Raw genomic sequence first — 65,950 nt, 5'->3', positions numbered from 1 at the left:
TTAAATAAACAACCACATTATAGAAAGAGGAAAACATAGGTGTTCCTGGTGTTCTGATAGAATTTAAATTGAGTTAAGAGTCCAAGAAATAATCAGTTTCCAACAAAAACCTATAATGACATAAATTTTGGATCTTGAATCAAGATGACCGTCAAAGTTCATGCTAATATCTCTGCCTCTCCCACCAAAATGTCAACAATTGATGGATATTTAATTTTTAAATCCATAGCAGTACTAGAAATGCAAATGGAAACACTGGTTGGGACAGAAATTTTACAAGGAATCCCTAAAATATGTGAGGCAGATGAAATAATATCAACAGATATTAATATATAAAAATAATATGTAATAATATATAAAAATAATAGATATAAATTAATATATTTTAGGTGGATAATAATACCCACCTAAAAGTGGTGGTGCTGACTCAGAGTACAGACAGAAAACAGCAAGAGCCCTGGGCTGCCAGAAAGTGGTCTCTAGACATTGAAGCAAAAATGCTCCGTCCATCAGATTGAGGAATGTGTTATAGAATTCAAAACCAAGAAGGATATAAACCAGGTGAAATTACCACTGGAAAAATTATCAATATAACACATTCTGTTTTTAGAATAAAAATGGAAACCATACAATCATGTAAATAGATGTTCCAAAAAGACATTTGATAAAATTCAGTATAATAAAAGTTTCGTTCACATACTAGGCTTACAAAGAAACTTCCTAGCCCCAAAAATTAAATGAATATATATTTAAATATATAATTTTTAAAAAATGGTATATAATTTTACCCTATGTTCAGCAAAGAACAGTTTCCATTAAAGTCAGAAATAAAACAAAAATGGCTACTATGGCTTCTGCTATCCAACATTATATCAGAAGTTCTAGCAAGTAAAATATGGCAAAACATGTCTTCAAATATTGGCAAAGAGGAGGAAAAAATGGTCTATATGTAAATTCAGATTATATAATTGTCTTTTTTTAAGAATTTCCAGCAGAATCAACTAAAAACCACTAGAAATAGTAAGATTCCAACAAGAGGACCACAAACCAGATCAGCAGACAAAATCCAGAGCTTTTCTAACCACTAGCACTTTCCAAAAAGCTACATACTCAAAAAAATATCCTAGTAAGTTATAAATACTAATACTTAAGACCTTCCCTAAGGGTTATTATTATAACAGATGACCTGAATAAAAAGACATACAATGCTATATTATTGGATAACAAGACACCACAGAGCAAACATCTATCTTCTTTTGTTTAAATCTATAAGTCTAAGATATTTAATTAATATCTCCCTTTCAGAAAAAAGTTTGCTGATTCCCACACTATACCATAAAAAGTCTCAATGTTTTAAAAAATATTGAAAAATCATCCAAAAGATGGTCTTTGTTTAAATGACTGGATTAAAAATCAACACAAAATATATAAGAAATCTAAAGAATTTGGAAAAATTTGGAAATTAAACAATGCACTTGTAAATAATCCATGTGTCAAAGGAAAGATCACAAAGAAAAACTAGAAAATATTTCTAACTGAATAAAAACAAAAGCAAAACCTATAAAAGTTTATGGAATATAGCCTAGCTACATTCATATTACAATATGTAATAATAGAGAATGAATGCTTTTACCCCAAGTTTTGGAATAAGGCAAGGATCTTGCCACATTCACTCAATATTGTACTAGATGTTCTAACCAGAGCAATAAGGCAAGGAAAATAAATTAAAAGCACCCAGATTAGCAAGGAAAAAACTTAATTTTTCTTTAATCACAGATGATATAATAATCTACATATTATTTACTCCCAATAATATTTAAAAGAATAAAATAACTAGCGATACATAAATAAAAGAAGTGTAATATCTGAACACTAAAAGCTATAGGTCATTGCTGAAAGACAGTAAATAAAATCTCAATAAATGGAAATATTCCAATATTTAAAATCAAATTATGAGATTGCATAACTCCACAATTTAATTATAAACACAAAACTATACACTTTCAACTGATTAACTTTATGATAGTAAATTATATACCTCAGTGAAACTGTTAAAGAACAGAGAAATATCTTTTAGCTTTTAAAATATTTTTATTAGTGCATTGTAGTTATACATTATAGTAGAGTTCATTTTGGCATAATCATACATGAATGGAATATAGTTTGCTCCATTTCGGTCTCTTGTACTTCCTTGTTCTCTCCTATACTTCCTCCTCCTATTTCCCTTCCTCTACTGGTCTTCTTTCTAGTTATTTATTGTTTTTTTCAATTGGTGCTTTACAGATATAAATGTGGAATTCATTATAATATATTAATATATGTACACAGCATAATTTGGTTGATTTCATTCTGAAGCTCCTCCATTTTCTTGTCCCTCCTCCCTTTTCCTCAAGCCCCTTCCTCTACTCCACAGGTTTTCCCTCTATTTTTGTGGCATCTACCTCCCTCTTTTTCCCTCTTTCTCTATCTTCTGCATTTGAGAGAGAACATTTGACCCTGAACTTTCTGAGTCTGGCTTATTTTACTCAACACGGTAGTTCCACTCATTTACCAGGAAATGCCATTATTTCATTCTTCTTTAAGGCTATATTTACTACATTTTCTTTATATATTCATCTGTTTATGGGCATCTTGGCTAGCTTCATAACTTGGCTATTGTGAATTATGCAGTTATAAACATTAATGTTATTGTATAACTACAGTATGCTGATTTTAGCTCTTTTGAATAGATATCAAGGAATGGGATAGCTGGGTCATATGGTAATTCCATTCCTAGTCTCTTGAGGAGTCTCCTTATTGCTTTCCAAAATGGTTGTACTAATGTTCCTTTCCACCAACAATACATGACTGTATTTTCCCCCCACATCTTCGTCAGCATTTATTATTATTTGTTTTCTTGGTGATTGCCATTGTATCTACAGTGAGATAAAATCTTGATGTAGTTTCAACTTGCATTTCTATGATTGACAGGGATATTGAACATTTTTCATATGTATTTTGGCCATTAAATAATTTTTATAGGTACTAGAATGTATTTATATTTTGAAATAAAAACTGCAATAAGTGTGAGGGTTTATGAAAACTAAAATGTTTTAAGATTTCTTGTTTTAATCTCTTTAAAAAGCTAAACATTGATCAACATAGATTTTAACTTTAAAATCTTCACAATACAATTTCTTCATTTGATGAAATTTTCTTCATTTGATGGAAATTGTCAAGTAGCAGATTTTCCACATCAAGGAACCCTTTAATATTTTGGTCTGCTCAGTGTGAAAAATTCACACATCACATAATCCCTCTATTAACTATCTTCCTCTTAAGTGGGAAGTTCCCTATGAAGCAGCATCTGTCATGTTAATTTCATTGTTTTTTGAGGAATATGAATTAACTTTGGGTGAAGTAAAATAATCTATATGATATTAATTTTTGTTCTTAGAAGAAAGTGAAATTAAAAAGCAACTTTTATTGAATAGCTATTGATTGACCCTATGTCTTTGAAATCCATGCAAAGAATTTCAGGATGGATTTCAATGTGGTCTTCATTTTGTATGCCCGTCTTTATTTATTTTTTGGTACCAGGGATTGAACCCAGGGGGGATTAACCACTGAGTCACATCCCCAGACCTTTTTATATTTTATGTAGAAACAGTGTCTCACTAAATTTCTTAGTGCCTCGCTAAGTTGCTTAGGCTAGCTTTGAACTTGTGATCCTCCTTTCTTAGCCTCCTGATTTTTGCTGGGATTACAGGTATGAGCCACTATGCCCAGCTACCTATCATCTTTGAAAAGTCTCTAATGCTGTATGGTGTTCTTCATACACTGATGACAAGATACCACTTGGTATCTGAGTAAATGCTCAGGACCAAACCTGTATTGTAACTTCTGGACACTGGCATGGACAATTTTATTGGCAATTTTCTAACATTGCAGCAGTTGATTCTAAAACTTTCTTGGCCTGGTGGAAGAATTTAGGCAACTGAAAAGAATACTTTGCTGGAGTATTTCCTAGAAGCAAGTGATTAGGTAGACAGCCCTTTTGTAATAGCATCTTCTTCAGAGAGGAGAGTGGCAGCTAGTGCTGCCAGGTGGCAAAGGGAACTTCAAATCAGATATCTTAGCATTAAGAGCAGGAAGTGGTTAGGACTAGTCAAAACCAGTCATTTTATAGAAGAGAACACTGAAACTCACAAAATTGAATGGACTTCACCCAAGGTGCAGCAGGAACTAAGTTTCCTATCCAATGTCTGACTCCCCTTCTTCCTCACTAACTAACTGTTGATGTTGTTTCAGAGTGACAATATTCCCAGAGTACAATAATTACCCTCCCAGCCTTCCTTACAGCCAGGGGTAGACATATGACCCAGTTCTATTGAGGAGATGTAAGATAAGGTTGGATGTGGTTTGGGGGAAGTTTTTTAAGGGGAAACACTTGTTCTGTGTGACCTTGTCTCTCTCCCTTCCTCCTGCACATAATATAAACATAAGAATAGCTGCTCAGATCTAACACAGTGTCTTTAATGATTCATTCTGGGTGTGAAAAACCTTTACTTTTCAGCAATACCTCTTTCTGATAACCCATCAAGTATTGCTAATATTGGAAAGAAATCCATTTCATGGATGCTACAGATTGTTTATGAATTCTGCTGTTTTCCTTATGGAAGCAAGAGCACAAAAATTGAGAAGGACAAGAAAGATCTAAGCTCTAGTCCAAGAAACACTGCAATTGTGTCTTACCTTCCACAGGGCCCTAACTGAACATCCAGCACACTAACTGTTGTTGCTTGCTCTAAGAGGCTGTCAGCTCACAGAAGGGAGTAGCACTCTGAAGAAGCAAAGTTCTGGTAGAGCATTTGAGCAACATTACTGGAGCATTAAGGAGAAGGGTACTAAAGGGGTGAGGGGGTAGGAGGGGAGGAGAGGAAAGAGTATCTGGGCCAGAGAGGGGAAATTTTAAAAATTACCAAAAGAAGAAGCAAAACAAACAAACAAAACCTATGATTTATTGAGCCTAGGAAACTCACAGGTGCCTGTAAAATAGGTCGTTTCCACACACTACCTTGCTTTCTGATGCCCAGCCCAGGGCAAACTCTGCCAACCTGCTTAAGAAAAGTGGTTTCACTCTTGTAGTAAATCTTGCTCTTGTCTAATCTAATTATCGCTGGCAGTTTTTTCCTTTTAATTAAAACTCAAGCCCTTATCCTTTTCTCCTTTTCAAGAAAGATAAGAGACTGCCCAGAGTAATAGACTAGGGTTACTGTGTTTAGCCTTTTCTTTTCAGGAGAGGCAAAGATTGGCAGGTATGGTCTAAGAGGACATTTCAGCTGTAGTCATCTAGGTAGCTGCTATTATAAACAGAAGTATAAAATATAAGAAACTGCTTTTTAACTTAATCAACAAAATGATTAGAAAAGTGAGTGGACAGTAACTGAAGGTCAGCGTCTAGGAGCTTTGCTGTCATGGTTTTTGTGTGTGTGTGTGTGAGTGTGTGTGTGTGTGGCTGTTGTCAAGAGAAAGTCGAGTATCAAGAGGATATGGAGATACTATCGACCTTACACACGAGTGTTTAAAAATACAATCCTTGTATTTGTTCTCATCTCAGAAGCCCTGGGCTTGGTCTTTGTTACCTATTGGATTTCAGGAAGGTTGACTTGAGATGCGGTGTTGCCATTTCCTGAGCTTTTTTTTTTTTTTTTTCCGGAGCCAGCAGCCAGTTCCTTTGTTGTGTCTCCTCTGCCATTCATTTTTCTCTGCCCTCGCACCTCCAGGCAGTGTGATGGAGATGTTTCCTGATCTTTTCGCTGGGAGCCCAGGACCATCAGCTTCTCTGGCATTCGATAAAGGACCGCTTTTAAAAGCCAGTGAATGTCGGGGGCTGGGTGCGCGCCACGCCGGGAGCCGACCCGCTTTGTGAGCGCGTTTGTTTGTCTCCACCGTGGTAGGACCGCTGGCGCTAGGCGCCGGCCGCGACCCCCAGGAGGCGGGGCCTCTGCGCGTCCGGCTCCGCCTGGAGAGGGTTTCATAGTCGTCGCCGCCCTCATTTGTTCGGTTAGATCGCGCTGCCCCGACGCTTCACCTACAGCCTAGTACACCGAACAAGGCAGCCCTGGAGTCCGCTATAGCCTACATCCCACCCGACCCCTCTTCGGACTCTCGTCCTCCGCTTCTTCACTTTTCCTCATTAAAAACATACTGGAGGAGCGCTTGGCAAAATTCAAAGTAAAAACTGAGAAAGGAGAGGGAAGAGAAAAAATTCGATGAACCCGTTTTGGTTCTCCAGAGTTTGTGAAGGGTCGTAATCATGTCGGAGTCGGGGGAGATAAATGAATTTGGCTACATCATGGAATTGCTAGCCAAAGGCAAGGTGAGTGCTCGGGGGGCGCGCGGTGTCATGCCACGGGTCCTTACTCTGGGTACTACCCGGCCTGGAGCCTGATCCGTTTCAGCGTCTGGGGAGGACGGGGGCGACATCCCATGGTTCGCGCCCGCCGCCCGGGCGTCCCAGCTGCTGCAGAATGCAAAGTAGCAGCCTTTTCTTTATCGAGACACGTCTCTGAAATGAGCTGTGGGATACTTTAGAGCGCGTTAGGAGCCAGCTGGGCGACAGCCCACTGTGCGAAGATATGGGGACGATGACCACACGTTGGTCAAGGGAACTCTCCCTTATGCACCCAGGGCTGCCCTAGCGTGAGGAGTCCGAGTGGGTGACCTAGCCTGTCCAGGCGCCGAGGCGGAGGGAGGGTCCGAATAGGCCGGGAAGGCGGGGTCGGGCTCAGCTCTTCGACTGTTGTTGTGGAGGATAAATAGCGGCCAGCAACACAGTTTTCCCTTCCATTGAGTTTTCGGCGCTTTTTCCAGGTCTTTAGGCACTGCCCCAGGCAGGGAACATTTCAAACCGCCTTCTTTAGTGGGGAGTAGGGATGCTGGAGGAACCAGATGTCAGCCCCACACCTGTCCTGAAGCCTTTTGGGGCCCTGGCTGGCGCGGTGGGTGGCGCTCCACGACCACGCCCTCACCTCCGCCGGGAGCAGCCTGCCGTGGGTAGAGAACCTTGCGAGAAACCGGGCTCCGGGCAGTACGCGAAAAACTGCCCAGAGAGGCTTCTAAGTCGTTTGCAAACTGTACGCGTCGGGAAATACCGAGGCAGCACCGCTCACTACTCACCAGACTCCGGTGACCAGAAGGCGGTAAATGGCGTTTGCTTTTGCCTTTTATGCCTGGAGCAGAACCCAACTCCTTGCGCGTAGTCATCAGAAACGAGAGAGATGATTCTGTAGCCCTGTTCTGAGCCCTTGAAACTTTGAGTTCCACACCCTATCAACTCCAACAGACATTATAGAGCAGGGAGTAGTTTTAGTTTCAGACCAGATAGTCCTGTGGGCTCTTAGCCTAAAGAGTCCCAGGTGAACCAACTCCTCCCTGACTTCTATTCTTCAACAACTGAATACAATCATCTGAAAGGTATGGGGGGAGTGCTTCAGGGCGCCGCTTCAATTTATAGACCGGGCAGAGTACAAATGGAGGATCCTTGTTCTACTTCTTTTCCATCCTGAACCTCAATCTGCGTGTGCATGGGAACACCCTGGCCCGTCACAAATAACCTTTTGACCATCTCCAGACCTAGAATGTACGGCAGCCCCCTCCTCCCTCTAGGGAATGAACCCTGGGGAAAGAAGTACAGAAGAAAGGGTGGGCTCCCAGCGAAGAGGAGCACAGCCAGAGGAAGGCCAGAACGTGACTCTCTGGAGAGCAGGACGCACAGACGAACCCTGGCTGCCCAGTTCTAAGTGCTGATGCCTGACAGGAACATCTGCTTGGGAGTCGCGGGTTGGAGGATGCCTTTTTTTTTTTTTTTTTTTAATCTCAAAACAAACCACTCTTGATGAGATGGGGAATAGGATGATAAATTGGTGAATTTAGGCTTGTGTTCAGGCAGTCTTCAAAAGAAGCCAGAATTGTAGTAGTTGGTTAACTCCATACAGTTGCATCCGACTAATCAATTGCATCCAAACCCAGAAATTCTGAGAAAATATTTCTGGGGTGGGCCTAGGGATGGGCATGTTGACAACACCCTGGGTGACTATGAAGCCGCTGGGCTTACCATAAACATTAAATGGAGAGGTAGGGTGAACCATTTATGAATCTTGAAACTTTAGAATAAATTGAGGCACACAAAAACAGAAACAGACCCCTCAGAATAGCAATGTGTTCATCACAATATGCTCTTTGTAATGAAAACACAAAATAATTTTCTAGTTTCCTGCACTGGATTCCTCTGCCTCTCACTCTTGACTAATTAGAGCTTCTCCAGGCGTTAGCAGTGAGCCTGTATGAACATTCTCGCCTAATTTCCATAGGTGGAGAGGCCAGGTGTCCCTTGGACATCTTACAGGTTTCCCCAGTAAGAGCACTGGAGGGATCAAGAATTGACTCCTAACCATCTCCATTTAAAACCCCCTATTTTGTGTATGATTATATAGACTTTGGACACCTAATATTAGCCATGAAATAACAAACCTTTGAGACTCACTTGCTTTATTTTCCTCTGGGGAGTTAGATTTCACTTTGTAGTTCAGGTTTCTAATGTAATGAATAATGTGAAGCTGGTCTAATTATGAAAGTAAGATCAGAGGCCTGTAGTCTGCCAATGTTCTCCTGAGTCTCTCAAAGTTGAGACCAGTGCCTGACATCAGCATAATTTCCTTTACTTTCCCTCCAGATGTTGTTTAATCCTCTTAGGACTTCTCAAACTGTACACAAGTTAATTTAAAATACATGGCTTTAAAATCTTACAAAATTAATACATGCTTCTAGGAAAGTATCCTAACTTTTCAGAGGCTTTACAAAAGGAAACACTGGAGGTTCATTCCCACTTCCAATCCCCTGCCCAGTGGCAGATATTTATGTGACTATTTCAAATAAATTAGTTTATTATGAATTTACTGATATGGGAGGTGAGCCTTTCCTCTTTGGGTAACCTAAAACCCACACACTAAACTTGATCAGCTGATTTTACTCTTATTGTGATATGCTTACTTTAATATTTAAAGTACACAGTAATCTCTATCATTGCAATCTTTCAGCTCATCAAACAATACTCTATAGGCACACAGTAGCAAATACTTATTTTTCAAGAGTTTTAAAAATCAGCATAAATGCATTTCCTTGTATTTCACTATCAGTGAAACTTTTACCATTTCTGAAATCTGTTTCTTTTGCAACTCATCTCTTTGGACTAAAGAAGAGCTTTTCAAATCTGTGGTCAATATCCAAGATTACTCAGGCAGTATTTTCAAACTGCTTTGATCTCTTCAAAGATTTGCCTCATTAATTTTTTATCATCTTCATATACCTCTTCTCTTAGACTATCATGCATTATTTCAGATTCCAATAATGAAAATTTGATGATGAAGAATAAAGCAATTTAATTTTAATATACCTCTTTATATTTCCAGTATTTATCATATTTATCTTTACATATAAATGTCCAAAAGTACTTCTTGTCTCCTATAGTTTAATCGTTACTGTTTGGACACATTCAAAGAGTAGAATAGTGTGAACAAAATTAAGGGGTTTTGGAAAGCTCACATTTAATTTTGTTAGAGAAATACATGGTGAATTATTAACTTTGAACATCTTTGAGGCACATAAAATTTAATAATTTTTATAAACACAATATTGACTCTAGAACAAGAAGACACTTATACTCTGAAAGAATTAGGTTTAGAATATTCGTAAATCCAGAATAATGTAAAGTCTTAAACATCTCCTGGGACCAAAACAAAAATACCACCAAATGAGCTGTGTCAGAAGGCTGAGTAGATAGGTGCTCACACAACTGAAATTTAAACTGGGGTGATAATGGTAAGATTGTCTCCACTGTAAAGTATTCTCCAAAATATTTTTTTTAATACATTGGGATTGAGTGAAATGTGGAGGGTAGGGAAGAAGATTTAGAGTTTTGCAATTTAATTTGAAAATAGCTAATTTCATGACTATCATAATTTTTCTCTTTTTAAACTATATTGTTCTAAAAAGTTTTGAGGAAAAAGGGATCTCCTAAACTACACTGTAAAAGAGTGAGCCAGATATTTTGTGAAATTATAAATTACATCTTTTATACATACCTATGGGCAATGCAATAAGGATGCTAGAGTAACATCCAGTTTTCATCCTGGGTGTTTGATATCTAGCCTTGCAATTGTGAGCATATTACTTAATCTCTGGATAGAGGTGGGGAGGATTGGTGGTTGTTACCTGTACTCTCTGAAGAAAATTATACCTGTTTCCACAGGATTATTACAAGGATTAATGAATATGTTATATGACCTTCCTATTATTGTTATTGACACATAATAGGCCCTTAGTAAATAAAGGTTGTTACCATTAGCTATTATGATAACAGGGTTATATCTTGAGATAACTTATATCCAAATTGCATGATCATTATTAGCAAGTGGAGGTAGAATTTCCAGATAAAATACAGAATATAAAGTAAAATTTGTATTTAATATCAACAACAAATAATTTTTCTACTACAGATATGTTTCATGCAATTTCTGGGATATACTAAAAATTTTTATAACATCTGAAATTCTAGTTATACCATGTGCTTTGTTTTTATTTGCTGACTCTACAACTCTGAGGAGGGATGATAAGATTTGGCGAAAGGGGACCTTCCAGACAACCTTAAAATATTACCAATGTTGTTCACCTCAAGTTCATCAAGAGACCCCTTTGCCTACCAGTTATGCAGCAAGTACATTCACTCTCGCGATTATCAGAAAAAAGTCTGCAAGAGCAGCATTGTTTCTCCCATTTTCCCAATTTCAAATCGGTGATCTGGTGCTACTGCTTAGTAGCTAAATGCCTACTGGATTTTGTCTTAAATAAAAGCTTAAATGGTTAGAGAGATGACTTACAAAATATCAGACATCAGTGATATGAAATAAAGAGTATGTAATTGTGTTAGCAGGAAGACCCTTAAGTGCTAAAGGGGTTACATTAAGAGACAATCAATGTAAACCAGATTAATGAAGGAGACTCTAGAATCGTAGCTTGAAAGATGAGTGGAATTTGGTCAGGCAGTGGAAATCTGAACTTCCTGGCTCTCTGGACTCCTCTCCCCTGATTTTGTTCCCATAGAAACACTTTATGACTGGTTAGTCAACAATTGATAGACAGTGCCATTCATTGTGCCTTCACCTCTAACTTCCTAATTCCCAGCAGTATGAACAGTCTGTGTGCCAACCTACTACAACCCTGTGATTTACTTAATTTCTATTTTCCTTATTTCCCTTAAGAATCACAAGGACAGCATTGCCCATATAGGAAGTCATCTGTAAATATCTAAGAGTCTATTGCCCTGTAGGCATGCAGAGAGGAGGCTCAGGCTGGGCAGGAGAAGCTGTCTTGATTTTATACCAGTGTTGCGGAATGACTAGGGATTCCTAACAGAGGCAAGGTGTAGGGGTATGTAGTCTTCTTCCTTTGCTTCTCTTTCTTGCAGGTTATATTAACAGAACGGTACCTTGATTGTCTGATCTCAGACCAAACAGTTAATATGGGAAGAGACTAGGTCAGTTTAGTGAGTAGTATATAGCCTACAAGGTAACAAGTATGTATTTTAAATAACTGAGCCTCTGTTTTACCAAAAACTAAGTGGTGTGTTTATGTTCTAGGCCTAGAGGCCTAGAGGGGCTTGTTGACTTTTTGGACTTCATGAAGAAGGTAGATGTGAGACAGCTCACACCCCTGTGATGGAAGAGTGAATAAGTAACACCAACAAGTAAAAGACATCACAGTAAATTCAAAAATTGAAAGTCTGTGGACTTGGTGAGTGATAGGAATGGGTTAGGCTACCTTCTCATGAATTTTGATCCAGATTTAAATTATAATCTATTGGGGTAAAAGGTGCTAGAATACTCCTAACTGGGAAGGGGTAGTTGCCAGGGGATAGCCATTTCTCTGTAAAAGCCTTTAAAATCTTCAACATCTACAGAAATCATGGTATTCCCAGCCATCTATCCTTTATCAGACTTATGTTATTGCAAGTTTACCGTCCCTCCTAAAAATTCTGCCACCAACATACACCTGTACACATTCATATATATCCCTCTCCTCCTCACATTCTGAAACCAAGCTGCTTGTGGTCCAGCACTATAGCTAATTCTGCCTCTGTCTGATTGGAATCACAAGGACAGCATTGCCCATATAGGAAATCATCTGTAAATATCTAAGAGTCTGTGGCCCTCTAGGCATGCAGAGAGGAGGCTCAGGTTGGGCAGGGGAATTAGACAGGAGGATGAGAAAGAACAGAATGTGAGAAGAAACAGTAATGATTTGAAGCCTGACTAGAGGTAAAAAGGAAAAAAGAAAGGATGTTCACACATGCACACAGGATTTTAACTGAGGAACCGAGAAAGGTCTTGGTGCCTGTATGTGGGAAGCTAGATTGTATGGCAGTAGAGAGAAGTTGATGAAAGCATGGTAGACTGTCAAGCAGGATAGAAAACCTGAGGGAACTGGGAAGTGGAGGTTTTAAATGGTTGTTTTCATATTTGCTGTCATCTTACCAATATATTCCTTCACTTTTTTTTGGCTTTAAAAAGTATATAGATTAGCTGGGCTGGGTTGCTCAGTGGTAGAGCGCTTACCTAGCATGTGTGAGGCACTGGGTTCAATCCTCGGCACTACATATAAATAAAATTTAAAAATTCATCAACAAATAATAAAAATATTTAAAAAACCTTTTAAAAAAGTATACAGATTAGGGACTGGGGCTGTAGCTCAATGGTAGAGCACTTTCCTTGCATATGTGAGGTACTGGGTTTGATCCTTAACACTACATAAAAAAAAAAAAATACAACTAAAAAAATTTTTTAAAAAGTATATAAATACAAAGGATTTTAATATAAAATGTTTTAGAAGCTAGCCATGCACATATTAATGCAAATACAAAAGTAAGCCCCCTACTTCTGACTCCATTCCCTTACTTCTCTGCAATAATATATTTCTTGTGCTTTAGAGACACTTTTATTTTTATTTAGCTGCCTGTACAAACATATATACCTGCTTGAATGTTTTTGTCAAGAGCAGCAGCATACAGAATTCATATGACTTCACATTTTTAAAACACTGTATTTTAGGCATTCTTTATCATTGGTACATTCATTTTAACTCCTGTATAGTATTTCATGGTGTGGATGCTGATTACTATAATTCCACAAATAAGATCTTTGTATGCATATTTATGTGTACACATGCAAGTATTACAATAGGAACATTCTTAGATAAAAATAACTTTTGTCAAAAAGAGTTAAATATTAAATTTTTTTTGCAAAATTTCCCTTCAAATAAGCTGTACCATCTACACTATCACAAAAAGTTTGAAAGTGCCTAGTTCCCCACATTGTGGCAAGTTTTTTTTTTTCTTTAAAGTTGTTCATGGACCTTTATTTATACATGATGCTGAGAATTGAACCCAGTGTCTCACGCATGCTAGGCAAGTGCTCTTCCACTGAGCTACAACACCAGCCCTTGGCAAGTGTTTTAACGTAATTTTTGGAACTTGTAAATTAGGTGAAAATGGTTCAGTGAAGTTTGATTTGCATAATGGAAGGCCTTTATTTATTTTCACCAAGTATTGTCTATACATAAGTGTATCTTTAGTTCATCACATGAAATCGTCTAATCTCTTTTACCTTTAAAATTAAATTAAAATTAAAATTACCTTTTAATTATTTGGACCCACAACACTATTCAGGTGTTCTAATGTGAAACTACAGCTGATGGGAATTTATTTAACCCAAGAGTCAGTATTAGAAAGTCTTATTATTTAACTGGTTGAGCCTTAAAAAAAAAAAAATCTATGTAGGTACGTGGCGTGGGGAATGATTTAGGTACCCAAATGACATAGGCATTTGCTGTTTTCCTCATTTCCTTGTTGAATAGGACTCCTGAGAACCCGAGAGAAGGAAGAAGCCCTCTGGGGTCTAACACCTTCCGATATGTATCTGAATCAGAATAACCCAGTCATTAAGTGGTCAGGCGCTTATCCTCTCTACCCGTGACCTGTAAACTGGGGATGTTCCATTAAAGATAATTGCAATAGCTCCTTGCTGTTCTCAGTTCTACACTTACTGCCGTCATTTAGCTGCAGGGTTGGAGAAGAGGCTACCACTGCTGACTGGGCTGTGGGAAGACGGTAGAACTTGCGACAGCAGAGACGCTCCCAAAGAGGAAATGAAAGTGGGAAGGCATTTCAAAACCTAAATATGCGTCTCTATAGATCTGTGGTCCCTTCACTCAGTTTAGGACACTATGTGATACTGAAAGAGATAAGGGAAGCTGGAAAAGCAATGGTGTGATCTAGTAATACACTTTGCAAATAACCTAGGTTAACTGATTCTCCGTGCGAGCTGGAGAAACACGACAGAGGAAACGTGCCTGAATCTTGGCAGGTGAAATTAACTCCGTTAAGTCTCTCCGTGCGTGTGCAGCTCAGGACCCTCTGCCCTCGGTTCTCAGGGGAGAAAAACAAGGGGTGCTGCGGGGTTGTGGGCACTCCCTTGTCCCTACCTCTTCAACTCAATTCTTGGCCAGCACCCTGGAACGCAACTGCTACCCTGAGGGCTGGACCCTTGCCACTGGGCAGGAACGTGTGGTGCGTGACGAGACCACGCCCAGGTGAGAAGCGGCAGGAAGCCGAAAGCAGTGTTCATTGATCACTAGGGGAACTTGAAGTTCCACCCAAAACCAATCAAGTCGCGAAAAGAGGGTTCGTAGACCTGCGGTGGGTGGGGGTTGCGGAATACTCAAGACGGGCCTTGCAGGTGGTGGTAGGAGTGGGAGGTCAATCGCTCTGGTCCCCTCCGGAGCGCGGCTCCGCGGTGCCCTCGCCCCCTCCTCAGAGCTCAGAGCCAGGAGATGTTGCTCTTTCGTGGTGTCTCCAACCGCGCTTTGGGAAAGCCAGCGGGGAAAGCAAAATGAAGCGCAGAGGGGCCGCGCCAGGCGGGTGGCGAGGGATGCAGCCGGTTGCATCCTGCTGCAGCCCCGCAGGACTGCAACACCCGGGCCCCGCCCTGGCCCCGCCCTCGGCTCCACCGCCCTCACTTCCGCCCCTCGCAGCTTCCTACCCAGGCAGGGGCAATGAGTCACGGCCTGGGTGGGAGTGAGGGGCTAGGGAGCCGGAGAGGTGAAGGCGGAGTGCGCCCGGACTCCACGCGGAGCCCCACTCACCGCAGGCCAGGGCCCTCACACCTGCCCCGGGCGCTCCGAGGGCCTGCCGCCCCGCCCTCTTTGTGCGGAGGGCGCTGTTGCCTGGGCGACGGCCCCGCCCCCCGGCCCCGCCCCTGCCCGGCCCCGGCCCCGCCCCCGAGGCGCCCCGCCCTGGTCTCCGCGCGGCGGTCGGCCCAGCTGCAGTCCGGGAGCCGCCGCCGCCGCCGGCAGTGGGGCGGGTTTCCCGGGGCCGTCGCTGGGAGCAAAGCTGAGTCTCCCGCGCCTGTGCTTTCGCCGGCCCGCCCCGGCTTGTTCCTCGCCTCGTCGGTCCGCTGGCCGGATCCGGCTGACCAGCTTGCCCTCCGGCTCTTAACCGAGGCACCACTGCCGCCGCGGGGACCCGCCCACCAGACCCTGCTGGGGGCCGCCAGCCAGCCTGTTTAGACTCTGCCGTTGATGACACCTGGCCGAAGGCTACCATGGAGGGGGATGCCTCAGACTCTCTGGTGAGTGAGGGCCTAGGGGCTGCCTCCTCTCGCCCTGGTGGCGGCGCGCGAGGACCCCCGGGGCTTTTTCTGCCCTCCACCCTGAGCCGGGAGTGAGTCTCTCCTCCCGGAGCAGCCTGGGCTGTCGTGGGGTGGCTCCGCTTCCTCGTAGCCTGTCCCCACCAGGCACTGGTTTCGCCACCCCCGCCCTTTATTAAACACGCTGGGAGGGAAGCACTGGTCATCCCCCGGGCCCCGAGGAGGGCGCGGGTCCGTGACTGCCCACCTGAGCACCTCGGGGAATCCGACAGGGCTCTTTAATGGGATCCAAGCTGGAGAATTCGCTTTAGGGAGGCGGGTGCGTGACCCATCCTCCTTTGTCTGGGAGCGTCTTAGGGCTCCCGCGGACTCTGGCCAGGTGCTGCCGCAGTGAGCGAAGGCTGTTTGGCTTTGCCGGCTCGCGGGGTGGGGCCTGCCGGAGCCCTGGCAGCCGTCGAGGTACTAGAGTTTTTGTTTGGAGATTCGTATGTACACTTATTCTGAAGTTTTCCAATGAACCCCTTTGAAGAGCAAATGAGCCTCCACATCACATTTCTTTTTAGATTGTTTCTCCTTCAATAAACACAAAATGGACAATTAATTTTTCTTTTGTGTAAGAATTATTTTATTGTGATTATAAAGCTAAATTCAAGACAGTGAATGCTTCATGTACAAGAAAAATGGTTGTTAGATCTTCTTCCAGTGAGAGGTAAACCTTAATTAAGGGTATTGTTTTATACACAAATGGGGTGTGAAAATTTTGGACATTCAGTACAATATTTTCCTTTGAATTATTGTCGAACTGTTTGTGAAATCAGATAAACTGAATGTTCTGTATCTTTGGTGTGAATCGTAGGTGTGGTATCTCATTTCCAGATTTATTAAAATCCTGACATGGGCCTTTATTAAATATTTTACTGATGCAGCAAGAGAACTACAATGAAAGTGATAAAAGCATTTGTCTCTAGTGTTAATAAATCATTAAGGATTGTTAAAATTCTTTGTGACATTTTAAGGGAAATAGTTTAGCATACATTTTTGTTTAAGATAAATTATACTATATGCATATGTAGTATGTCAAAATACACTCTACCATCATGTATATCTAAAAAAAACAAATAAAAAAATGTTAAAAAGGATGGGTGTATTAATTACATTTTAACTTCTGTGTATTTCTGCTAGTTGAAATCATTGTAAGGTTAAGAGTTGAAATGAGGTTGAGTCCTTTAATGTTGGACATCATTAAAATTGCAGACATGCTGACTATAGATTCATAACGTTTAAAATTCAGGTTACATGAGAAAACACATAGGTCAAGGAAGGGAAAGCAATATGAAGTCATTCAACTTTTTAGTTATAAGAATCTAAAATGTTTCTCATTTAAAATAAAGGAGGCTGAATCATAGTGGAATAGGGAGAGGGATCATGGGAGGAATAGAAAAACTCTAGATAGGGCAGAGGTTGGAGGGGAAGGGAGGGGACATGGGATAATTAATGATGGTGGAATGTGATGATCATACTATCCAAAGTACATGTATGAACACACGAATTGGTATGAATATGCTATGTATACAACCAGACATATGAAAAAATGTGCTGTATATATAATAAGAATTGTAATGCATTCTACTGTCATATATAAATAAAAAAATTTACAAAAAAAAAAGAAAGAATGAAAGTCTATAGTATTGAAATACTTTTAATGGTGCCTTTTAGTCCTCTACATCCTTTTAGTATTCATTAAGTGCTTTTATGGTAACAGCTTTGATATATAGCATGAAAGCATCAAGCATTTTAACTGCATTACAGTATATTAAAAATGGTGAAAAAATTGCTGATAATTCCGCTTGTAAATGGATTTCAACTAGGATTCTGTGAACGTATAGGCTAGCCTAGTTTTTATCAGCTTTTGTTATTTGCCACTCTGAAAACTTAATGTACCAAGTAAGAATACAATCTGTTCTTAGTGTTATATTTAAACTTCTTTTTTTTAAAGGAGAGAGAGAGAGAGAGAATCTTTTTTGTAGATGGACACAACACAATGCCTTTATTTTTATGTGGTGCTGAGACTCGAATCCAGGTCCCGCCTGTGCTAAGCGAGCGCTCTACCACTGAGCCACAATCCCAGCCCATATTTAAACTTCTTTATTGAAGTAATTTTTTTAGAATATTACAGAGTTCCTAAATCATTGAGTTATTCATGATGATTTGAATGACTTTTTATTTTTTGATAGACTATTATGGTCTCCTGATATTTTATGCCAACTTCTTTTATACTTATATTTCTTTTTATCTTGTGTCTATTCAGTTTTGCTTTTTCCAGTACTGGGGATTAAGCTTAAGCTGTGACATGTGTTAGGCAAGTGATCTACTGTCAGCTACATACCTTGGCCTTTTTATATTTTTATTTTGAAACAGGGTCTTACTACATTTCCCAGGCAAGACTTGAACTTGAACTTCTCCTGTCTCAGCCTCCTTAGTAGGTGGGATTACAGGTGCCTGCCCCCCTTGATTCTGATTTTTGAGCTATGGATATTGGAGGACAGTTGATGGCATAAAATTGGGTAGTCTGAGGGAGCTTCAGATTTTTAAAAATCTCTTAACTTTTTTAAAGCATATGCTTTTCTACAAGAGCTATAAGCATGATAAAATACTGCCTTCTGTGAGCTTTTGACTCTGATTTTGTTTTATTTTAAGGTGTCTATTAAGAATATCGAGAGAGAGCTCATTTGCCCAGCATGCAAGGAGTTGTTTACCCACCCACTGATTCTCCCTTGTCAACATAGTATCTGTCATAAATGTGTAAAAGAACTCTTATTGACACTTGATGATTCATTCAATGAAGTGGGATCAGACAACTCCAATCAGAGCAGTCCTCGACTTCGGCTTTCCTCCCCTAGCATGGATAAAATTGACAGAATTAGCAGACCAGGTATGTGGCAGAACCTTGGTTGGTTGGGGTGAGGTACTTTCATGTTTAGGAATAACTGTGGAAAGAAAATTGTTTTTATCATTTTAAATGTTAACTTTTTCCAGGTGGATAAACTAAAACTATAATTATAAGAGATTACTCCCAGTTAAAATATGAAAATGAATTCTTGTTTTTTGATATGCGCTTAAAGCATATATTGGATATTGAACACTATCTTTGTGATAAACCTCTTATTAACTGTGTCTATATTTAGGGGATATTCTGACCCTATGGTGTCTTTGATATGATAAAACAGTGGATTAATGAGATACTTACCAGAGAAATATCCATATATGTAATACCCAAATAAATACTGCAGAATTAGAAATGGAACTACATAATGGCAAGTCCTAGAAAACTTTATTTATAGACAAATTATTTGATATCATTTGAGAATTTTCTTTAACCATTCTTAATCCATTTTAAAAATAAGAATTTTGAACATCACAAACAGCAGAATTCTGTAATAATGTATAAAGTAGGTCTGATTTAATATAGAGCACATATACTATTACCTTTATCATATTACCAACATGTAAATTGTTTCCTGTTGATGTAGTGTTACTTTTTCTTAGGTAGCTATTATAGGATTAACGTATTACAAAGTAATTTAAAAATCACTCGAGTTGCTGAAATTCTTCTTTTTGGGGGGCGGGTACTGGGGATTGAATTCAGGGGTATTCTACCACTGAGCCACATCCCCAGCTTTATTTTGTATTTTATTTAGAGACAGGGTCTCACTGAGTTCCTTAGTGCCTTGCTTTTGCTGAGACTGGCTTTGAACTCAGAATCCTTCTGTCTCAGCCCCCCAAACTGGGATTTTGACTGGGATTACAGGCATGTGCCATTGTACCCGGCTAATGCTGAAATTCTTAGTACAAAAAATTCTTGGTACTGAGGTCTGAGATGGGTAAAAAGCATGTTCTTGGTAGTATTTAAATGGCCATAAATTTCAGATCTCAGAGCTTCAGCTCTGTCCAGTTTGAGCTTTGAGATTTTAAATTTAATCCTTTTGTCAGTTTCTTTCTCTTTTAGTATTAGGAGTAACTTTTTAATGATGTAAACTCTTTTTTTTTTTTTTCCCCCAGAGAAGGATGTCTTTCTGTAAGTCGCATATGTTAAAATTTTAGGTCACAAGCATAATAAACACAGAACAATTTTTCACTTTACCTTTTTGGTATAGAAATATTGTATAAATAGAAATATCGTGTATATATATATATATATATATTGTAAAATATTGTATTGTACAATACAATATAGATGCATTTTCCTATTAGCTTAACCATTATAGGAAAACCAGCAGCCAGTTGATTCTAGACCTTCCTGTTGGGGACAGTGGGCCGTGGCTAGGATTAGAATGCTTGCCTTTCAAAGAGGGCAGAAGCTGCTTTGCACCAAATGAATTTGTGGAATTGAGGGCACCAATTGTCAGATTTACTATTTTGTCACAAACCTGGTAATGGTTTTTCAGTGGAAACATTGGCAGTTAATTCAAATTATTTAAGAATATTGTGCCAGCTCAACATAGTGCAGGACTGCTAAAACATGTCTTTGGCTCTGACTCCTCCAGCTTTTGTAGGTCATCAATGTATGCAGTCTTTATTTTAAATAATGTATGGGTGACCAATATCTGCTAGTATTGTAGAGGGGGATTCTGCTTTGAGCAGTGTGCTGAACAAGTTCTGTCAACTGCCTGATTTCTCTAGCACTGAAGTTCTTTGCCTTATTGAATACCAGCTGTATTCATTTAGTCAACAAATACTTTGAGTGCTCACTGGTTACCAGGTAAGACTAAATGCTGAAGAGGTAAATAAAATAGACCAATAGTTATGAAAAAGTGTATAAAAACTAGTCTAGCATTGTACAAAGGTTCATAAAGAATACCAGATTTAGAGTATAATTCTTTGTCAAGCACTCATACTGAGTAATTGAATAGATAAACTAGAGGACCCAGAGGGCGAGAATGCCTCAAATATGATAATCATTCCTGGAAGTTTGTATCGATGAATATAAATTTTAGGATTGTCCTCCACATGATCACATGATCATCAGGTTTAAACTAATAGAACTCATTCTATTACAGATGTAATGTTACTTAACTTCTGTTTGGACATTTGCCTGTAGTATTTTTTTGGACAGATTTATGGATTCATGGTTCAGTAATATCACTGCCCATCTTTTTTTCTGACAGGGTTTTTCTTTGTTTTTATCAGTTATACATACTTGAGAAGGAAAACAGAAACATTATTCACAGGTATCAGAAGGGGAAGAATAGAACTCTAAAAGTTACTTTTGCCGTTGGTTTAATAAAGAATTAGATTTGTGCTATCCCATGTAGTAGCCATTAGCAACATGCAACTGTTAAGTGATTGAAATGTGGTTAGTCTGAAGTGAGATGTGCTGTAAGTATAAAATGAATTTTAAAGACTTAGGGTAAAAAAAACACTAAAATATTTATATTGATTACATTTTGAAATGACAGTACTTTGAATATAGTGAGTTAAATAACATGTTATCAAAATTAATTTCACTTGTTTCTTAACTTTTTTATGTGGCAAGTGAAAAATTTAAAATCACATATTTTAACTTTGGCTTCTGTATTTCATTTGGATAATGTTGCCTTAGACGTTTGATAGAGCTTTTTAGATAAAAGAGTTCCTTAAAAGGAGAGTAAAATTTATGTGTATAACATAATTGCATATTATATAAAAAGAGCTATATTGTCTCATGCTTCTGATCATATATGTACAAGTTTTCTCTTTTTTAATTTTCCTGAAATAAAAAATGGAAAAAATATATTCAGTGCTAATAATGTTTATTTACAGAAAAAGATACCCAGTTTTAGTAATATTTGGGTCAGTAAAAGACAAACTTGAGAATTTGATTTACCTTTTTTTCTAACAGTTACCAGAAATAGGATTGTTTAAAAACATAAATGTATAGAACAAAGTATAGGTCCCTTAAGCACTGCACCAACAATGATGAATTCTGAATTCCAATAACTTGAATGTTTAAATACCATGTGTACTGTGAAAAACACATTTTTACTGTTAATTCAATAATTGTATTATGTACAGGACACAGTTACTGCTTTATCTTTTGTTAACAAGTTGTGAATCTTCTCTTTGAAATTAAATTCTAAATCCAGCTTTCTGTTCATTGTTCACAGCTTCACAACGGAGATCTTTGGGGTGGAGAGGTAGAAAATGCTTTATTGCTTTTGTGGCCAAAGGCAGTATAGTTTTAAATTTAGATTATGTTATCTTGTGTATATATATAAGGTTATTTAACATCAGTGGTCAAGTCTTCAAAATTATGTAGAAAATGAACAAATTGTGCTGAAACAACTTAAAGGTCAATATGACTAAAATTTCAAGCAAGTTCTGATGTTTTGAAGGGGGGAACACTGATTATTAGTGCTTGCATTTTGTCAGTATGCATGCAACACTTTTTTGAAGAAAATGATAAGTATTCCTTTTGCTTGTTCTTTTAAAAAATATACAGCACCTGAAAATTTCTTACATTTACTTAGTGGAACAAAGCTTAATATAGGAACATTGGGGAGAGTAAATAAGCCAGTACTTTCTCATGTATTGGAAATTTTGATTACTTTGTTGATTATTTTTGCAGTTAATAACAATTGTTGCTTTTTTATGAATATGATGTCTTTTTATGTTTAAAGTATTGGCATCAGAGTTTTAACACCTGAGGTTTTAACCACTTGTGGTAGATAATGTACCCTCCTTTTTTTAGGCTTTCTGAAGTATTCTGTGTGAAAGGTGGACCAACCTATCAAAGAAATTTTTTTTCTTTTTTTTTTTTTTTTAAACTCCAGTTGACCTTTAAAGTAAAACGGACTACTTTTCTTGTGTAATGCTGGTGGTACCCTCTTGCTCTTTGGAGAATAAGAAAGACCTGAAATGTTATCCCTTTTCTGTTTTTCTTGCCTTCTTTTGCATCTGTTGTAAAGTTTTATAGCCATTCTTCAGTGAGGATTTAGTAAGTCTAAGACCATTTTAAATGTTGAAAATTAGTAACTAGAAGGAGAGAAATAGTTTTCCTAAAATAATTTTTTCTTCGTTTTTTCTTTTTGTTTTGGTACTAGGGATTGAACCTAGGGGAGCTTTATCACTGAGCTATATTCCCAGTCCTTTTTTAAATTTTGAGACAGGATCTCACTAAATTGCTGGGGGTTTTGCTAAGTTGCTGAGGCTGGCCTCAAACTTGTGATCCTCCTGCCTCTGCCTCCTTACTTGCTGGGATTATAGGTCACCACTGTACCTAGCTTAAAATAAGTTTATTTCTTATTACCTTTTTGATTCAGAAGGTAGCTGAGAAAAATAGTTTTTGCAAGTTGAAGAATTCTAATATAATATTCAAAGAGTAAAGGTAATCATGGACATCAGATGGTCAGTATATGCCAAAAGAAACATTAATGTGGCAGTGTAAGGTATCAGCTAATTGCCAGACACCAGAAGCCAAACATGAATGCCTGGTGTGGGGAGTGGTAGTATACCAGTTGTTGGCTAGGTGTAATAGTGGGGAAGTTATATGCAGCCAGACTGTGGAAGAGAATGGTAACTAGCAGAAGTTTGGAACTTTTATTAATTGATTCTTTTTCTTTTGAAATACTTTATTTTCTCTTTGGTATTTAAATGGCAAAATATATGACTGAAAGTTTACTGTTTTGGAGAATTTGCTATAAATCAGTTTGCTTACATTTAATCAGTCTTTGAAGTGAAGATATACAGGGAAAAGAATAAATTTTGCAAGTAGATAGTATTAATATAATTTGCAAATATTGTGGTGCTACAAATTGACTATTGCTTGGCCTACATTACTTCCTTCCCATTGCAAGCCATCATTAGTTTTCTTTTTCATTATATTATGCAATAAAGCAATATTGTTCAGTAGAACTTTTTATGATAATGGAAATGTTCAGATTTGCACCATGCAATCTGGTAGCTGCTAGCCCCTAGTGCTCTTGAATATTCAAGCTGCAACTTGTGCAGCCAGAGAACTGAATTTTAAATTTTATTTCTGAATTTAGATAGCCACATTGGTTAATTACTACTGTCGTAGATAGCATAACTATAGAAAGTTGAAAGTTGACTGTATGACATTGTATTCTTAGTTCCACTGTTTTAATTTTTTCATTAGGTTTACCTCCCCAGAATATCCTTGAATCTGTCCTGTTTAATTTTTTGCTGTAAACATATATTGCTTTTATCAAAACAGTGGTAGAAGTATAGGACAGACGAAATAAAATGTAAGTTTTGCAGCATTCATGAGAAAAAACTGAGAGCTTTCAAGATCTATATAGAAAAATAGCCAACATTTCTATTCAAATAAGTTAGGTTAAAAATACTCATGCCTTCATTTAATATTTTACCTGATTTAAGAAGTTCAGTGTGATGCTTTACCCTTTCTTTTTGACTGCAAAAGTAAGTTAACAGGTATACAGAAAAGGGATGAAACATCTTTTTTGAAATTTCTAAACACAAAGACCAAAAATCTGAGTATCACCAGTGTACATGTTAAGCATGATTTTTATTGTCATGATTTAATTTTGTTTTATCTCATTAATTGATCACAACCTTCATAAAACCAATAATAGTCTTCTTGTAAAAATAAAAATATTGACTATTGAGATAATTTATCCATTCATTTAAATTCCCATCACTTTGCTCATGTGTGGAAGCATGCAATTAATTGTGAATTTACATTTGTTAAAACTTGACCACTGCACTATACCACTTCCAGAGTTGTTCAGTTTGTTTTTTAACTAAATGAAATTTTCATCAGCATGTGTTTTAAAAACAGCTTTGCTGCTTATTTCATTATATGCCTGCTGTGGTGTGAAACATCCTGGACTGAATTGCATGTTCTTAAAATTATTATAAGAAAATATATTTGGGTGGAAATTTCAAATTTTTATGAGATATAAAATGCATATGTTTTCATATGCATTAAAGTTAAAATATCATTAGAGATATTAAAATATTTTGCATGTTTGTTTTATAAGTAGATTTGGGGGCCTAATGCCATTTTAGCATGGTATTAAGTCACTTCAAATAAGTATTATTGTGGGCTGATTGTTATATTTTACCTATAGTGCTCTCATGCCAGGCATCAAGAGAGTGAGCATAATCATGTGCAAAGGCAGTATTAATGTAGACATTAAATGCGATAGACTGAGTTTAACCATTCATTTTTGGTATTAGATACATTGTAGTGTATAAAAGGATGCTGTAAATTATGAAGTTTATGTTTATATTAAGTGAGTTATTTTGTGGTCAATCAAGCTTACATACTTTAAAGAATAGGCTTTTAAATGAGAGGAAGGAATGTGGTGTGCATGCACCGATGTTCAGTGGACAACTGGATTTATGGGACCTAATTGGCAGTGAGAACTGTCATTGTTTGGTTTCTTGATTTTTTTAAAAAATCAGGATGATAATATTAAACAAAATATGGTGTTTTATATTATAAAATTATTTGTAATATAACCCTTATATTTATAACAAATAAGTAATTTAATGATTCTTTGTTTCAGGTTATAAGAAGATAATAAATGGTTGGTTCCTCTTAAAGTTACTAAATTCTAGGTCTATGAATGAGTTTTTTACTCTTCTATAGATTGCACTCACTTAACCTAATGATATTGCCTACTGAATTTTTCTAGATAAAACAATACTACAGTGGGAAACCTTTTATTGTAGTGGTTCCTAAATTTTTGTGATCATACATTCCTTTGAGAATAAAATAAAATTACAGATTGTTCACATAAAATATGTATAAATAAATAGATGGGTGGAAAATTTTGTGCATGGTATCAAAGAGTTTGTGGATCTGCCTGGAGATTTTCCATGGGCCTTAGCTTAAAGACCTGTGCTCTTTTTTGCATCCACCCATTTCCTCTCAGTCAGCTAAGACTGTGTTCATTTAAATGTCTTTGGATATAGTATATAAAAGTAACTATATAAATGTTAATTATGTAATTTCAAAAGATCCTCCTCCCATGTAGTATTGTATTATATGATTTATCTTTATACCTGTATTTGTTTTAATATGGGTTTTATATGGGATTTACTGTATTTTCCTTTTCTCTTTGATCTGATAGCTATTTAAAAAGTTGAGCTTGTATTTTGCATATCAAATAAAAATAGTTTTTAGAAAAGAATGCAAATCAACTCAAATGGAACCATTTGGGGTATTATGCTTTTGGAATAGATTTGTAGATACATCTTTCTAAAACATGACTCCTCTTTTCTTCATTTCAATCATTTTGCTACTGATGTAACTAAACAAGGATTCACTAATTATACAGGCTGGAAGCGCAATTCATTGACCCCTAAGACAACTACTTTCCCTTGCCCTGGCTGTGAACATAATGTGGATCTTGGAGAACGAGGAATCAATGGTCTGTTTCGAAATTTCACTTTGGAAACTATTGTCGAGAGATACCGGCAGGCAGCTAGGGCAGCCACAGCCATTATGTGTGACCTTTGTAAACCACCACCTCAAGAATCCACCAAAAGTTGCATGGACTGTAGTGCAAGCTACTGCAATGAATGCTTCAAAATTTATCATCCTTGGGGAACTGTAAAAGCTCAGCATGAGTATGTGGGCCCCACCACTAACTTTAGACCCAAGGTAAGTTAGAATGTTATAAAATATTTAATGTTATAAATTTAAGGTTATAAAAATATTATTATGAAGACTGGGATTGTGGCGCAGTGGTCAAGCACTTGCCTGGCCTGTGTGAGGCCTTGGGTTCGATCCTCAGCACCACATATAAATAAATGAAGTAAAAAAGCCATTGGCAACCAAAAAATATTAAAAAAAGGTTGAGTCTGGAACTTGACAGAAAGAAAGTAACATTAAAAGGAATAGTACAAGAATCTAAGACCCAGTCCTCTTATTTAGAGTTATGTAGTATGGGGTTAAAAATCTCCCTCTTAGAAGGCCAACCTTTAGATAAACTTGGGTTTCATTCTATTAGAATCCAGTGTAATCCAATACAATAAGTGAATCTTCATACTGATAACTCTGAGTAATAGGGGAAAGATATCTCTCTGATTGGAATGTTTTAGGAAGCTTTTATGCTTTAGTGTGATAAACTCAAAATTGCCCATAAGATTTGGTTTGGAAACACATTTTTTCTGATATTTGTAGTTAGCTTAAATTGTACTATGAGTAAAGGGCAATTGCAGCTTGATATTCTCAATATTCTGAAGTTTATAATATCTCAGGTAGAATATGCATTTCTTAAACATTCTGGATAATTTGTTTAGTAATGCTCACAAGAACCTTGTGATTTATCATATGTTTTGCTATGTGACTATGTGACTGAAAAGCAGAATGGTTTTTGGATATCTTCATTTTCTGATTTATATAGATTTAAAAAAAACTTTAATTTGATTTTCTTTTTCGGGGGGGTACCTGAGATTGAACTCAGGGACACTCTACCACTGAGCCATATCCCCAGCCCTATTTTGTATTTTATTTAGAGACAGGGTCTCACTGAGTTGCTTAGTGTCTTGCTTTTGCTGAGGCTGGCTTTGAATTTGTGATCCTCCTGCCTCAGCTTTTTAAGCTGCTGGGATTACAGGTGTGTGCCACCACACCCAGCTATAATTGATTGTTTTAAAAAATTTCTTACAGCATAGTAACTTGTAAGAATATGAAAGTATAATTCCATTCTTAAGTGTAAGGCCTTCAATTTGTGTTAAAAAAGGGAAAATCTCCAAAGTTATATGGAAACTATGAATTGTTTCTTTCTTTTTTTTTTTTAAGAGAGAGAGAGAGAGAGAATTTTTTAATATTTATTTTTTAGTTCTCGGCGGACACAACATCTTTGTTTGTATGTGGTGCTGAGGATCGAACCCAGGCCGCACGCATGCCAGGCGAGCACACTACCACTTGAGCACATCCCCAACCCCTGAACTGTTTCTTAAATAGTGTAGGACTGGTAGAGTAAAGCAATAACAATCTACGCTTCCACATTTTGAATGACTCTTCTCAAACTTTCTCATTTGGCAGTAGATTTATTAAATAGCTTTTTGTGTTATCTCATTTTAAACACTCAAGGTCATTGATTTTTAAAGATTTTTTAGTTCAACCTGGTGTTTTAATATTTCTTTTAAAAGATTAATTAAATCAGTTAATCTATCATGAAAGGACCTATGATTATTAAATTAATTATATTTAGCTTGAGTTTTTGTGAGTTAAGGATTTCATTGTTTTGAGCATAAACTACATTTACCAATATGCTGAAAGATTGATAAGAACCAGAGGAAATATAAGTAAGGTTATATTGAAAAAATGTATTTTTTCCCTTAGTAAGTGTATAATTTAATATAGTATAATTCTAAAAGGGGATCCCTTATGCTATAGAATATTTGCATTTAACTTTCATGGATTTCCCCCCCCCCCCCATGTTTTTAGTTATAAATGGACACAATACCTTTATTTTATATGTGGTGCTGAGGATTGAACCCAGTGCCCCACACATGCTAGTTACCACTGAGCCACAACCCCAGTCCCAACTTTCAGGGTTTTTTTTAATCATTTCTTGTAGAAAGACAAATTTTGTATTTTACTTCATGTGTAGTGATTTTTGAGAATGTAGGAATTTGAATATTCTGAAAAGCTTTGAGATATTTTCTACTGTTTTTTCTCCTGAATCTATATCAGTATTAATGTTTTCCATATGGTACTTTTTTTTTTTAAGTTATAAGTTATAAGTTATCGGACCAATTTTCGCTTGCTAAAATCCAGTCTGTTGGAACCATAAACAACTTTTTAATTTCATTTACATACTAAAAATACCCCCTTGTTTGAAATGAAAACAATTATTTTACATAAAATTTCAGAAGTATCTACAATGATAAATTACAAAATAAATAAAAAAGTAGAAATATGTAGAAAAACACAGTTGGTTAGTGTGCTTGTAATTAGTTTATAAAAGCTAACACATTGGAAGATTACATCATAATGTGTTCCAAGATTCTCTTAGCAACAGACTTTTTGTAGGAGTGGTCAGGTTATAGATTCTCATAAGTTGTTCTGGTGTCTTATAGAAATATCCATCAAGATCATTAAGAATTGCCTTGTCTGTGTGGTCGGAGGGCCTTTCAAGCTTGGTTAATCTTTCTGCTAGGAGTGAAACTTTCATTTTCTTATCACCACATTTAAGAGAAAAAAAAATCTCTATATTTAAACTGAAAAATGGTAATTTCAATACAGAAATTTTTTATTTTTTAATATTTTTATTCATTAAGTGAATATTTACTGATTTTATAACACAAATGTTTATATTTGGGGACTTCATTAGATTACTGAAACCTAGATGCTTAATCATATTTTATTCCTTAATAGATTTTAATGTGCCCAGAACATGAAACGGAGAGAATAAACATGTACTGTGAATTATGTAGGAGGCCTGTTTGTCATCTCTGTAAGTTGGGTGGTAATCATTCCAACCACCGTGTAACCACTATGAGCACTGCCTACAAAACCTTAAAGGTAGGACTTATTTGTTGTTTTGGAACTGAATTTTGTTTCTTTGTAACTTTACCTGAAATTATGGCTTGCAAAGTGAGCCATTTTACAGAAATGAGTTAACAATGTAAAGTATTACTTAATAATCTACTGATTGAATTACTTCCTATTAACTTTATACATGAACCTTATAAAAACTTGAAAAGTTTGATTAGTAACAAAGCAGTGGTGTATCCTCCTTTTTTATTTCTTTTTTCCATTAAGCAATATATTAAAGAGGAATTAATTCATCTATGAAATTACCACTCATTTTAATTATCACCTGTTTTTTTTAATATCATTATTATTATTTTTTTTAATGTGGTGCTGAGGATCGAACCCAGGGCCTCACACCTGTGAGGCAAGCACTCTAGCACTGAGCTACAGCCTCAGCCCCTTATTGCCTGTTTTTAACACTATGTATATAATTTTTTTTGGTCTATATCTAATTGCATATATACACAGTTTTATACTTTGTGTTTTATACCTATATCACACTCAGTATTCCCTCTGTTGTCTTTGAACTTGTAGAAAACAGGTATACTTATTTTAATTCTTTTTGTCTACTAATTCTCTCATTTTTGTTATGTCTAGGTTTGTTTTAATTGATTTTTCTCATTATTCTTCATATTTCCCTTTGATTATCTAGTAATTTTTATTGGCTGCCATGTATTGTAAATTTTACCTTGGTGTTGGATCTTTCTGTATTCTTAAAATAGTCCTTGCATATGTGTGTGTGTGTGTATGTGTGTTTGTGTATGGTGGGGGGATGCCAGGGGTGGCCTAGAACATGCTAGTCAAGTGTTTTACCACTGAGCTACATTCCCAGCCTCAAATATTCTTGAATTCTTATTGGATATGTGATTAAGTTACTTGGAAACTTGCTGTTAAACCTTGTTAGGCAGGACAGAATGGCATTTCATTCTAAGACTAATTTTACATGGTTATAGAGGGTAAAACACTTTGGTTACCCTTTCTGATGGCCTATAATTTTGAAGGTTTTTAAATTTAACTATTTTGTCTGGCTGGTGGGGAATAAGCACTACTCCCAGCCTTATGTGAGTTCCTGGAATTGTTCCCTCTTTGATCCTTTGGGTCATATTTTCCTTGTCCCCTGGTAATATCTTCATACACGAGTTGATACTCTGTTTTGTACATTTCTTTACAGCTATCTCTTCTTCAGTATTAAGCCTTACAGACATGGGCTTTCTGTACTTCCAGCTCCATCTACATTCATGGGAGTCCCTGGTCCCCTTTTGAGTTCTCTTCTGTACTAGGCCTTAGAAACCTCCAGAAAGTAAGCTAGGGCAATTGTGGGCTCGTCTTCATGACCATCTTTCAAGGAAAGGTTTTTCTTTGTTTTTGTCCAGTGTATTGAGGGCTGTTTTATATTTTGTTAGGTTGTTTGAAGTGGTAGAGTAAATCCATTTTTTGTCACTTTGCCTCCATAGCTTTCCCCACATATTACTATCTGTAATTAAATTTAACACCTTTTTAAAGGTTTTGGTTTCTTGTTTTAACCTTACACAAGCTGTTCAAATTTTTTTCTATTACCTGGAATCAGTCTTTAATAATAGCATACACTTAAGCTATTATGTTAGAGCAAACTGTGTTTCTCCTCTGTTTTCTGGGCAGAAGTGGGTTTTCTAAACTTTTCACGCAGAGTTTGAAATTAAAGAACACAGGGGCTCATTTCAGTTTTCTCATTACAGAGAGTTGGTTGGCTCATCTTTACCCTCTCTACAGCTATATCTGCAATAGGTAATGAACATCTTACAGAAGAATGTTTCTTGAGGAATTTTTGCTAGTTTTGTTTCCCATTGATTTATTTCCTTTCATTTCTAAAGGAGGAGTTTAAGAATCTTGTTCCTGTACTACCATCTCTTCTGGTTTTGATTTTAGAGAAGTTATTAACAAAAAGGACCTAGAAAAGTAAAAAATGCAAACATCCTTGCAAATAGTCCTCATTGAATCAGGAAGTAAATAATACTGCATTTGTGTTTTAGGGTATTTTATTTATACTGTTTTTGTGAAATTTGTGGTGAATAGTATTGTCTTGTTTTCTGAAATAGCTTTGGCACTTGACTAAATGTATCATTGTATACTCTTTCTTCCTACCGTTTTGTTTTGAATCTTTTCAGAGGTAGAGCAAAGCCATCATCTTTAAAATTGTAGAGCTGAGAGCAGGGACCATCCTAGTTAAGTATCGTTTCTACATAAAGATATTCATTGTGAGTATTGAATGACTTCCCCTTCCTCTCTTCCTTCTTTGTTTCTTGTCTCTAATGTTTCTATAGTACCTTTCATTAAGGATGTGATTCAAAGAGGAAAAGAGTGGCTCTCAAACTTTTGGGAGTGTTAGCCTCACCTAGGGCACCTGGTTACAACTACAGAGGCCAACTCTGTACACTTCAAGGGTCTTAGGCCTCTATGTTCTTTAATCGTGCTCAGGAGACTCAGATTTGAACCACTGTTCAGAGGAAAGCTTCTGAGAAATTGTGAGTCCTAGAGAAATTAGCCTCTGACCAGTTCCTGGAGAACTGGAATGTGGATTTGTTAAAAATTACTTCCACTATTGGGTAAGCTTCCTGCCTTGCCATTTTACATTTTACTTTTGTTGTCAATGTCTGATTCTTTGTTTGGAGGCCTATGAATAAATGATAATATAACATACTGATTCTTGGTTTAATACAGTCTGCCTAGGTCTGAGGGCATTAAAAAAGAGTAACGCTATCTCAGAGAAAGGATGTAATTGGCTGTAGACTTTTTCTAAGCCTTAAAACTCAGTGGGTGTGAATGATGGTGCTCTGAGACTGTTTCTGAATTTTGTCATCTATTCTTGTCTGGTCCTTACATCTTTGGAAAAATCAACATTTGTTAGCCCAATTAACTTATCTTAGTCTTCTTGTAATTTAGGCTGTTTTAGAACTTAGCCTTACTTGGATTTCAATGACCAAATTCAGCTCTTTGCCATTAAAATTGAAGAAAAAAATGAGTACCATCCACCAGTACTTAGTACTTCTGTGCCCAACAGGGACAGTATTAGAAGAACTGCTATTTGACTTGCAGCTTGGTGCTGGAGAAACGCCCCTCAGCCCATGGAATAGGGATTGGTGTCCTAGGCAGTAAGGGGGCTTCTAGTTCAGTTATTGATTGTATGATGTGCTTTTATGAGCTTTTGTTTCCTCATCTGTAAAATCCTGGGTTAAAACATAAGAATTTATGTATTTTCTTAAATCCAGTAATTTCTGGCCTCGTTCTGTCTTTTTTGGCCAGAAATCTTGTTCCTTTGCTTAACAGGTCAGGTCCTCCTTCTCTCCAGTGAGCCATTAAGGACACTCACTGTGTCTAATTCCTCTGAAATAGAGATATGGGTCCTGTAGAACTCGTCACTTTTATTTTTGCATAGGTTCTCTTTCCTTGTTATGTGGTCTAAGGAAAAAAAAAAAAGAGGAAGATGCTGGGGTAGGAGACTCACTTCTTCAATTGCTAAAAGTGATCTGTCCCTCTTCCTTTCTTGCCTACTCTTCCCATTTCAGATCATCAGTAGTGACTGAGACACTGAATTGCTCAAATCCTGTCAGGCCAGCAGCTTGTGAGATGTTTCCTGGTTGTACTTATTGTTTTTCAGACTTCGAAAACTTTATCCAACTTTGTATGCTCTGGTGCTTTCAGGGCTTTTTTTTTTTTTTTTTTTTTAAAGATATACTTAAGATACAATGCATAGTATCTTTTTAGGCTAGACTAGGGATCACACCAAAATCTATGGTGTTATTTCTATGGAAAATGATAGACTCCCTTATAACTAATTATTCAGTAAACTTTGGGAATTGACTATTTTAAAAATAAATCTGTATTTTCATTATTGTGTAATTATTTAATGAATATGTAGGCTGGGTTAGGCTAGGAAGATTACTTTGAATTGTTATTTATTGCTTTTTCCATTATGGATGGGTGGGTGTGAGTAAATTATAAAATCTGATGGAAAACAAGACTGAATTTCTGCCCTTCCATTTACTTAGAGATCTTAGGAGGAAGAGTTCTGGGATTGCTAATGAAACAACAAAAATGTACTATTTGTATATTTAGAAGTTTTAAAATTATGTTTAGAATTTTTGACTAAGGATCACTTTTAATTTTTCCAACTTGATTTTTTTTTTTTTTTTTTTTTTGGTGGTGATACTAGGGATACTCTGCTTTTGAGCTACATGCTACATCCTAGCCCTTTTTATTTTGAGGCAAGGTTCTGCTACATTACCCAGGCTGGCCTTGAACTTGTGATCCTTCTGCCTCAGCCTACTGAGCAGTTGAGATTAGAGGTGTGTGCCACCGTGTTTGCTTCCAACCTGATTTTAAACTTCCCCATATCATTGGGCCTCTTTGCTTAAAGGCTAGTAACTATTTACCCTGGGTTCATAAGGATTACCACCAGATGACTGATTTTACCATCTGTTCATCATAGAGGATGAATACTGTTGAATTTTTAAAAATTCTGCAATGCCTTTGGTAAGCTTGTTTTTGTACATTTATGTTATGAATATGTTTCAACAGGAAAAACTTTCAAAGGATATTGATTACCTTATTGGTAAGGAGGGTCAGGTGAAGAGTCAAATTTCTGAACTAAATTTATTAATGAAGGAGACAGAGGTAAGTGACAGACTGGTTTGCATATTTTTCATTTATTCATCTAGGCATTCATTTATTTGTTCATGAATTTCTGACAGTGTTATGTGAACTGGGAACACAAAGTTGTATTAGATCTCATTCCCACTTTTCTAGGACTAGCAAAACAAATGTAATTATAATTTATAATGTTACATAATCAGTGCTATGGTAGTGAGTGAGTGATATTGGAACAGAGGAAAGAATGATTGTGGGACACTTAATAAGGTATCAAAAAATGATAATAATGGAAATAATAGCTTTTACAATTATCTGTATTTTAATAAACTTACAGATAGCCTTTGTAAAATGTAGTATGCTACATTGCATGGCTCTATATTTTATATTGCATGGATAGGATCATTTGTTTAAAATTGCAGGTGTTCCTGAGTACATGCTCTGCATTTGTTTATGGAAAGATAGTATTTTGGTGTTTGTGGTTCTGTAGTTTGTGATAGCCAGAAAGTGAAGACTGCCCAAATACCTGTTTCAGTAATGAAGTACAAATAACAATATGAGCAAAGGATCCAGCTATTGCCCTTCTCAGACTATTACCTGAAGACCTTAAAAGAGCGTACTACAGGGATACTGCCACATCGATGTTCATAGCAGCACAATTCACAATAGCTAGACTGTGGAACCAACCCCGATGCCCCTCAATAGATGAATGGATAAAAAAAATGTGGCATTTATACACAATGGAGTACTACGCAGCACTAAGAAATGACAAAATCATTGAATTTGCAGGGAAATGGATGGCATTAGAGCAGATTATGCTAAGTGAAGCTAGCCAATCCCTAAAAAAACAAATGCCAGATGTCTTCTTTGATATAATGAGAGCAACTAAGAACAGAGCAGGGAGGAAGAACAGGAGGAAAAGATTAACATTAAACAGAGTCATGAGGTTGGAGGGAAAGGGAGAGAAAAGGGAAATTGCATGGAAATGGAAGGAGACCCTCATTGTTATACAAAATTACATATAAGAGGTTGTGAGGGGAATGGGGAAAAAAATAAGGAGAGAAATGAATTACAGTAGATGGGGTAGAGAGAGAAGATGGGAGGGGAGGGGAGGGGGGATAGTAGAGGATAGGAAAGGTAGCAGAATACAACAGTTACTATTATGGCATTATGTAAAAATGTGGATGTGTAACCGATGTGATTCTGCAATCTTTGTAATGTTTTGAATAACCAATAAAAAAAGAAAAAAAAAGAAAAAACAAACAAACAACAACAACAACAAAAAACAAAGGATCCATAACCACACACAATAGTGTAGAGCATTCTAGCTATAATATTGAAAGGAAGATGCTGGATGCAAAGGAGTATATACTCTATGATGACATTTATAAAAAGTACCCCAATGGTGAGACCAGACCACAAGTTTAAAATTCAGGGTAGTCATCAATGATAGGGGAGAATTAATGTGTGTGGAGGTTTCAAGGATAACTTCTAGGATGCCAGTGATGTTCTTTAATATGGATGTGATGTTAGTTTCATGGTGGTATTTGTAAAGATTCATCTATCTTCATATTTTTATGTAAATCTGTTTTTATATTAGGTTTCATTAATAAATAAGAAAAAGTTATAGTGAATTTAAAATATAGTTGAAGAGGGTAGGACTGGATTATTTTAAAATTCCGAATATTCTTCATTGGCTTTGATGTATACCTGTTTCTCTTCTCTATTTTAAACAAAGCTCAGAACCACTACTCCTGATCACTTTAAAAGTTATAATTGCTGGGTATGGTGGTGCACACCTGTAATCCCAGTGGCTCAGGAGGCTGAGACAGGAGGATCTCAAGTTCAAAGCCAGCCTCAGCAAAAGTGAGGCACTAAGCAACTCAGTGAGACCCTATCTCTAAATGAAAAAGAAAATAATGATGGGGATGTAGCTCAGTGGTCAAGTACCCTGAGTTCAATCCTGGATGCAAAAACAAAACAAAACAAGTTATAATTAAAAATACCCTGCTAGTTTGGGACTGTTACTTCTCAGAAATTTGTTTTTTTATCTTTGGTCATTTTGCCTTGTAGATTCTTTCAGTCATGCTGCCCTTCTCGTCAAAGTAAAGGGAAACCCAGTATTTATTTTGGGGTTTATCAGTAGGTAGAAAATCGAGGAACTTAAGCATCAGGTGTTCATGTTGTACTGATTTCTTAAGATCCTGGGGAAATGGGTGAATGTTTTTCTATTTTTGGCTTATCAGTAAGAATCTTCTGCAATAGAGAATTTGTCTCTGTTCTTGACTTTTACTCAGTGATCATGTTGGGACTGTCTTTGTATCTACAATTATACTTGGCTGGAAAAAAGTCTTTGTATAATTGTATTTCTGAGTTTAATGTTGATATGTCATGGAAATTCTATCAAACTGTCACGATTTTTCTGCCCCTTCACTTTTTTAGTAAGTGTAACTTCTGGGGTTAAGGAAACAGAGGAAATCTGGAAAAAATTTTGTTCTATTATAATTGTTGGCCAGAAGCCACATGAAAGCACACAGTGCACTGTTACCATAGGTCACTAGCTTTTAAGAATGTTCTGATAGACTTCTTTTGGTTGGTTCTATTATTATAAGTGATCTGCTGTTCACTTTCAAAATTCTGTTAAGCTTTTGAATTCACAAATGTTTAATAAACACTACAGATGGGATCATTTTATGACAAAGTAAATAAAACTATGTATACAATGATAAGAATGTTTAGAGTGTGTTATGTTGTAGTATGCATTTTATGTAAATAATTAGCCTTTTGTAATCTTCACAAAAAACAAACAAAAAAATTATTTTGATGGGGCAGGGGAGAGGCTCTGGGCATTGATCCCAGGGTCTTGTACATGGTAGGCACATGCTTTATCACTGAGCTGTAACCCCAGCCAGGCTCACAGTTTTCTAAAGAGAAAAACTCATGCATAGAGAAGCTAAATGATTTATATAAGGTCACATAGCTGTCAGGATTTAAATTATTTTTAAATTAATTTGAAGGAGGAGACTTACGTTTTAGTTTTGTGGCTGTGATTTAACTTTAAGAAAATTAGAGTAGCATAGAAAGGGTTAAAAAAATCTCTGAGTGAATTCAAAACTCTAGAAGTGTGTTTTCTTACATATTAACATATTTAGTTAAATCAGTTCATTTCTGCTTCAGATTTCTTCCTTTATATGTAACTGAAAATTATGTAATTAATCAAATAAATTGTCTATTGCTGGACTTCGGAGGGAAAAACCTAATGAAGTACAATATTATAAAATTACAAAGTGTAAACAAAATTTGTCAGTTGTTCTTTGCTAAGTATATTTGATGCCAAACTATTGTTTTGAAAATTTCAGAATTTTTTTTTCTTTGTAATATCTAGATTTGTTCTGTTGAATTTTGATAATTTCATCATCATAGATAAATATGATTATGTAGGACTTTGTGAGAAGACATTTGGGTTTTGCTGATGAAGTAATGGTGTAAGTAATGCTTGTTTGTTTTATATTAGTGCAATGGAGAGAGGGCTAAAGAAGAAGCAATTACACATTTTGAAAAGCTGTTTGAAATTCTAGAAGAGAGGAAATCATCTGTTCTGAGAGCAATTGATGCATCTAAGAAACTAAGATTGGACAAATTTCAGACTCAAGTGGAAGAATATCAAGGACTTCTAGAGAACAATGGGCTTGTGGGCTATGCTCAGGAAGTGCTTAAGGAGACCGATCAGTCTTGCTTTGTACAGACAGCGAAGCAGCTCCACCTAAGGTATTTTCTTTTTCTGGTTCTTTAGAATCTCTTTAGTAATGTCACTCAATGCCACTGTGTATTTCCACTTTAGCCTCCAGAGTGATTCAAATGCTGTGTTAATGTGAAGTAATGCCTTTCTTCATTCCTAGCATGAGTGTTGAGTGAAGTGTAAGTTTTCTTTTGTTCATCACATTGCAGATATTTAGTCTGATTTGCCTTTTTAAAGAATCATATTTATATAAGATGTATCTGTCTGCAGAATACATAAAGCTACAGAATCTTTGAAGAGCTTTAGACCCGCAGCTCAGACATCTTTTGAAGACTATGTTGTTAACACATCTAAACAAACAGAACTTCTTGGAGAATTGTCATTTTTCTCTAGTGGTAAGTCTTAGCAAAGGCAAAACATAATTTTAGTCTGAATTTACACTGTAAAGAAAAACACAGTTCTTGCCAGTGTATGCCTCTAATCTCAGTCACTTGGAGGGCTGAGACAGGAGGATTTCAAGTTGAAGACCAGCCTGTGCAACTCAGAAAGACCTTTTATCAAGATGAAATTTAAAAAGGGCAGGGTGTAGTTCAATGGTAGAGTGCTTGCCTATCTTTTACAAGTCCTGGGTTCAGTCCTCAGTACTACAAAAACAACAAACCCCCCCACAGTTTTCTTTATTTTGACATTAAAAAAGCAACATCTCAGTTGCCCAGGATTATTACGTCCTGAAGTTATATCCCATTTATGTTTTTATGCATAAAAATATATTCTATTAGCTAATATGTTTTTAAATATTGCATAAATGACATCATGTTAAGTATCCCTTTTTTAAGTTGCTTTTTTAAAAATTAAGTTTAATGTATTAACACATGGAATTTCTGGTTCAAAGTTGTATATGTTTATAATATTTAATAAGTAAATAAATCATTTCCCTACTGAGAGACTATTTGTTTCTACTTTTTCTTTATTATAAGCGATGCTGTGTTGAATGTCTATGTGTCGGGCTTTTTTGGTACACATATGTGAGTTTCTCAAGGGCAGAAACCTAGAAATGGAATCTGGCATTTAGGTGTTTATATTGCTGTGTTGTTTTGCCGAGTCTGCCATAACAAAGGGCCACAGATTGAGTGGCTTAAACAGCAGCACTTGGCTAAAAGTCTAAATCCAAGGTGTTGGTAGGGTTGGTTTCTCCTTGGCTTATGGATGGTCATCTTCTGTCTGTGTCTACACTTGGCTCTCCCTCTGTACAGGTCTGGGTCCTAATTTTTCCTTTTAAGGGACACCAGGGCCCAGTATAATGACCATATTTTAATTTAATTTCCTTTTTAAAGACCTAATCTCCGAACTCAAAAAAAATTTTTAAAGACCTAATCTCTGAACGCAATCACATTCTAAGACCTGTACTCCATTCTAAGGGTTAGGACTTTTAGCCTTTGAATTTGGCAGGAACACAGTTTAACCCATATTACTCGCTTAGTTTTTGTTTTGCTACCTTCTCAGGAAGATTTTCCTTTTCCTTTTTTTTCCCCTTCCCACATCTTGTTTCTTTCCTGTCCCTCAGCTTCTAGTGATGGTGAATGATCACAGTCCTTAAAAAGTTTTAGTCTATTTGCTATGCAGGTATAGATTTGTGGATTTGTACATTCAAAGGAAATTTGATTGTTAGAAATTAAAAACACTTCAGGATTACCGTGATCTCCTTTCTTTTTGAAGGCTATACTGAATCTGATATTCATTATGAGTATCTTATTTTTCCAAATTGATATTTATTATTTCAAATACTGATTCTGCTTCATCCACTGTACTCTCTGCTTCCAAACTCTATACCTAAATTGTTTTTATGAGTTCAAGATCTTTCCTTTCCTATGACTCCAAAAACTAACTAAAAGGATGAGGTTGCATGTGGATAATCTTGTATTATCCCCAGTGTATAACAAAGGCCCACTTAAAGGATGGGTGAGAATGAATAGTAATCAACCAGCTTCCTGTTAATGCATGTTCCCTTAATTTTTCCCTATATACACATTTTTTTTTTTTACAAGCTATGCTTCTAGAAAAGAAATGAAAGGCTATGGATATTTATGCTATTCTGCAACTTGTTTCTTTTTTAAACTTTGGAATGTATTTTAGATAATTATTCCATATCTAATTGTGGCTGTATAATGTTCAGGTGTATAAATGCACCCTTCACAGACATATTTATATGCTGCTTATATGTAGCTGGGGGATAAAGAGAAGAAACTCTGTTTTTCATTTCATATCCTCCTCTTGTTAACAAGTTGTGTGTGTGTGTGTATATATATAGTGTATATATGTGCATGCATGTGTAACTTTTATTGCATATTGTTCTTTTATCTTCCAAGTTTATAAATTTAGTCTTAGAATTATACACAAATATTTAACTGTAATATTTTAATCATTGCATTTTTAGTGAAATATTAGAAACCTGTTTCCTGAAGTAAATGTTAATATACCTATACAATGAAATATTTTAGAGCAAAAGTATGGATAAAAAAACTATACAAAATTGTGATTATCTTTGAATTTCCTAAATTTTTTTGTTTTCTTTAATTTCTAGTTTTCTTGGTATGTATCATATTTGTACTAAGAAAAATTAAATGCTTTGCAGTTCTACAGAAGAGAATATGAAAGGAAATTACATAATGTTCATTGAGAATTTGTTTAAAATAGTCAGCACTTAGATTTCAAAATATTAGAATAATCGTTCATGGGAGGATGTATTGAAAAATGTCAAGTCCAGAGCTGTTATTTAGTACAGGGAAGGCATATAGTTAAAATATTTAGTTTATCAGAATTAATAATGATAATAAATGACTGAATCAGTAATTCAGTTTTAATTCTTGTCTTTTAAATTTTTCTCATTTTAGTTATAAATACACATACCTTCTTAATATATATATATATTTTTTTTTCTTACACATAGTATTAAAAAATTAGAAAATTCTTAGACAATCTGAGGCTGGTGGCACACACCTGTAATTCCAGCTATTTGGGAAATAGGCAAGAGAATTAGAAGATTTTAGACCAGCCTGGGAAAATTCTTGAAACCCTTTCTCAAAAATTAAAAATAAAAACGTCTGGGAATGCCGCTCAGTGATGGTAGAGAGCTTGCAAGGTCCTGGGTTCAATCTTCTGGTAGCACAGGAAAAAAAAAAATGTTTGGATGGTACAGAAGTCCTTATCCATTGCAACACTTTTACTGGGGAAAAATACAGGTTTGGAAATATCAGTATTTTAACATTGTTTTCTATTTCATAATTCTTTCAGGCATAGATGTGCCTGAAATCAATGAAGACCAGAGCAAAGTTTATAACAATGCCTTGATAAATTGGCACCATCCAGAAAAGGACAAAGCTGACAGCTATGTTCTTGAGTATCGGAAGATTAATAAAGATGAAGAAATGATGCCGTGGAATGAGATAGAAGTGTGTGGCACAAGTAAAGTTGTCTCTGATCTTGAGGAAAACTGTCACTATGCTTTCAGAGTGAGAGCTTACAAGGGTTCCATCTGTAGTCCCTGTAGCAGAGAACTGATTCTTCATACTCCTCCAGCTCCAGGTATTGGGAAAACTGAGAATTTTAAAAGGGTAGACTTGGATAAGACCTTGATTGTATCAACTAGTCAGTGTCTCTACCTAGATAGACCTACACTGAAACCACCTTTTGCTTTTAAAAGACTATAGACAAGCTGGGCCTCGTGGTGCACATCTTTAATCCCAATGGCTTGGAAGGCTGAAGCAAGAGGATTGTTGAGTTCACAATTTAGTGAGGCCCTAAGCAACTCAGTGAGACCCTATCTCTAAATAAAATATTTTAAAAGTGCTGGGGTTGTGGCTCAGTAGTTAAGAGATCCTGTGCTCAATCTCAAACCAAAAAAAAAAAAAAAAAAAAAAAAAGACTCCAGACAAGTAGATTCTATACCCAGCTAGGATTTAGAAATGAACTGAGTAGTTGAATTTCACCTTGTTAGGCTGAGAACAGGATTAGATTTTGACTGATGTCAGTCAGAGAAAAACATGAAAGGAAGACATTTGAGTTAGCAGGGCTAAATTGAGGTTAAAATAGCATCAATGCTACTTTAAAATCTTAAAATAGTCTAGTTCTATTTTTGAGTCAGTTTATGAAAAGCTTTACCATGTAGCATCTAGGTACATATTTTTCAAATTTATTGGTATAATATCCTGAAACTGAATTTCAGTTTAATCTAATTCAGAGTTGCCTAAGTTTTCTAACTCAGTGTGAATCTTAACACATAGGGATGGGAGGCATATATTAGAACCACATGGATAGCTTTGTCCCCATACTCAAAGCTCCTTGTCTCCAACTACTGTTCCTCACTACTCCAAGTTAAAATCCACTGATACTACTTATAAAGATTTTCATGAATTAAAATGATTTATAGGCTAGTTGATGTTCATAACGTGTGTCCATGGACGAGAGATTTTTTTACTGAAGTTGCACTGAGTTTGGCTAGCAGGAAAACATTTTGCCCTGTAAGTCTCTGCCTTAGAGATTCTTCACTTGGTTTTTAGAATTCATTGCCCCTTGCCCATATTTGGTGGCTTATGTACTTATATTTTTTGCACTCAGTCCTTCCTTTTTTTGACCAAAATGTACTTATATTTTTTGCACTCAGTCCTTCCTTTTTTTGACCAATATACATGCACCTTGTGACTTTAAAAAAAATTAGAATACATATACTGCCGCAGTCTCTGGCTGGGCACAAATCACGAGCCACCACACAGCTTGTAGATTCAAACAGCAATTCTTTATTCGCAAACTGTCACCGGCCGTCTACAAACACGTTCTGGGGAAATCCACGTTCTCTGCCCAAATCCACCACCTCCTGGGCTTCTGCTTCCCAAATATATTGTCTGACCCTAAGAACTCAAGAGGAACCCAGGCAGCAGGATACGCCCTATTCTAAAGGGGGGAACACCCTAATCTCCTATTATGCTAAACCAGGGACACCCTAAACACGGATCCGCCCTGGTCCTTGAGCAAGGTCACCTTTCAGGAGTCCTTCCACTAGGCAGCATGGGAGTAGCTGGCAAGGAAGCTGTCATACCTACTTGGCTGATGGCTCCCAGCATCTCCCCCCTTCTGATTAATTAAACAAGAAGTAATGTGGCTTAAGGACCGTGCCTGGTAAGTTGTCCAGTTCAACATATGGTTCTTACCCGTCATTGGAAAACTGACCTTTAGGCGTCAGCCTCCTGTCTTAGGTTGATACCACTGCAACTGGATCATACCTGTCACTGACTACCGGTCCAGCATATAGCCATTGGCCCCCAAATTTTAGACCAACACTAGCAGAAGGGAGGAGGATACAGAAATGCCACGACACCAAGCCAATTGACAGTTCCTTTGGAAAAATTGCATCATTGGTGACACCATCAGCAAAGATATGTCAGCATTACCACAATTAACATGTGGTGCGCTGGCAAGGAAATAAAAATTGCATCACTGGTGACACCATCAGCAAACATATGCCAGCATTACCACAATTTGCTGCACTAAACGATAGTTACATAGTCCAGGCAAGTTCTGCAAGCGGTTCAAAGTGGAGGAATCTATCAATATGTCCGTCTCCTCCCAAAGTCCGTTTCCTCCCAAAGTAAGTTGACTCCTTGATTGAGCATACTTGTTGAGTTATATTCATTGGGATGAAGATAGGAATTCTGGCAATGATGCTAAAAAGACATTATCCTGAAAATAATTATTAAATATAATGAAAAGGAAAGGTGAAAGTAAACAAACAGATCTGTTAACCTCCTTAAAAAACAATCCTTAACAGCTGTTTACCTGATTTAAATTAGTAAACAAGCAGATCTATTAACCACCTTTAAAAACAATCCTTAACAGCTGTTTACCTAATTTAAATTAAGCCATTTAAATCACGTGAATAAAAAAAATAATAATTTGGATCCATTTTTCATGAGCGCTCCTCATATATGAAATATGGACATACGCACACACAGACATACAACACAAAACACAAAAGTACAACACATAAGACAATAATAAAGGCCTTGTAGCTTTACCTAGGTGAAATCTCCATTGCAATGTTTAAAAACTCCAGTCAAAAAATAAAACTGATCAGAAAAACATTAACCTAGGTTTGTATGAGCTCAAAAAATAAAAATAGAACCTTATGATGTGGAAAAATGCAATAATAAAATAGATATTGAAAAAAGCATTCTGGTTAATCACTGTCACAGATGTAAGAATGGCCAAGCTGGAGTTCTAGATATCAGCTGTTATGGATTTGAGTCAAATCATCTTCTTTTTGATCTGTAGAAATCATTTTAGTTAGTCTTTCTGGAATCCAAATCGGTTGCTGTTCTCCCTGTGGAAACACACAAACAGAACCCCGACTCCAGACAATCACTGGGTCAGGACCTTTCCATTGTCCTGTTAGAATATCTTTCCAAAGTACCTTAGGCTTATGTACATTTTTTGGATACATATGTCTTTCCGCAGCACTAAGTCCTGATGAATCCAAATTTAAAAAGTTTAGAGTAAAAAGCGTTATTTTAAGTTTATCTTTGGGGGATATATACCCCTTTCCAATTTTTAAGATTAACTAGGCTTCGAATGACGCAATCTTTCCTCCGTCATGAAGGCATCTTAACCACCTTCAAATTAACCTTTTAAAGCCTTCCAATTATCATCTATACTGTACTTTTAAATGTACTTTTTCATTACCTACAGCTTCGCTCTTTTAAACGAGGCTTAGATTCTGTTTAAACCGCTTAATGTTAGTTTACATGGCTGCCCTTCAACCAAAGGCCTTTTTTACTCCATTAAGAAGCTTTGTCTCAATCTGTCATGTACAAATACCTTTTTCTTCTTTTTTCCTTTCTCAAACTTTTAAAGTAAGTCTAGTTTCCTCAAAATCTTTTTTTTAAATGACATTTTACAACTTTTTACTTTACCACACAGAGATTATCTCATCTAGAAACATTTCTTTTTCTTTTAACCTTCCATATTAAAATATATTTTCACATCTTCAATCTTTTAATATTTCTTTCTATCCATTAACCCTTTTTATAAATTCACATTCTGAAATAACCCTTATAAAATTTTTGATTTAGACAAATTACTCCACTTTAAGAAGATGAAAGACTTTCATGTTTTTTATGATACTATAATTGAAACCCAACAGAAACTTCTTATACTCTTTGTATATAAATTACACCTGATAGAATCTTAACACTTAGTAACCTTGTTTCAGCAAAGACATAGACCAAAGCAATATTAAACATTTTTCCATTCACCAATTTATGAAAACACACATAATGATTAAATATATTACCTTATGGAACTTAATAAGTAAAGGGTACTTGATTTCATATTTAGTGGTTGATATTTTAACACTCTAGTTTTGTAAATTAATCAGATGTCTGTAAAAACCAAGATCTTAGACAAGCGTAGTAAACAGAACTAGCCATCTCTTTCTTGTTGAAGAAAAATCCTTCTACAGGATACCATGATGGTCCCATTGATATATTTAATAACTCGTCTTTAAAAAGCCATGGGCTACATTTTTGTATTGTATCAACATATGCCCTAACTGTTCTTGGTCTTACTGGGTTGCCTCCTTTCTCTAACAATTTCTCTTCCTCGGAGGTGAACAACTTCAAACTTTGAGTCAACCATTTTCCCCAGTTTGCCTGAGAAAGTTCTAGGAACAGGCAACTTGAAATAAAAACAAAATAAATTAGAACAAGAACACATTGTTTTTTGAAATGCTCACCCATTCTTTCACTCTCCTTCAGGGGCGAGTAATTTCACTTACCCCCAAGCTTCAGGCGTTCCGCATACGAGCCACCAGATGATTTTTTTCATTAATTTTAATAAAATCTGATAGTTTTAGTCTGAATTTGCAAGTATTAAGTAAATATTTTAGGGTTATGCTATTTCCTCTTTCTTTTCTAGTGTTTTAACCAAAACTAGAAGAAAAAGAATCTTGGACATAGTTGTGTATTCAGTGATGTAGTTGGGTGGGGAAGGAGGAAAGGAATTGGTAAGGGTCATTGTCTTTTCCTCCAAGAGAAGCCACATGAATAAGGTGACCCTTTAAATTTATTGTGCAAACCTGGGGGCTTTGTAGTTAGGAAGCAGGAATAATTATGCTAGGACACTAGAGGCATTACCAGAAAGACTGGTTTGCTGTATTTGGGGAATGATTTCAGCTTGCTGGCAGTAATTTTTAAAAATTGTGGTATAACAGAAAATTTACTATTTCAGTCATCTTTCTAAATGTACAGTTCACACTGAGTACATTCACAACATTGTGCAACTATCACACCTCATATCATCCCAAACTGAAAGTCTGTACTCACTGAATGATAACACCCTGTTGCCCCTCCTCCTGGAGTTGGTAATCTCTTACTGTCCATCTATGAATTTGCCTGTTTTCAGTACATCATATAAGTGGAACTGCGCAATATTTGTCCGTTCACATCTGGGTTATTTCGGGTTTCATTCATGTTATTGCAGGTATCAGAATTTCCTTCCTTTTTAAGGCTTGATAATATTCTGTAGTATACGTCCACCACATTTTTCCCCATTCATTGTTTGATGGACATTGTGTTGTTTCTACATTGGTTATCATCCAGTATTATGCTTAATAGATTTAAGTTGATAAAAGATTATGAGAGTTATATTTTCACCATTCTGTAGGTCAGAAAATTAAATTTTAGGGAGCTGAATGTTTGAGCAGGGTTGCAAACCTAGGTCTCTCTGAACCCAAAGTTTTTTCTTTTTTCTTCTTTTTCTAATAGAAACTACATTTCTTAGGTTTTCCATATTGATTCAGTAAGGAAAAGGCCTTATTAAAATAGCAAAAAATTTCCAAATTTTAAAATTTGAAATAGATATTTAATAAAATGAGTAGATTTTTAAAAATTAGAGCTTTATAGCTATTACATAGTAGTTGCGATCATCCTGACAAACTCATACATGATGGATATTAGTTTCAGTTCACAATCCTCCCCCTTCTCTTTCCTGCTTTTCCTTCCCATCCTCCCTCCCCTCTCCCATTCTTCTTCCTCTTTCTAGTAGATTCCTTTTGTTCATCTATTAATTTGCATTTGATTGGTTCTTTATGTTATCCTATCCTTCTCTTCCCCCTTCCCTTTATTTTACTGCAACTTTCACATATGAGAGAAACATCAAACCTTTGAGTTTCTGACGTTGGCTAATTTCACTTATCCATCCATTTATCAATAAATGTCATAATTTCATTCTTTTTTTATAGCCAAGTAGTAGACTCCATTGTATTATACGTACCAATTTCTTAATCCATTCATCTATTGACTGGGTTGATTCCATAACTTAGCTATTGTGAATTGTGCTGCTATAAACATTGGGTTGGCTGTATTGTAGTTTGCCGATTTTCGATCTTTGGGGAAAATACCAAGGAATGGGATAGCTGGGTCATGTGGTGATTCCATCTCCAGTTTTTTGAGGAATCTCCATACTGCTTTCTAGAGTGGTGGTACTTAGTCTGCAGTCCCACAGACAATGTACAAGTGTGCCTTGCCAGCATTTTATTATTTTTGTATTCTTGATCATTGTCATTCTGACTGAACTGAGATGAAATCTTAGTATAGTTTTGATTTACATTTCCCTGATTGCTAGAAATTGTTGAACATATTTCCATATATTTGTTGGCTATTTGTACTTATTCTTTTGAGAAGTTTCTGTTTAGTTGTTTTGCCCATTTGTTGATTGGGTTATTTTTAATTTTTTCATTTTTTTTTGGTATTAAAACTTTTTGAGTTCTTTAATAGTCTGGATATTAATCTCCAGTTGAAGGAGCAGCTGGCAAAGGAGCTCTCCTCATGCTCTTAATCATTTCCTTTGCTGTGCAGAAGATTTTTAGTTTGACATCCTACTTAATCGAATTATTGGTTTTATTTCTTGTGCTTTAGGGATCTTGTTAAGGAAGTTGGTGCCAACACCTGTATGATGGAGTGTTGACCTACGTTTTCTTGCAGCAGTTTTTTGTGTAATTTGATTCATTCCAATTTGAGTTTTGTACAGGGTGAGAGAGATGGGTCTAGTTTCATTTTTCTGTACATAGATATACAGTTTTCCCAGCATCATTTGTTAAAAGGCTATCTTTTCTCCAAGATATATTTTTGGCATCTTTTTCAAATATCAGATAGCTGTAGGTTTGTGATTTGTCTTTGTGTCTTTATTCTGTTCCACTGGTCTTTGTGTCTATTTTGATGACAATATCATACTGTTTTTGTTACTACAGCTCTGTAGAACAATTTCAGATCGGGTATTGTGATGCCTCCTCCTTCACTTTTCTTGCTTAGTTTTGCTTTGGCTATTCTAGATTTTTTATTCTTCCAAATGAATTTAAGAATTGTTTTTTTCTAATGTCATTGGTATTTTGATGGGGATTGCATTGAATCTGTATATTGCTTTTGGTACTATGGCCATTTTGACAATGTTGATTCTGCCTTTTAAGAACATGGATGTCTTTCCATCTTCTAAGGTCTTCTTCTATTTCTTTCTTCAGTGGTCTATTTTTTTTATTTTTAGGTTATTGTGAATGGGGTCGTTTTTCTGATTTCTTCTTGGCCCAATTACTGTTGGTTTAAGTATGTTGATTTTGTATCCTGCTACTTTGCTAAATTCATTTATGAGCTCTAGAAGTCTTTTGGTGGTTTTGTTTGTTTGTTTTTCTAGATATAGGATCATATTGTTGGCAACAGAGATAGATTGACTTTTTTTTCCAGTTTGTATCCCTTTGATTTCCTTTTCTTGCCTGATGGCTCTGGCTTTTTCAAGGAGTATATTGAATAGGAGTGGTGAGAGTGGAAAGCTTTGTCTTGTTCCTGAATTTAGAGGAATTGGTTTAGCTTTTCTCCACTTAGTATGATGTTGGCTTTGAATTTGTCATAAATGGCCTCTATGATATAAAAGTAAGTGCTTGTGAATTCTTATTCTTATCGTGAAAAGTTTTTATTTCCCCCTAGAATTTGAAACTGAGTTTTTCTGGCCATGGTAACTTTGGCAGTTGTTTCTTTTAGGGCTTGAAATGTTTCATTCCATCCCCTTCTTGATTTTGGTGTCTAAATCAAAAAATCAGAAGTGAGAGCCTTATTGGTTTTTCATTTGACTAGGTCTGTTTGGGGTCTTTGAGCCTCCTGTATGTGGATGACTATGTCATTTCTTATATGGGAAAAGTTTTCTATAACTACCTTTTGAATGTTTGAAAATGTTCTTTATGCCTTTGGTTTGTATCTCCATGTTTCCTTCTGTCCCAGTAATTCTCAGGTTTGGTTTTTCGGTGTTCTTCCAGAGTTCTTATATATACTTCTGGTCATGTTCTATATTTTTCCCTTTATTACATTCCTGTGTACTCGAGATCATATAACCTGTCTTAAAGGCTTGCAGTTCTGTCTTCAAGGGCTGAGGTTCTATTTTCTACACAGTCTAATCTGTTAGTGGTGCCTTCAGTTGAGTTTTTAATTTGATTTGTCTTTCATTTCTAGGAATTCTGTGTTTCTTTTCATTGTTTCTATTCCTTTATTAAAATGTTTTTTTTTATAACCTGTAATTGCTCTTAATTCCTTCCCTAGATCGTCTAGTTCATTGAACACTTTAATAATTTGTTTTTCATGATCTTTCTGTGAACTTTAGTTCACCTCACTATCAGTGGTATCCTTTGTTGGGAAATTGTGGATTTGGGGGGAATTTTTGCCTATTTTCTCATGTTTTCCGAGGTCTTGGACTTGCACATCAGTTGAGGTGGATTCCCCTACCTGTTCTCTTGTATGTTTGTCCTTTTGTGTGTAATTATCTCATTTGATCTGGGACTTCTGTGTTTGATTCATGAGTAGATCCCAAGGTTTGGGACCTGAGGTTCCTCTCTGGGACTTCTGTGTTTGATTCATGAGTAGATCCCAAGGTTTGGGACCTGAGGTTCCTCTCTGACTGTTCCTCTGAGTCCCTGTTGGTGGTTTGGGGCTTTTATCATCTTACTTCTATAAATTGGAGTAATGTCAGAGAAATGTTTAGTTCAGCATCAGAGAGTCTAATCTGTGAACCCTTACTGTCCCTGTAGGTTCCCAGCACCTTGCAGAATTGAAATAAATAATAGTAACAACTATTGCAAACAATACAGAGTATGAAAGTGAAATATTCAGGGCCTACTATGGGTTTAATAACTGTGAACGGGCAGTTGTTTTCTTTTAATGTTGAAATTATTCATTTAATGACCACCAATAAACAGGAATAATGGGTTCAGGAATTGTGAACAATAAAAACAATAACCATGAACTAGATCTGGCTTTAAAGCAGAGTCAATTATATAATTTACAGCAGTAATATAATTGTATCAGCATTTCTGATATAAGGGCATGAGTTATAAAGCAGTTAGTTCTGAAATATGGTAAAAATAAAGCTAATTAGGGAGAAAGAATGTGACAGGAAGTTAGAAAACAGTTTATAGTTTCAAAAAGTGAGTTAGAGAGATGCAGAAGAGATGTAGCAGGTGATTTTTGATATAGAAGAAAGAAAACAAATACAAGTACTGGGAGAGAGCGCAATAGAATTTGGCCATTAGCAGGAGAAGAGAGAAAGAGAAACAAGAGAAATAAGCAAATGAAAATAATCCAAAACCAAAAAACCTGAACCCTCAAAAGACAATGCTGGGAAAAAATAATTACATTAAGAAATACTAAAAATGAGAGAAAAATAAACTAATAAGAGTATGTATATATGTCTCTGAACCTATCAGTACAACAGGAATTTACATGTGCGCAAGCACACACAGAAAGAATAAAAATAAATTTAAAAAAATCAAAATTTAAAGAAAAATTAAGGGAAGAACAAAGGAACCTGCCACTGAAGTGGTCAAAATAGTTGACCATATTGGATGGTCACTGTCTATGCCCAACAGTCTTTCTTTCCAATTCTTAGGTTGTACTGATAAAGCAAGGGGTAGAGGTTGTTAACCCCTTCCTGTTTTTGTGTTGCTTTCTTGAGTTGCCAGTTGGAGTGTCCTAAGATTGAAACTGTTTGATATGATTCAACTTTCCTTCTCACCAGAATAAGATGGGAGGGGTTGGGAAGGACTGTCAGTGGGAGTTTTGTTCATTTGAACCAGTTTTTGTGCACTGCCAGTATAGTGTTCTGCATCATTCTGTAAGGGGGAGCTCCAGTTTGTGATACTGACATCTGAATAGGTCTCAATTGCTTTATTGGGTAGTGCCTTCCTTGCAAAGACTAGAATGACCTGCCCCTAGGACTAGACAGTAGCCAGTTTCTTATATAGGTCTGGTTTTCAGGACCCTCCCAAGAAATCCATTTGTGGGGCAGGGGGGCTGATCCTCCACTCACTGCTGCCCAGGTGCAAGCCTTTCTGGAATTAGTCCCTGAGCGTATTCACCCCACATGCTCATATTCCCAATCTGCTTTAATTGGTCATGTGAGCTGCTTCACATGGAGGCAGTATGGCAAGGAGAAGCAGGTCTGGCTCCTTTCCCTTTGCCCTTATGACTTTAATCCCCCGCCCATTATGTCCCATCAGGCCCAGTCTAGGTCAGTCAATAGACACCCACCTGGGATCTTGTGGCTGTTTGTTGTTGTTTCTCCTGATCTCCTGCCCTGTAGTCATCATTGTGGCAACATCACCCCAAGATGGCTCCTGCTTCTTGAGTGGCCAGTTGAGATAATGGAGTGTGCTTTTCAAGCACTAGCGTGCAGTGCAGTTTCTGGATCAGCTAAGAGTAGGCAGCATTTTTGATCTCAGACCTTTCCGTACCTAATCTGTGTCATGTCCCTATTTCCCCAACTCAATTGGGGCTAATCCACACTGGCAATGCCCATGTGGCAGTCAGGCGTGCTCTTAGTTCTTCATTTATTGTACCCATATTTCTGAGTTCGTAAGCCACTTTGTCCAATATTGAATTTTAGTGAAATCCCTCTTTCAGCCACCTCTCTGCCCACCTGCTTGCTTTGCACTACTCTGCCATCTTCCAGGCCTCATGAGTAGATGTTTATGAAAATGCAGTGCCTCTTAAGGATAAAAGAACAGATCCAGTAAGTACAAATATCTATGATAGACTTGATGCCTCTTTTCCAAAGAGGTGCATTCATAATTTTCACATACATGAAAATACTTTCCTCCTGTTTTTGAGATTTCTGAAGATTTTCAGTATAGAGAATGTATTGGAAATTGTTGGTAAGTTGGGGTTTTGGGGTGACATCGTTGTCTGGGTGGCATGACACTTTTCCCATTTCTTTTCAGTCATCTCTATTTTAAAAACTTATTGAATTGAACCTTAAATCATAGAAATGCTAATAAATAGTTTGCAGGCTAGTTTTACATTAACTTTAAGCTTTCTTTAGTTTTCAGTTTCCTGTTTGATGAAAAATGTGGCTATAATAATGAACACCTCCTGCTGAACTTGAAGAGAGACCGGGTAGAGAGTAGAGCTGGATTTAATATTCTGCTGGCCGCGGAACGTATCCAAGTGGGTTATTACACAAGCTTAGACTATATCATTGGAGACATTGGAATTACAAAAGGAAAACACTTTTGGGCCTTCCGTGTGGAGCCATATTCATACTTGGTGAAAGTGGGAGTCGCTTCCAGTGATAAACTACAAGAATGGCTCCATTCTCCCCGGGATGCAGTTAGTCCAAGGTAGATCTTTTATTGATGTAGAATGTGATAATGTTTTTGAAAGTAACTATCCTTTCAGGCAAGATAAGCCTGAAAATAGACTGGGGTTTATCTCTTCTACTTGGAGTATATATTTCTTAGATTCGGGTACTTTGGTTGTGGTTGGGTGGCTGGCTTAGGAAAAGAGTTAGGTTATCTCTCATTGAATAATGAGAGCAGCAGTAAATTTTTGATGCTCCAGGGATATAATCTTGTTTTAGATGCTTTGATTATGATATCACCTCACAGTTTTAAATTTTGAAAGTCTCATACATACCTTAATACATTTTATGATAAATATTACCCACATATATAGAGAATGCCTCTAATTGCCATACTTCATAGTTGATACAAGTTGTTCTTTGATTATGGGACCCAGTTTCTTTAAGCTTTCCCATATGTCCCTAACAAAATTGGGTCATGTTATAGACATGTTTTATAGCTAAGAATTCTGATTTCTTAAGCAATTGAATAATGGAGATTGGGTGGTTTAGTTTCTTTTGGATGGGATAAAATTGTTGTTGCAGTGTGATCTCAAATATATGAGAACCTAGCCATATAGGTAAAAAATGGAAGGATCTCAGGAGGCTGAGACAGGAGGTTAAGCTCCCCTGGGCTCAATCCCTGGTACATAAATAAATAAATAAAGGAAGGGAGGGATCATATACCAACATTTTTTCTATTTTTATTGTTTTATAATTGGGGGGAAGATTTCTTGATGTAGAAAATTTAATTAAGAAATAGGGTTCTCAAGGAGAATGACACATACTTCTTTTTTTTTCTCTGTTAGTTTGAAGTGCCCATTTATTCCATGGACTGGTAATTCCTTGGATTAGGGCATACATCTTGCCTTTGTGTTTTCTTATATATGACTGTGCCATGGATATTTAATCTTTGACCATTTGCTTCACTCCCCTCCCCCTTATTTGTTTTTGATAGACCAAGTTTGTTAAATAATTTTTAATTCTCACTTGTATGTACATATAGGTAAAAATGTATGATGTTTTATGACATAAATTTGGGGGTTGATCATGCTTTTATATATTTTGTGAAAATGTTTTGAAGATACTTGAAGACTTAACAGATAAAGGTACATATACTGTGTTTGTGTATTATGTTTTAGGTATGAGCAAGACAGTGGGCATGACAGCGGAAGTGAAGATGCCTGTTTTGATTCTTCACAACCTTTTACATTAGTTACTGTAGGCATGAAGAAATTTTTTATACCCAAGTCACCTACTTCTAATGAACCTGAAAATAGAGTTCTTCCCATGCCAACAAGTATAGGGATTTTCCTGGACTATGATAAAGGCAGAGTGAGCTTCTATGATATGGATCATATGAAGTGCCTTTACGAGCGCCAGGTGGACTGTTCTCATACGATGTATCCAGCATTCGCATTAATGGGCAGTGGAGGAATTCAGCTTGAAGAACCCATCACAGCAAAGTACCTGGACTACCATGAGGACATGTAGTTGAAACATCCAGTGTGACTGGGATGGAAAATGTTAACAAAGCAATGCCTTGATGTTAGCCTTTGTAACTAATTAGACACCACCCAAGACTTGGTCACACATTTGTTTGTAGTGCCTGAATCTTCTTAAAAGACGGAAAACCTAAACAGTCTCGTGTCTTCCATGTTACTTACTGTTCTGCCTTTCACAAACGACAGAGTGAAGGCATTCTTTCCTGGCTAATACTGAATGGTTAACTTTGCAACTGAATCATATTTCTCTTTATGTATAGGGAATCTAATTTATTTATATCAGCTGGTATTGCTAATACTTACATTCGTTTTTGGGGTGGTGGGGGAGGTGTACAACACTATTTATTATGTTTTTTGTGTTTGGTGTTTCATTTTTATATCATGGTTATGTCTTAAGATAGTTTTAAATGGTTGTGGGTAGAAATGAGTAGTAAACAGTATGTCTTACATTTGATTTTAATAACAAAACAAAGTTATACATAGATAAAAAGGCCATAAAAATGGTAACATATTTAAGTGGAAAATTATATATTTCAAAGTGTATTAATTGTATGTAGCCTGGAAAATGAGCACTGCTGTTATTTTTTTCCTTAAGACCACATAGTGTATTGATCAGGACATCTAAAAGAGTTCCTTTAGCTATAATGCCCATTAACTGGCATGTGTAGTAAACATGGTGTTTGATAGAAAGCCATGAAATTTTTCACTCATATAATTTTTTTCAGAAAAAAATTATCTTGAGTTTTTCCTCACTGTCTGAAAATATTTGTGTTTACATTAAATGATTACTTTTCAGAAATATTAGTTAAGATGGACTGATATTGCTGTCGTGATTATTCTTTTGCCCCTCCTATTGTGTCTTGTGATTTTCATTTTTTGACACAACTATACATATCAGGTTTTTCTGGTTTGTTAACGAGTTTGAAAAGTTTATGATATATTTTTAGTAGCATTGAATTATATTGCAAAATGTGGAGTACTAATTGTTCATTTGTATGGCATTTTCTGTGGTTCATTGGTAACAAGTGTTTGTAGTATAAGGAACTAAACCCAAATTTAATTGTTAAGGAATACTAACTAAAATCATAATGACTGTGTATACCCTTTTAAAATTTGCATTCTTTTAAATTGAAGAATTACATTTTCTCCTAATTAGATGTTAATTTTTGAAAGATGTTCTTTTAAATAGGTGATTTTTATTTAAACTGCCTTTTTTTTTTTTTAAGTTAAAATGTTCAGAAACTAAGACTGTTAAATATTTAGCACAGATCATTTATGGAATGCTATTGACATATTTTAATGAAGTAACCAAAACTCCATGGGATCTATTTTTTATTTTTATTTTTTAGTGGAAATCTCTTATTCAGGCTAGTAGCACTGCATAAGTTCCTCTCATCCCACCAAACTACATAGAAAATATAGTGGAGAATTTAATAGTCTTTGTTACTTTCCCATCTATGAATAGCACTTTATCTCATAGGCTCAACTAAGAAAATATGCAGTGTTACGTGGATCACTGTGCAATGAAGCTGCTGAAGTCGTACGTGCAGTTAAGTTTGACACTCTTAAGCCTTGTGTAAGCACATATCACGTAGGCATTTTTAAATATAAAGCTTTAACAGGAATAAGAAAGCTGTTTCAAACATTGTATAGCTATATATAAATTGTTCAACAGAATTTCATTTTTAATAAAAATTTAAAAAGTCAAGTGTAATTATTCAGATCTGTACTTCAGGAATTTTTAGTATGTTTATATGGAAAATTGAAACAATATTAAAACATGGATAGCTGCATGTAGTAACAGAACTAAAGTTTTGTATGAAATTATTTTGGATGGTGGTTTATTAGCTTTAATCCTCTTGTGGGAGGTGATCATGAGAAAAGATTAACATGAAATTAATGTATATCAATTGTTTAGTTGATCAGTTTCTCTAATATTTCTTTTCTGATTCATGGTAGATTAGCTTTTGCCTGGATGATTGATCGTTTACTTCACATTTGTGCTCTTGAATTATGGGGCTCTGGTAGTTGGGTTCAGTGGTAGATCATAAGTTGTTACAAATGCTTGATTGTTTTAATATTTTTAAAAAGTAAATTCCCTATGATATTGTATAATAACTTAATTCTCATATCACAGTTCCTTTAAAAAAGTATTAGGAGTCTCTACAATCTCTATCTCCTTTTTTGGGATTAAACATAATCTGGACCTTTTAAATCTTTAGTCAGGTACTATAATCGGTTGGGTTCTGGGAGTATGTTCCATGTGGGAATGTAATCAAACTTACTGCTGTAGAAAATTGTGAGAATTACTGTCATAGACAAGAATACTTTAAAGGAATTATGTTCTCCAATTTAAAGAAGAGTTTATCTAATATTTATGGAAACATTCTGACAAATTGGAGTTTTTCTTGGGATTATTTTGCTTTAAAAAATAAACTCAACGGAATTTAGTTTTTTTAAAACTTAGGTTTGGAACTATTTCATTCATTTTTGTGAAACCCTTAATTCCTGCTTTCTGCAGACATTGAGCTATATGCTGGGTATAAAGAGAACAAGGCAGTTTATCTAGGTTCCTTCCTTCATGGAATTTAACTTCTAGCATGGAGAGAAGACCAAAATAAGGAAGATGCTAGAGAATGCTTGACATGGGAGCTAACATTAGATTTGGTGATGAGGGAAGCCCTTTAAAGGAGAATGATAAAAGTTTAACACCAAATTGCTAAGAAGTGAGCCAGGACAAACTGAAGCAAAGAGCATTACCAGTAGAGTGGACAAGAACAAAAGCCTTTGGGATGGTGAATTCTTTTTTTTTTTTTTTTTAATTAATTAATTTATTTTTTAAAGAGAGAGAGAGAGAAAGAGAGATTTTTTTAATATTTATTTTTTAGTTATCGGCGGACACAACATGTTTGTTTGTATGTGGTGCTGAGGATCGAACCCGGGGCGCACGCACGCCAGGCGATTGCGCTACCGCTTGAGCCACATCCCCAGCCCCGATGGTGAATTCTTTATCGTTCTAGCAGGTAATAGAATTCTCCCCAGATGGTTCAAATGAAAAGTTGTAGAAAGTATTGCTTAACAATATGGGCAATGAGCAGGCACTGGAAAGACTAGCCATAACCTGTAGCCACTACTGCCTTTAAAGCCAAAAGGACAGGGGTGAAGTACTGCTACTGCGACTTAGATCTTAGTGGGAATTAGGGTCTTTTTCTTTTTCACAGTTTTTAATTGATGCCTTATAGTTGTACATAATGATGGGATTTTTGTTACATATTCATACATGCGCACAGTATAACGATATAGGTTGGCCAGTATTTGTCTCCATTAGTTTCTTCCTCCCCACTTCCCACCTCTTAGTCCCTTTTTTCTACTGATCTTTGTTTGATTTTCATGAGATCCTTGACCACCGCCCTTCTTTACTTTTTTTCTCTCTAGCTTCTGCATATGAGAGAAAACATGACCCTTGACCTTCTGGGTTTGGCTTATTTCTCTTAATATGGTCTCAAGTTCTATCCATTTTCCTGCAAATGGCATAATTGCATTTTTCTTTTTGGCTGAATAAAATTCCTTTGTGAATATATGCCACATTGTGTATCCATTCATCCATTGATGGACACCTAGGCTGCTTCCACAGTTTGGCTACTGTGAATTGTGCTGCTATAAACATGAATATGAAGGGGCTGGGGTTATGGCTCTGTGACAGAGTGCTCGCCTCACACGTGCAAGGCCCTGGGTTCGATCCTCAGCACCACATAAAGTTTTAAAAAAACATGGATAGGCATGTATCACTGTAGTATAATACACTGTAGTATGAGTGACTGATTCATTAGAATAAATACTGAGGAGTGGTATAACTGGGTCATATGATAGTTCCATTCCTGGTTTAAAAAAGGATATTTATGATCTGAAATATCAGAACATATGCAAATAAATATCAGAACATATGCAAATAAATATCAGAACATATGCAAGTATCAGAACATATGCAAATAAATATTTTTTGGTTGTAGATGACACAATGTCTTTATTTTTATGTAGTGCTGAGGATTGAACCCAGTGCCTCACACATGCGAGGCAGGCGCTCTTCAGTGAGCTACAGCCCCAGCCCTCTGTTATTTTTCAGTTAACTGTTTCATATGGATATCATCTGTGGTGCTTTTTGAGTTTGCCATCCTTTGTCTTCTATTTGGAATAGAAAAGAATAATTAAGAGCTATGTGAGGGCTGGGGATGTGGCTCAAGCAGTAGCGTGCTTGCCTGACATGCGTGCGGCCCGGGTTTGATCCTCAGCACCACATACAAAGATGTTGTGTCCACCGAGAACTAAAAAATAAATATTAAAAAATTCTCTCTCTCTCTCTCTCTTAAAAAAAAAAAAAAAAAAGAGCTATGTGAAGAAAAAAGTATCCTTAAAGTTTTGGCTAGACTTAACTGCAATATAGAAGATTATAGAATATTGTCAAAATATATTGAAATGTGCCATACACAAATTGTAGCTGGTGCTGGGGATTGATCCCAGAGTGAAGCACTCTACTGCTAAGCTACTTCCCCATCCCTAGATTCTCTTTTTTTAAAACCTAACTAAACTCAATGGTTGGTTGGTTTTCTACAGGCCACTGCATGCTTTTGAAAGACTTTAACACAGTCCTTGGTATGTATATTGGCATGTGGTTCAAATGTTGTCAGAGTCTATACTGATTGGCCAGATATATCACATGAAGATCTGCTTTCTTTTTTTTAATTGATTTTATTTTTTAAATACATGATAGGGGAACACATTACAATTCTTATTACACATATACAGCATAATTTTTCATCTCTCTGTATATAAAGTATGTTCACACCGATTCATGTCTTCATATATGTACTTTGGATAATGATGTCCATCACATTCCACCATCCTTGCTAACCCCCTGCCCTCTCCCTTCCCCTCCCATCCCTCTGCCCTATCTAGAGTTCATCTATTCCTTCCATGCTCCCCCTCCCTACCCCACGATGAGTCAGTCACCTTATATCAGAGAAAACATTTGGCATTTGTTTTTTGTCGGGGGATTGGCTAACTTCACTTAGCATTATCTTCTCCAACTCTATCCATTTACCTGCAAATGCCATGATTTTATTCTCTTTTGTTGCTGAGTAATATTCCATTGTGTATATATGCCACTTTTTAAAACCATCTACTGAAGGGCATCTAGGTTGGTTCCACAGTTTAGCTATTGTAAATTGTGCTGTTATAAATATTGATGTGGCTGTGGCCCTGTAGTATGCTATTTGTAAGTCCTTTGGGTATAGAGTGAGGGGAGGGATAGCTGGGTCAAATGGTGGTTCCATTCTGCTTTCTTAAGTCTTGAGTTCCCAAAACAAACAGTCTTAGCATAGAGGTAATATTCTTTGAAAATACTATAACTGCCTTATAATCTTAAAACAGTTGGAGCAATGTTGTTTTTCTAACTTTTGCATTAGCACTATGAAAGAATGTTATAATCTCCTAAAAGTAATATGGATATATTGTAATTTCTCTAAAATACTAAACAGTTTATAAATTCTGATGTTGTTTGATGAAAGATTCATCAAACAACATCAGAATTCCAATCCTCCACTTACATCTAACCCCTTAGTGACATTAACTCTTTTTAATTTATTTATCTCTGTATTATGATTATTTATTTTCTAACAGTATCATTTGCCAATATCATATAATGTTAAATGATTATTTTAACACTAAGTATTGGTCAATATTCAGTCAAGTAGGTGAATTATGACTGTACTTCTCATCTTTTTTTCCTTCTTGGTGTTAAATCATCTATGATATTTACTTAGTTTCTTTAAATGTGTTCTCCTAGACACTCCAAAACTCCATAAAATCTTTCAGTAAGTCATTTACAAAGTGTTTCTATTTGTTTGTCTTGGGGAATCTCTTTGGGAGCTTTTTGTCATCCTATTCAATATGAACTGGTTGGTTCCTAGGCCTGTCTTTGAGGGTTGCCTTTGTCTTCTACCCAGAAATAACTTTTCCCCCCACCAATCTGAATCCTATTTTCTGGATCTCATGCCTTTCTTTTAGTTGGTTTGTGACCTTATTGTAGTAAAGCATATTCTCTAGTCAGTATCTTGAGAGAACGTTAGGGGAACATAGAATTTTTAAAATTTTGCATGTTCTGAGATTTCTTTATCTGACCTTTTTGTTAACATTCAAAACCATTTTCCTGGGCATAGTTCTTCAGGGTATAGATGTGCTGTCTACTAGCACCCTGTGTTTGTTTGTTTATATATTTATTTATGTATTTACAGTACTAGACACTGAGCCCAGGGTCTTGCATATACTAGACAAGTGCTTCACATTGCCACCCCCTAACACCTAGTCTTGTTTATTGAGTCTGATGCCATTTTGCTTTTGTTTTTTTCTTCCCTTCCTTCTCCTAAGTACTAGGAATTGAACACAGGGCTTTATGCATGTTAGGCAAGAGTTCTACCACTGAGTTACCTTCCTGGCCTTTCATTCTTGATTCTTTGCATGTGACCGTTTTGTCTTCTTTCAAAGCTTTTAGCTCATTTTTTTCCTATGGTGTTTTGAACTTCCATAATATTTTTTAGTGTAGGTTATTTGTCTCTGTTTTAAGGATTTGTTAATTCCCTTCAGTTCTGGGAGTTTTCTTGTGTTATTTCTTTGGTGATTTTTTTCCCCCTTCGATTTCACATCACTATCTTTTTGGAACTCTCCAACTAGTCAGATACTAAACTACTTCACCTTAAACATTTTGATAGCATGCAACTTTTGTTTTATTGATGTTGAATTTTTTTTCTTGCCACTCTTAAACTTTAAATTTGTGTAACAGGAGTTTACTTCACGCCTTGAGTATAAACCTTGCTGCTCAACCACTAGGGGCTTATTTCCCAATCACAAACTGCTACACACATCCATATACAAGTTTTTGTGGATATATGTTTTCAACTCTTGGATAAATACCAAAGAGCTAGATTGCTGGATCATATTGTAAGAATATGTTTAATTTTCTTAGAAACTACTCAGCTGCCTTAGGCTCTCCCCCTACCCTGCCTTCTGAATGTATTAAAGTTTGAAGAATTAAAGACTGATTAGTAGCTTTGTATAAGGGCTTATTATCAGCCTTCATTATGGCACAGTCAAGTATGAGGTGGCTTTTCTTGGATCCTCCTCACAATCCCGGATCTACCGGTCTTTTCTCTGGGAAATTAACTTTCTCTAATGAAAGATCCTTTAATCATTTCACTGGATAATGGTCCCCAGAACTAAACTAGGGACTATCACTCAATAAGTAAATCTTCCTTCTTCTGACCTTTCCTATGGACTTGGTTCCCCTGAGTAAGGAACATCTCCTGTTTTCTGCAGAATCTCTGCCTGCTATCTTCTTTGTAAGTTACTGGTGATGGTAAGAACTCAGGTGGAGGGGAGAGGTAAATATCTGATAACATAGGGTACAGCTAGAAAATGATAGGTGGGTTTTAAATGCTCCATATCAGTATCAGTTGGCTCTACTTTTAAACATTCAGGATCCAACTTCTGTTACCTCTACTGTTACCATTAATCTTCTAACTAGCTTACTAACAGGTCTCTCTTCATTAGCTCTATATTAGTTGGTCAGCTAAGTTCTGCTAGTAACAAATCCCAAAATTTGTAAATTTAACCAAAATTTATTCTTATTGTCTCAAAACCTACTGTAGATCAGTAAAGTCTCTCCTCCACTGGTGGTACAAGTTCCCTTCATTTTGTGACATCACCTGAGCATGTGGTTTCTGAAGTTGCTACAGCAGAAAAAGAACCTAGAGGAGTCCTAACAGCTACAAGTACCTTAATACATAATTTGTACTCATGTTTCATTGGCTGGGACTAATCACATAGTGCTAATTAGTAGGCAAGGGAGTGTTACCTGGTGAGTGCCCAGGAAGAAGAGAACCAGATAAGGTGGAGCACTAACAATTTCTCTCTCAAGACCTTGCCCTGTTACTTTCTGTTCTCAACTGAAAAACCTGAGTGATCCTTCTAAAAATGTATATGATAATTCACATCACTCTTGCTAGTCCTGATATTCATACAATTCCTCACCCTTTTGTCTTTTTTTCATGTCAGATTTTTGGTAAGAAACACTCTATTACAATTATACCTGTCCACCCCCATTCTATTCCCCTTCCCCCTGCTTGGTTTTCCACAGGACTTCTTTTTTTGTTTTGTCTTATAGTGCTGGGATGGAACTCAGGGCCTCAAGCGTATCAGGCAAGCTATCACTGAGCTACATTCCCAGTCCCTCCATAGGACTCCTAAGTTTCATTTTTGTTAATGTTTTATTCAACTTTTCTTGTTGCTGTGATCAAAAGACTTTATGAGAACAATTAGAGAAGGAAAAGTTTGTTTGGCACTCACAATTTCAGAGGTCTCTGTCCAAAGATGGTGGGTTCCATAACCCTTGACGCGAGGCAAAGCAGAACATCATGGAGGAAGGGTATCACAGTGGAAAGCAGCTCAGAACATGGCAATCAGGAACCAGAGTGAAAACTCTACTCACCAGGGACAAACTACCCCAAAGGCACACCCCTGGGGACCTATCTCTTCCAGGCACACTCCAACTACCCAGTTAATCCATATATCAGAAGATGAGTGGCTAAGGCTCTTATAACTCAATCATTTCACCTCTACATTTTCTCAAGTTATCTCATACATGAGCTTTTTTTTGAAGGGGGTATCTAAACCATAGTAGTCTACTTTCATAAATGTGTAAACTCCACAAAAACAGGATTTTTACCAAGTTTTATCCCTACTGGACTCTGAATCTCCCTTGGTTTTCAGTCCAGTGACTCACCTCTGCCCTCGTGGTACGTGGGTACCTGCAATTCCTGAGCTTCTCAGGACCTGGGTGGATATGTTGACTTGATTTTCATGAGCTTCTCCCTCTGTGGGTTTTTAGATTTGACCTTCATTGCCATTCCTTGATCTCTCTCTCCATTGTAGTTAACAGGTATAGATGTCTCCCAGTTGCATGGTAGTTGGGGGTTTCCTTTCTGCTCTTGCTTACTTTTGGGGTGATATTTAAGAAGAAGAAGGAGATGGATAGGACTTGACCATTTTGAAACTGGAAAAAGTATTTTTGGAATGGTAATTTTAGCTAGAAGATAGGGCATTAAATGTTTATTCACTGGGTCTATAATAAATGGAACTTTTTCTAGATCTTCATTTATGACACCCTAGGAGAAAAAAAAAAGCCATACCATGTTTTTTTTTTTAATTTTTAAATAATAGAGCTATTGTATAGGGTAAAGATGTTCCATATATTTTGCAGAAGATTCTTTTTTTGAAAATAACTTAAAATTGAACTTCTATTGTATTTGATGAATGGACTCAATATTTAATAGTATCTACTAAGGGTCTTTATGTATGTTTGTGATGCTGGGGATTGAATCCAGGGCCTTGCACATGTTAAGCACATACTCTACCACTGTAGTATACATCCTAGCCCTCTATCAAGAGTTTTAGTGTGCTGTTAGCACGTTAAATTGCACCTGCACTTGGATTCTTTACACTCTAGATGATCCCTTTCTGTTTTAAGCAGAGTACATCTGTACTATGCAGAAGCATTTGTGCCCTAGAAATAATTTTTCTTACAAAATTTGAGTTACCAGTTTTGCCAAAGGCTTTGAAATTTGAGTGTTGAAAATCCTTTAAGCATACCTATATATGTCTTTAAGTTGTCCAGTGACGGTGAATTTAGAAAACATCCTTAAACCTGGGTGCAGGGACCTATAGTCCCACCTACTTTGGAGGCCTAGGAAGGAGGGCCACTTAATTCCAGGAGCTGGAGGCTAGCCTGGGCAACATAGCAAGACCCCTTGGGCAGTGGTGGGTGATGGGAAATTCTTAAGTTGTAAAGGTTAGTACATTATAGTCCACATCTAAAAAGTTGATCTCAGTAGTTTTCAGGTTTGGGGAAATAGAGAAAACCCTATGAGCAAATAATTTAGGTGATTGTTAAATTAGATATTTGTCTTTATTTTTTACTATAGGAATTGTCACAGCATTTAGTGCCCATCTGACTTTGAAACTCACAGAACATCCTATAGAATATGTTGCACAAATAGTAACAGTGGTTAGTACAGATTTTTGGAACCTAAGTGGTTTTGATTCATCTCTTAGGTTTGTCATTTAATAGCTGTGTGAATATTAAGTTATTTTAAAAAATATTTTTTAGTTGGACCTTTATTTTATTTATTTATATGTGGTGCTGAGAATGGAATCCAGTGCCTCACACATGCTAGGCAAGCACACTACCACTGAGATGCTTTCCCTTAGTCAAGTTATTAACCTGTGAGCTCCATCTTATCTGTAGTTTCTAATGCCAGGTACTTTAGGTAAATTTGATGAAGTATACAAAATATTTAGTGTCTGGTATAAGTAAGTACTCACTGCATGGTGGTTTCTCATATACTACTTTTTAAAAAATTTCTGAAAGTAGGATTTTTACAAATATTAAGGATACATTTGAATAGAAAATTTTACTAGGGAAATCATAAGTAGTATGTTCAACTGCTATTATTTGTATAGCTATCTACCTTCACATGACTGCCATCATCATTGTCATATCAGCCTGCAGGTGACCCTGACACACATTCCCAAGCCCTATAGCACAAATTAAGTTATTAGGGTAGTCAGCTGAGCATGATGTGTTAGCCACTGATGTCTGTACTGGTTTCTAAATGATGTTGAATGTCTATTATTTCTGAGAAAGGCCAGATATATTCCAACTGGCTGCCACCTACCTTTGTGTAACTCAACCTATAAATTCCTTTCTCCAGCCTTGAAGTGTACAGGGATCTTCCTAAATTGCTGCCACCCAAGACACACTCTTGTCCATAGACTTTAATAATTTGTGCAGTATTGACTTTGCCTTTTTCTTCAGTCTCTGCCCCTTATACTTTTTGGTGACTGGTTTCAGGGCTGGATTTTTCCAAAATAATTTGCTTATCATCCAGCAAAACAAACCAGAGAGTTATAATAATAATTTGAGATATAATTCAGTTTGTCAGATAAAATAAACTTATAAGACAAATGTGGTCCAGGTGTGTTTCTTTGTCATTGCATAATAATGAACAAGAGCTCGTAAAATTCAAAAGTAAAGGGTTTATGTAATCTGTCAAGTTTCAGGGTCCAAAGTATCACCAGGCAGCCAGCACCTAGCCAGGGTAATTTTTCCTGCTCAGAAGGGGATGAGCCACCTGAGAAAAATAAAGTTTGAAACAGTGAAGAATTGAGACAGAGCCAAGAATGAGTTTTAAAAGCAGAGCGCCTCATAGTTTTTTCCAGCCCACACAGGAGCTGGAACAGAATATCGAAAAAATGGCTCTGACTCTTTATTTAAGGAACAGTAGTACATCAAAGGCAGGGATAAGGTTTCAGTGGGTGGAGTCTTGCTTCTGGGTGTCAACAGATTGACTGGCACCTTGGCAAGCCACACCTATCTCTGAGAAGGCTGTGTGTCTACGTGGCTGCCACAGGTCACCCCATCTCCAGCATTGTGCAGGAACTTTGGCAAAGCTGGGTGGACTTTCACATGTATATGGGCCATCTCACCCGCAGGAGTGCTACTGTGACTTCCCAGATAACCAGACTTCCCCATTCAGTGGCTTCCATGTCAATCTGGTCCTCGCACGTTTCACGGATGGTTCTAGACACCAAAGTAAACTTAGTTCACAACAGATTTCTCCGGTGGCTCCTGTACCTGCTGATAGACTTGCTAATTTAAAAAGCAGTTTGTATTATAGACACTAGCGTGCATGTGGGTCACAGGGGGCTTGTTAAAATGCTGATTCTGATTTAATTGGTCTTAGGTGGGGCCTGAGAGCCCGGGATTTTTAAAAAAAATAAGCTCCAGATCATGCCAGGGATACAGAACTACTGATCACAGGAGTAACTGGGCTTTGGCGGACCAGAACTAATCCCTCTGTGCTTATATGGACGGGGAGCCTGGGTAGGAGGTTGGACAGTCTAATTTAGTTCACAGAGAATATTTAGAAGGTTCAGCTGGAATGGGAATCATTATCTGAGGCAGGGTTCTTCCTATTTACAGGTAAGATCTAAATTATCTCTTCAAGAAGTTCCAAAT

General features: G+C 36.6%; 1 protein-coding gene across 2 annotated transcripts; it reads left to right on the top strand.

Moving 5' to 3' along the window:
• Positions 1-6,298: 6,298 nt before the first annotated feature.
• Positions 6,299-53,881, top strand: Trim36 (tripartite motif containing 36). 2 transcript variants are annotated; one of them, XM_076855876.1, is made up of 10 exons: positions 6,299-6,361; positions 18,438-18,672; positions 26,045-26,370; positions 29,098-29,244; positions 33,811-33,906; positions 37,394-37,647; positions 37,889-38,013; positions 40,910-41,200; positions 52,022-52,319; positions 53,461-53,881. In XM_076855876.1, exons 1-10 carry the CDS (start codon positions 6,299-6,301, stop codon positions 53,810-53,812), a joined length of 2,187 nt encoding a protein of 728 aa, XP_076711991.1. In that variant the 3' UTR covers positions 53,813-53,881. The 2 variants fall into 2 exon arrangements, with proteins under 2 accessions (XP_076711991.1, XP_076711992.1); XM_076855877.1 differs by lacking the exon at positions 6,299-6,361 and adding an exon at positions 15,696-15,722.
• The last annotated feature ends 12,069 nt before the right edge of the window (positions 53,882-65,950 follow it).

Source organism: Callospermophilus lateralis, chromosome 5 (assembly GCF_048772815.1).
Source record: "Callospermophilus lateralis isolate mCalLat2 chromosome 5, mCalLat2.hap1, whole genome shotgun sequence".
Lineage (NCBI taxonomy): Eukaryota > Metazoa > Chordata > Mammalia > Rodentia > Sciuridae > Callospermophilus > Callospermophilus lateralis.
This window is presented reverse-complemented; position numbering and strand designations above follow the sequence as displayed.

What these genes read in the sequence shown, in the direction of transcription:
- Trim36 (XM_076855876.1), top strand. Translation starts at nt 6,299, where the DNA reads ATGTCGGAGTCGGGGGAGATAAATGAATTTGGCTACATCATGGAATTG. An exon ending in CCACTAACTTTAGACCCAAG is followed by an intron (nt 26,371 to 29,097) that starts GTAAGTTAGAAT and finishes ATTCCTTAATAG; the next exon opens with ATTTTAATGTGCCCAGAACA. An exon ending in CGGGATGCAGTTAGTCCAAG is followed by an intron (nt 52,320 to 53,460) that starts GTAGATCTTTTA and finishes ATTATGTTTTAG; the next exon opens with GTATGAGCAAGACAGTGGGC.